This window comes from Neofelis nebulosa, chromosome 10, assembly GCF_028018385.1.
Source record: "Neofelis nebulosa isolate mNeoNeb1 chromosome 10, mNeoNeb1.pri, whole genome shotgun sequence".
Lineage (NCBI taxonomy): Eukaryota > Metazoa > Chordata > Mammalia > Carnivora > Felidae > Neofelis > Neofelis nebulosa.
Window position 1 is genome coordinate 40,183,241 of NC_080791.1, and position 72,089 is coordinate 40,255,329.

The following is a 72,089-nucleotide window of genomic DNA, read 5'->3' on the forward strand; positions in this document are numbered from 1 at the left end:
GAAAGAATGAAATATGGCCTTTTAGCAACGTGGATGGAACTGGAGAACGTTATGTTAAGTGAAATAAGTCATACAGAGAAAGACAGATACCATATGTTTTCATTCTTATGTGGATCCTGAGAAACTTAACAGAAGTCTATGGGGGAGGGGTAGAAAAAAAAAAAAGAGGTTAGAGAGGGAGAGAGCCAAAGCATAAGAGACTCTTAAAAAACTGAGAACAAACTGAGGGTTAATGGGGGGGTGGGAGGGAGGGGAGGGTGGGTGATGGGTATTGAGGAGGGCACCTTCTGGGATGAGCACTGGGTGCTGTATGGAAACCAATTTGACAATAAATTTCATACTGAAAAAAATGTGTAAAGATTCATCTCCACCACTGCTGTATGTTTTTTTTTTCCAGAATAGCCTCTCTCTCTCTCTCTCTCTCTCTATATATATATATATATATATATATATATTTTTTTTTTTTTTTTTTGAGAGAGAGAGTATGAGAGCAAGCTGGGGAAGGACACAGAGAGAGAGGCAGAGAGAGAGAATCCCAAGCAGACTCTGCTCTGTCAGCGCAGAGCCCGACACGGGACTCGAACCCACGAACCGTGAGATCATGACCTGAGCTGAAGTCGGATGCTCAACCAACTGAGCCGCCCAGGTGCTCCTGTATGTTTTTCAACAGGTGCATGATATAATAAAACCAGTGTTTCAAATGACTAAGTTGGCAGCAGAAGAGACTGAAAAGGTGAGGTGTTTTGAGGAACCTGGGCATGGGCAATGGTAGTGGGAATAGGGAGAAGAAACTGAAATCAAGAAATACTTTAAAGCAAAACCTCTTAATGTGGGGACCATGGATCCATTTGGGGATACAAGGGTAAACCTTAGCAGTTCTTAGTACTCAAAGTTAGACTTTATGTATAGTTTACCTATGTATTTTTCTAAGGATAGTAAATTTGGTTGGTTTCACTCACCTCTCTGTGGAGGCACTGTATATAGCATAGTGTTTTAACATCATTGGCATTGGAGTTAGGAAATCTAGGCTCAAACACCAGCTCTAGCACTCGGGCTTTGACACCTTAAAAACCTCAGACACGTTACTTAAACTTGTGTAGATAGCAAAGCAACAAAGCAACAAAATGTAAAGTTCCTGTTGTCCAATTATTTTTATTTTATAGGGGTCTATTACCCAAAAGATAAAAATCAGCACTTTATAGAAAGAATAGCCAAGGCTTGATGTCAGATTGATAACAGAGGAGGAGATAAATGGGATTGCAAGGTTTCTGGCATAGGAGATAAAATGGATTCGGATTTATTTCAGGAGTAAGAAGGACTCCTATACTATGCGCCTACAGGAGCACAGTCCCTCTGCATTGCATAGTTTTTAGAATGCAAGGAGGGGTTGCATCATAGATGTGCTGTAAAAAAATTAGAGTTTGGTTCACTCTGCTGATTATCAGAACAGTTGACTCATTTTCACTGAACATTAAAAGCAGATGTTGGCAGAGTGGGGAGGGAGGAGGGAGGAGAAGAAAGCCATTGGGGTTGGGCAAAAAGACTTCCAAGACTCCAAGACTTTGGAGCATCTATAAGTAGATGCTACTCATGTAGCAACTGGTGAAATTATTATGTTCCTGGCTGGGAGTCAGGATTGGACCTTAAGACACTGTTTACAAATAGTAACACACATATAGTTGTAGAGACACCCTGGCAAGAGTCAAGAAGTTGTCAAAGATCATATGACTTAAAAATTGCTAGACCACACCCTCTGTAGTAAACTGTGAGTTAATATAGTTATCACACTATATTTTTCCTTTTATAATTTTGAGAAAAATCTAAATTGTAGAAATACTGTTATCTGACCATTAAAATTATTTTTCTTATATTTCCTTCATTAATATTTGTATAAATCTGCTCTCATAAATAAAAGTTACATTGCATTGTTTTTGTATTTTATAATCTTCTTTTGACTTAAATTTTTTTTTTTAATGCAGAAGCCACAAAAAATGGAAGTGATCTGGGCTTGTTGTGTTTTCTAAGCAATCGTAGAGTTTGGCTACGCACTATGATACATGCGGTGGAGTTGGGGGCATAGAGTGAGGAGGGCACAGAATTTTCAAAAGACTCCAAGAGAATTTCTCCTCCAGTCAGACCTTGAAAGTCATAAACAAGTGCCCTCCTTAATACCCATCACCCATTTAACCCATCCCCCCCTACCCACGTCCCTCCATCAACCCTAAGTTTGTTCTCTATAGTTAAGAGTCTGTTATGGTTTGCGTCTCTCCTTTCCCCCCTCCCCATATGTTCATCTGTTTTGTTTCTTAAATCCCACATATGAGTAAATCATAGGGTATTTGTCTTTCTCTGACTGATTTCACTTAGCACAATACACTCTAGCTCCATGTCATTGCAAAGGGCAAGATTTTGTTCTTTTTTATGGCTGTATAATACTGCATTGTATATATATACACCACATCTTCTTTATCCATTCATCTGTCGATGGACTGATGGGCTCTTTCCATAATTTGGCTATTGGAGATTAAGCTGCTATAAACACTGGGGTTCATGTGTCCCTTCAAATCAGTATTTTTGTGACCTTTGGGTAAATACTTAGTAGTGCAATTGCTGGACCGTAAGGTAGTTCTATTTTTAAGTTTTAACCTCCTTACTGTTTTTCAGAGTGGATGCAGCAGTTTGCATTCCCAACATCAGAAATAACCACACCAAAAATGCAGGTGATTTCCACTTACCACTCAGTAAATGTTCAATTGTCTTCAGTCAGACAGGCCACAAGTGCTTTTTGAGAACCTATTAATTTGTTTGCCTAGGAATTTGGGGACATAAGCAGAAATAAAAATACATAGCTTTGTGTTAAGCTCCCAATCTGGCCGTGGCGTCAAGATTTATGTTTAGAAAATAATTAAGACGCAAATGAGATAAATCCTGGCCAGTCCCTCAGGATGCTGTTCTACTGGTTCTTTCCTTCTATGGTCAAGGAAAACAGTTTGTAACAACGTTTTTAATTATTTAAAGCCCAAGCAATATCATCCAGGCTTATGATGCTAAATGCATCCCATTTCATGCAAAAACGGGGTCCTCCTGAAGAATATGTAAAACACTAAGTGCAAGCCATGTTTATTGTCTCTTGAGAAGAAAAGATAGTTCCTTGCATCCAAAGTTGCCAGGAGTAGGGGCATGTGACTCTGTTTTCTGGACATAATTGATTGGCCCAGAAATCAAAGTCAAAAGTAATTGTCAAGAACTGACCATGATAATAATAGCTAAATATTTAATGAGCACTTACTGTGAGTCAAGCACTATGCTGAGGTGTTCATTTAATTTTCACAACAGTCTTATGAGGTTAAATGCATCTTGATAATAATACACCTATAGTTATAGAGATACCCTGACAGGATTGAAAAAGTTCTCAACAATCATCCAACTTTAAACACGTGTCTCATGACCAGCCCACACCCTCAGAGAGTCTTAGTAACTGGTCTAATGTCACAAGCTAGTAAGTGGAGTTACTGGGACTTGAACCCAGGATCTTTCTGTCTGCCTGACTCTGACTCTAGAGCCCTTACTCTTTTTTTTTTTTTCCAGGTAAACTCTATGCCCAAAGTGGGGCTCAAACTCACAACCCTGAGATCAAGAGTCGCTTGTAGAGTCCTTACTCTTAACACATATCCTGTGTGGTCACCTCATTTCTGCTCAATAAGGGTGCTCCATATGGTTATAACTCAGTCAAATCCTCTCTTCCTACATGTTAAATGGGATACTTACAGAGAAAAAGGGTAGAAGCAACAGAATATAAAAGAAGTAAAGAGAGGTGCCTGGGTGGCTCAGTCGGTTAAGTGTCCGACTCTTGGTTTGGGCTCAGGTATTGGAGCCCAGCATGGTTGGAATCTCATGGTTCTTGAGTTCGAGCCCTGAATCAGGCTTGCACTGTGGAGCCTGCTTGGGATTCTTTCTCTCTCCCTCTCTCTCTGCCCCTCTCCCAAGCTCTCTCTCTCACTCAGTCTCAAAATAAATAAATTAATATAAAAAAAAAAGAAGTAAAGAAAGAACAGGTTTAGGTGAATGGGCATTGGCAGAAACCAGGAAGGGTAAGAAGACAACTATGTCACTAGGGCTGAGGCAAGGTCACAGAAATGCTGGACACACCAAATGACCCTGAAAGACATTCAATCTTCCAGGTTTCATTAGGGCTGATAATACGACATGTCCTCAAAGAAGTCACCTGAGGACATCTCTGGCCCTTGCTCCCTGAGCAAGCCTAAGTAACACAGAAATGATTTTTTGCTTGGGTAAGAATCAGTTTCCTAAATAAATTGTCAGAGAAGAAAGTTAACTCTGCCAATAGTCTTGACTCCTAAAATGCACAAAGTGCTCTCTAATTAATGACGTGGATTACCAGCACTTCAGGAGAATTTAGGAGCTAATTTGACTTTTAACTGACACCTGCTAAAAGCTTACTGGAAGCAGGTTCCGAGACTGAGTCTGAGAGACTTGTTTTCCAGACTTTCCGCTTCTTGAAACTCTCTCCCAGGGGGCGCCTGGGTGGCGCAGTCGGTTAAGCGTCCGACTTCAGCCAGGTCACGATCTCGCGGTCCGTGAGTTCGAGCCCGGTGTCAGGCTCTGGGCTGATGGCTCGGAGCCTGGAGCCTGTTTCCGATTCTGTGTCTCCCTCTCTCTCTCTGCCCCTCCCCCGTTCATGCTCTGTCTCTCTCTGTCCCAAAAATAAATAAATAAATTAAAAAAAAAAAAAAAAAGAAACTCTCTCCCAGCATTAAATTAGGCCACCGTTGAGTAAAGATTTAGTATTCTAGTTTTTGCTCCAATGAAGAGAGTCATGTAAGGAGCATCATTTAAAATAATAAATTACTTTTGTTTCACTGAGAGGAAAAATTCATTTTTCCAGGTGAACAACATATGCTTGTTTTAATTATAAAGAGAATTTTAATAACAGAAACTCACAGCCACGGTATAGCGGGCAAAGGCAGTAATTAATGGATCTCAGATGCCTGGGACCATTTATACACCTGCTGTTTCAAGTACATTTGGTTCTCATTTTTTTCAAAAGTGACCTATTTTATGTATTTTACTATTATAAGTTATCTCCAGACATTTTTGAAAGTGGTAGGTTGAACCATCGGAAGCTGCTGATAGTCAATCATTTTTAATCTGCAAAAGGAGCAATTCCAGATGGTTCAGGCTATATATAAATCAGAGGTAAACATAAGATGTATGTGCATGGGGAAAAGTCCCAAAGGGCACATGGCGAAGGTGTGACTGTGAAATCCTACAGTGAGTCTGTAAACGCTTTTTTATTTTTCTACTTCCTGCTTTTTGTATTTTCTACTGATTCTACGTTACTCACCGACCCTGTTGCTTCTTCCTTTTTGCTTCTGTCACAGACTGTGCCTTATTACCCTGTAGCTATTGCCCTGCACTTGCTATCTTGACTTATTACTCACACTTATTATTGCCCTATACTTACTACCCACATTTGATACCTTATACTTACTGCCCTGAACTTATTACCCTCCACTGCACCTTAAGAAACAAACAAACAGCCACTCTGAAAAATAGTGTGGAGGTTCCTCAAAAAATCACAAATAGATCTACCCTATGACCCAGCAATAGCACTGCTAGGAATTTACCCAAAGGATACAGGAGTGCTGATGCATAGGGGCACTTGTACCCCAATGTTTATAGCAGCACTTTCAACAATAGCCAAACTGTAGAAAGAGCCTAAATGCCCATTGACTGACGAATGGATAAAGATGTGGTTTATATATACAAGGAAATACTACTTGGCAACGGGAAAGAATGAAATGTGGCCTTTTGTAGCAACGTGGATGGAACTGGAGAGTGTGATGCTAAGTGAAATAAGTCATACAGAGAAAGACAGATACATATGTTTTCACTCTTATGTGGATCCTGAGAAACTTAACAGAAGACCATGGGGGGAGGGGAAGGAAAAAAAAGTTAGAGAGGGAGGGAGGCAAACCATAAGAGACTGTTAAAAACTGAGACTAAACTGAGGGTTGATGGGGGATGGGAGGGAGGGGAGGGTGGGTCATGGGCATTGAGGAGGGCATCTGTTGGGATGACCACTGGGTGTTGTATGGAAACCAACCTGACAATAAATTTCATATTTAAAAAAACAAAGAAACAAAAAAAAAACAAAACCATATGTGTCTCTTCTGTGAATTTCTTTTTTTTTAAGTTTTAATTTATCTTGAGAGAGAGAGAGAGCACGTGTGTGTGGGGGAGGGGCAGAGAGAGGGAGAGACAGAACTGTCTCTGTCAGCACAGAGCCCAATCTGGGGCTCGATCCCATGAACCATGAGATAGTGACCTGAGCCAGGTTCAGGAGTCGGGCGCTTAACCGACTGAACCACCCAGGCATCCCCGTTCTGTGAATTTCTTGAGAGCAAATACTGTGTATTGTTTATCTTTATATCCACTGTGCCTGACTCCTAGGAGGGATTCAGCACATGTTTGCCTAATTGAATGAATAAATGTATCCATGTCAGGCTTAGCCAAATTAGAACAGAGATCATTTATAACTTTTCAAATAATTGATTTTTCTAGAAATAATTGAATAAAGCTTTATAATTACTTCTCATATTTTACATCTGCTCTTCTACTAACCTGCTAACCTTTGGATGACATACATTCTTATATTATATTCAGGTGACATTTACATTTCTTTTCAGTTTATTCTGACCTAGCAGTCGCTTTCAGCATTGCATGGTGACAGCTCTAAGATCATACTTGGAATTTTTCCAGATTTCTCAAATTGAAAAGAGGCTATGTTCGAAGAATGTCCTTGACTCTTGTCTTCTTTTGCTTGGAATTGTTTCTTTTAATGAACCCAGTGTCTACCCCAACTCTACAGCAGATAACCTTGAGGACGTTTTGACTCAGAGCTTTCCTCTGTGTTTTACATCAGTCAGCCTATGTGGAGTTCATAGCATCCCTTTAAGAATGAGCAGTTTCAGATAATAGCGATGCCCTGAGCCTGAAATGTGTAAACAGCTCTATTTTTCCATGGGCGTGGAGGCAATAAGCTGTGACAGAAGCCAATGCTGTTCAAAATTCAACATGCATACACGTCACTGGGGATCTTGTTAAAATGTGGATTCTGATTCAGCGGGTCTGGGGTGGTGTCTAAGCTTCTGTATGCTAACAAGGTGCTGCTGGTTTTACTGGCCTGGGCCCACAGTTTGAAGAGGAAGACGATAAGCCCTCTTGTGTAGCCCTGGGTATCCTTAAGTGCTCCAATTTGGAGTCTGCAGAGGGTTCGTCTCTAGTAAATGTAAAAGTTGCACAGGCTGGTAGCGTTGCATCTGAGCCCTGCCCCCAGGTTAGCTACAGTTTTGGATGGATCTCCATCCCCCTTTATCCTTCCAGATGCCCTCTGCAAGGCACCTCATGGAAGCTCAGGGTTCTGACTGTGGCCTTCCACTTGAGCATACCCTTTCCTATGCTCTGAATTATCCTCTCATGCACCCAACCCATTCAAGTTTCCACTTGAAGCTAATTTGGGGAACACAGCCTCAAAAACGTGTCCGTAGACAACACAGTTTAATGTGGTAGCTTCAATCTGAAAACAAGTCTTTAGTGTGCATCTTCGTTCTGCCATTCACTAGCTAGGGATCTCAGCCAGTTGTTTTGTGCCCTCAAAGATGTCTACATCCTAATCCCTGGAGCCGGGGCACATTACCTTGTCTGCAAAAGAAACTTTGCAGGTGTGATTACATTTGGATCTTGAGATGGGGAGACTATCCTGGATTATCTAGGTTTGCCCAGTGCAATCACAGGAATCCTTACAGGAGGCAGGCAGGAAGATAAAGTGGGAGAAGTCAATGTGGATACAGAAGGAGAGATTGGAGTGATGTAGCCATGAGCCAAGGCAGTCTCTAGAAGCTGGAGGAGGGGCGCTTGGGTGGCTCAGTCAGTTAAGTGTCCGACTTAGGCTCAAGTCATGATCTCAAGGTACGCGAGTTCAAGCCCCGCATCAGGCTCTGTGCTGACAGCTCGGAGCCTGGAGCCTGCTTTCGATTCTGCATCACCCTCTCTTTCTGCCCCTTCCCCCACTTGTGCTCTCTCTCTCTCTCTCTCTCTCTCTCTCTCAAAAATAAATAAACATAAAAAAATATTTAGAAGCCGGAAGAGGCAAGGAGTAGACTCTCCTGGAGCCTCCAGAAGGAACCAGCCCTGCTGACAGATTAATTTTAGTCCAGTGAAACTGATTTTAGATTTCTGGATTCCAGAACCATGAAAGAACAAGTTGTAATTTATTAAAGCAGCATTTGGAAATTAACACAAGTTTCTGTTTCTTAGTTTGTAATAGACTACTGGTAGCAAGGCTAATAGAAGCTTTGATGCTAGTTTTAAAAGACATAATATATATGAAAGTGTTTTTAAAACCCTAAAGCTATGGGTCTTGGACCTTAGTGGTATAAGGATCATTTTTGAAAGCTTAATAAAACTGAGATTCTGGGGGGCACCTGGCTGGCTCAGTTGGTAGAGCACACCACTCTTGATCCTGGGGTTGCAGGTTCGAGCTCCACATGGGTGTAAGGATTACTTAAAAAATATATTTTAAAATAAAATAAAATAAAATAAAATAAAATAAAATAAGAAATATTTCTACTCCAGACATTCTGATATGATATGTCTGGGTTTAGGCTCGTGAATCTGTATTTCCCACAATCACCTAAAACTTTTTGACTTAGGTAGTCCATGGACCACACCTACAGGCATTGTTCTAACGTGGGATTACTGATTAAAATTCTAGCCCCCTGGTGGACAAGTGGAGGAGATTTGGGGGCCAAAGGAAGCAAAAGTCTAAATCACCCTACAAAAAGTCTCCCACAAATCAGCATATCTTTGCAAGGTGCCCTCAAATGGGGTTGGTATGTATCATGTGAGCAGTGGCATCTATAAAATAATGATGACAGCACTGGGTGTTGTAGGTAAGTGATCAATCACTGAATTCTACTCCTGAAACCAATACTCCACTGTATGTTAACTGAAATTTAAATACATAAAATAATGATGATTTTCCGTCCCGTGGCAGGATGTGGCAGCAGTGGGCACAGGTTGTGGTCACCAGGTCATGATTCTCCCATGCCATACGGCATGTCTCTGGGGCAGCTTGTCTGCCCTGCATGCTCAGAACACTCTGGTACCTCCTCACTGAGGACAACTGACCCAAATGCATTTTATCTAGAAAAGCAATGCCCAGGGGCACCTGGGTGGCTCAGTCGGTTAAGTGTCCGACTTCGCCTCAGGTCACGATCTCACGGTTTGTGGGTTCGAGCCCCACGTCAGGCTCTGTGCTGGCAGCTCAGAGCCTGGGGCCTGCTTCGGATTCTGTGTCGCCGGCTCTCTCTGCCCCTCCCCCACTTGTGCTCTGTCTCTCTCTGTCTCTCAAAAATAACTAAATGTAAAAAAAAAAAAAAAAAAAAGGCAATGCCCAGAGGAGAGGACAGATTTTTGAAATCAACCACTGTTGACGTCTGATTTCTTTAATTTTTTTTGTTTTTTGAGAGAGAGAGTGTGAGCAGGGGAAGGGCAGAGAGAAAGGGAGACAGGATCTGAAGCGGGCTCCATGCTGACAGCAACGAGCCTGATGCTGGGCTCGAACTGATGAACCAGGAGATCATGATCTGAGCCTAAGTCAGACGCTCAACAGACTGAGCCACCCACGTGCCCTGGGGTCTTCTTTTGTACGAGGCACTACATTTCTGTTCTGAAGGAACTCACAATGAGTTGGGGGCACAGACATGTAGCCACCACAGGGGCATGGGCCAAGAGTCAAGAAGACTAGAAGACTCTGCCAGTAGAGGAGTAAGAATTGCCAACACTTAAAGTGCTGCTAATAACGTATCAGTGAGTGCTTAGTGCCTAGATCAATGGCTTGTACATTTCGTTAACTATTCCTGTCTTTCATAGTGTTGTTATGTTAGCCCATAGGGGACAACTAATTCTGCTTGGGGACAAAGTGATGGTTAATTTTATGTGTCAACTTGACTGAACCACGGGTGCCCACATATTCGGTCAAACATGATTTGGGGTGTTTCTGTGAGGGTGTGTTTTGGATAAATTTACCATTGAAATTGATAGACTGAGCCAAGTGGATTGCTTTCCTTAATGTGGATGGGCCCCCTCTAATCAATTGTAGGTCTAACTAGAACAAAAAGGTTGACCTTCCCCAGAATAAGAGGGGATTCTTCCTGCTTGACTGCCTTTGAACTCAGATATTGATTTTTTTTTTCTTGTCTTCTGGCTCACATGGTAGAGGAGGTCACTTTTCAGAGGTTTTGAAATCATTTCTAAATATTCTACTTTATAATTATAAATTATAACTTCCTCTGTCATTTATTCATTCATTTCAACCTATACTTAGGGTTCAGATGAATTTAGTGAATGATTATCGTGTGAATTTAGTGAATGATTATTGTGTGGCAGGCACTTTGCTAGGCATAGAAGTGGGATTTAAGAATAAGACATCAGGGGTGTCTGGGTGGCTCAGTCGGTTAAATGGCCGACTTCGGCTCAGGTCATGATCTCACGGTCCATGAGTTCGAGCCCCGTGTCGGGCTCTGGGCTGACAGCTCAGAGCCCGGAGCCTGTTTCAGATTCTGTGTCTCCCTCTCTCTGACCCTCCCCCGTTCATGCTCTGTCTCTCTCTGTCTCAAAAACAAGTAAACGTTAAAAAAAAATTTTAAGAAAGAAAAAAAAGAATAAGACATCAGCCTTGACCCTCCAGTGAGAAAGTCAGGCTTGCAGGCAAAACGCTGCAGAGCAATGTCGTATGTACGGATGATCTTTTAAAAGTGGCAGTCCCATTCCTATTAAATAAAAATGTGCTGTCTGGTTAGGATTGCCAGATAAAATATTGCCTGGAATATGCAACTAATTGCTGTTTATCTGAAATTCAAATTCGCTTGGGCATCCTGTGTCTTTAATCACTAGATCTGGCAACTCTATGTCCCTGTACATCAAGAACAGTATAGACATAGGAAGACATGGACCCCCTTAGGCTCAGAAGGGAGGATGCCCTTCTCTTCTCTTCTCTTCTCTTCTCTTCTCTTCTCTTCTCTTCTCTTCTCTTCTCTTCTCTTCTCTTCTTCTCTTCTCTTCTCTTCTCTTCTCTTCTCTTCTCTTCTCTTCTTTCTCTTCTTCTCCATTATTCCCCTCTCCACTGGCCAGCCCCTACCCTCAGGGACTTCCACTGCAGACACTGGCTAAAGAGCAAGTCCCCTGTAGAACATTCCAGAAATGGTGTAGGGAGTCCCTGCTGGGACAGAGGGGAGCCACTTTGACTCTGCCTCTGGGGAGTGGAGGGAACCTGCTTGGCCTGACTCTAATTCTGCTTTTCCCAAAGCCCCGCCTGCCTGGATTTGCGGCTTGAGGTACTTTTAGTTAGGTAAGGCCAGGGCCAGGGAAAGACGCAAGCACTCCTCAGTGCTCTTAGAGACAAGACTAAGTGGAGGTTGAAAGCGGAGAATTTGGAATTAGCCAGCCTGCATTTGAGTCGTTGCTGTGTCACTTACGTGCTCTATGAACCTGGACAGATGACTTAACCTTCCTAAGCCTCCGTTTCTTCATTGCTAACGAGGAAGATCGCTCTTCTGCGAGGATTAAATAAAAGGACACAAGGACAGCGCCTGGCATGTGAGGATATCTGCTCCATAAACGGTGGCTGTTACTAGTGCCTCAGAGTCTCTTTTACATCTAGTGTATTACTGGTTTTTTGTTCCAAATATGCTGCTGCAAACATTTTGTGCATTTGGCTTTTTTTGTTCAAGTTTTGAATGTGTTTCTTGGAATGAATGCCTAGGAGTAGTATGATTGGGCCAAAGACTACCAGGGGCACAGAGCATACTGAGCACAGGCTCTGGAGTCAGACCAGCCAGGATGAGATGCCAGCTGCTCCACTCCCCAGCTGTATGATTCTGAGCAGATTCCCGCACTTCTCTGTGCTGTGGTTTCTAGAATTTAAATCAGTGTCAGTCGTTATGGTGAATGTGTGATTGGTCTTCGTGTGTACTGGCAGGTTACCTTCTAAAACTATAATAATTTGATTATTATATTAACTATCCCATCAGACTGAGAACAGATCTTATTCTTCTTTGTGTCTATCATTTTTTTAAAAGTGTTTTTATATTTTCTGCTTTCTTTTATCTTATTTTTGTTTTTCATATATTTATTGGGTTTTTTTTTTATCATATCTGTCTTTTCCATTATAAAATTGTCTGTTGCTTCAAGACTCAAAAGTTACATTCCATTTGCCTCTAAATGACTCTAACTTGGCACTTGAGGAAGCACATGGGGAAGATATTTTGGGAACAGGAAGCCTTTTTAAGTACCCTTTATTTAGCACAAGTGATGAGAAATTTGAGGGGAATAGCAGGAACCAGGGACTCTGAGAATCACAGTCAGATTGGCTTCGCATCTGAGGTGGAATTATTCATGTAGTAGAGGGATAGGCGAAAAGTGGAAAGAACATCAGATCCAAAATCAGCACATCTTTTTGTTAACAGTATGATCTCTGGCAGGTGGACAGAATGTCTTCTGGTTTAGTGCAAGTGATTTTCAGACAAGCTTTTAAAATTTTGCCTGCCGACTCATAGGCTGTCATCAGATCAGGGACCTGTAGAGAAGACACCTAAAAAAGATAAGGGGTGTTATTGTAATTTGGGCAATATGGACAAACAGGAATAAGCAGAAATGGGACCAGCTGCCTAATGGCACACAGTTTCACTCCTGGCTCTAGAATACACCGTCCTTGTATTCTTATGGGCAGACATTCTTATTTTTGAGGTGAATGGAAACAGATGGCATGATCTTTCCAGGACTGGTGTCTTATACCATGAGGCACTGCAAAAGTAAGAAGGTCTGTGTCTCAGGGTATGCCCTAAGCAGGATGGATGTGACAAGAAGACTGCTGAGTTTTAATGGAGCCCTCCTCCTGTGCACCCCCCAGCTACAGTCCACCGGGTTGGGGGGCTGCCCATGGGTCCCTGCCTTGCACCTCTGCAACATCCTGATTACAGGCACAAGTACCCTCATTCTCTCTCCTTGGTTTATTTTCTCCTCATACCCAACCGAAGAGCAAAGGTCTGATTTTTACTGGCTCACAGTTTCTGTCGGGAAGACAAGGTGAATGAAACACATCACTTTCCTGGGCCGACTATCTGCTTCTTAATAGAGTCTTAAGCCCAAACGTACTTGCTGTCTGAATTCTAAACACGACAGCACGCATACACCCCTCTTTCTAGGGGTAATGGACAAAATAATGGTAGGAACAGGAAAATTCCCAAACGTACACTGACCTCTGTTTTACCTTTCCTCATTCTCCAGGGTTAGATGATCACAAATAAAATGTAAAGAAATCGTCTATAGAGCAAGTTTGTTAGCTTCTTGCAATCTCAATTTCCCCGTCTGTAAAACGGGAATAATATCAATGCTTATCTCTATCCACCAGGGCTGTTGTAAGTGTTAAATTAAGTAAGATAATGCAGAGAACATTGTTTTGTAAGCCACTAAAGGGCTTACAATTATTGGTTACTGTTTTTCTTAGCTTCAAAATGTAACCATAATTCCCTCAGTACTAATGGAAACAATAAAAAGACAGACATTCGGGAACGTATTAAGGATGATAACAGCCAGAGCAATTTACTAATGTTCATCAAATACAAATAAAGTGTGTATTTAATGTAAATTCTATTAATTTTTTGTGTTCTAATTCATTGATTTCTTTTAAAATTTTTATTAATTCCATCCTTATGTTTCCTTTAAGCTTGTCCTGCTGTTCTCTTCCTCTAATTTCTTGGGTTGAGTGCTTAATTTACCTGTTTCCATTTATCATTACTTAACAATGAAATAATTGAAAAGCACAAATCTGCCTGTGGTGTAACTTTGGCCGTATCTCAAGTGTTTGATATACAGCATTATATCTGCTATTTTCTAAGTGGTAAGTACGGTTTGAGTTCTCCTTTGATCAAAGTTTTTGGAGAAAGTTTTAAAATTTTCAGGATGTTAGATTTTTTTGGTCCACACTTGTGTCAATAATTTCTACCTCTACGGTATGCTGATCAAAGAATATGGATGACAAATTTTCTGTTTATTTTTATTCTGGGAATTTATTAAGATTTTCTTTGTGGTTTACTAGATGATCGATTTCTGTCAATACTCTAAACACATGAAAAGGAAAAGTGTGAAATTCTAATAAATTCTACATATATTTATTAAATACTTCATTAGTTCAATTATTTAGATTTTTCAAATGGGTGATCCCTGGACTAGCTTCAGGAGATCTGTGTGTGCTTTTTCTTTTCTCATTTTCTTTCTTTCTTTCTTTCTTTCTTTCTTTCTTTCTTTCTTTCTTTCCTTCTTTCTTTCTCTTTTTATAGAGGGAAGGCTCACCATTGTTTCAGGTTCTCAAAGACTTCCCAAATACTAAGAAACTCTGCTGTATACTCTAATTGACCTGTGAAGGACTAAGAAAAGGAAGTTAAACTACTGAATATAACTTAAAATCAACATTAAAAACTATACTGAAACAAAAATTATAATTATTTTATTACTATAAAGGATTCCTGACAAACAGTCATATTGATACTTACTATTTATTTACCCTGTGAATAGTGCTAAGTGGCCTCCGCTTATTTTATTCCAGGCCTTTCTGCCATCCTATGATGGCAGAAAACGGCCAAGTCACTTAGTCAAAATTTATCAAATCTGGAACTAGTTGGTCACATATATTCTGTTTTCCCTATGAATTTTGTCCTGGGTCTCTTGCAATTTCCTCTGATGAATTCTCTGTCTCTTCTCTGAATACTTCTTCTCCTCAGTTGATACTCCAAAGAGACAGTCCCATTTTGGAAAGCTAATCATGTCTTTAAGGTGACTCAGTTCAAAGTCACATACTTCCTCAAGTGAGGCAGGAAAATAAATGCATGAGATGAGAAGGACAACCACTTAAAAACTGACAGCCAAATTACAGACGCATTTGGAACAGGAAGTACCGTGCATTTTCAAATGACGTATGTGAAGAATTTAAAGTCTACCTTAAAAGGAAAACTGAAGAGGTACTAAAAGGAATAGGGAGGATCGAAATTATAACCTCTGTTCTACAAAAGTCCCTGTACCTAATCCTCAAAATTATTTGGAATTCACAGGGCTGACTTATCCATTAGGTACATAGCACGTTGTTACTAGGCACAAATGGCCCATGATGCTTTCAGGGCTCATAAAGATGTCTTAATTTTAATGTCTTTTAAAACCAGGGGAAAATGATGATGATGATGATAATAATAGGTATATAATAATGAATCCAGCCCAGATTATATTTGCCTTTATACCAAGGCAGTCATAATACATATATATGCATATAAAATTATATATATATAGTGTATATACATATATATATACACAATATATATATATACACTATATATATATACACAATATATATATATATACATAATATATATGTATATATATTATGTATATATATATAATATTTTATGGAAGGAGGGACCCATGAAGGCAAAAGTACCTACAGCCCATGAAAATCATAATGGGGTTGTGTTAATTATTATCTATTTAATGTGGTGACTGGTCAGTATCCAAGCAGAAGCCTTGTGCAGGTTGCCTGATGATGTGTGTTTATGCATAGTTTTGAGGCATTGTTTAGAATAGATGATATTCTCTTAGTAGAATGCAGACTGATGCTATGTTTCCTCTTCATGTCTGGGCTGCTTCTGTTTGCTTCACTCTGGCTCTTTCTACCTGTGAATTTCTTGCACATGGCCCAATAGTCTCTAGCCCCAAATATGCATCAGATTTACCACCGATGTTGGGTTTTCGTGCATCTGAATTCAAACTCTGTTGGAGCTTCCTCTAGTTAAGTGTTCAACATAGATGAAATTAGCTGTAACTAATCTTTCCCCTCTTGTTCTTCCCCCCACATTTCTGCATGCCCCTCAATACCCATTGTAGGTATGGCTGGCCCTTCTGCAAACTCAGTTGTAGCAGCTAATGAAATGTCTTCTACGATATAGTTTTACTATGGCTCAATTACACTGAGCAGAAAACAATCACAGGAAGATGAACCCCGAAGTAAGTAGTGGTCTTACTCCAATTACATTATTATAATTTCTCATGCCCTTGATTGTCATTTTGCCACGTATTCAACACATGGGGAACTGAAGGGTCCTCCCCAGGAAATGTCATTTGCCGAGACGGTCCAATCTAGGAAGGTCTCAGAGAAGAGTCACATTGCATAATGAGGCAGGACTCCTGCCTTGAGATTAAGCCATTCTTTGAAGATGAACAGATACCCTGCTGAGTCTCTTTTGTTGCTGGAGAAGTGACCTAAGTATCCACATCACATACACTTCCTGTCACTTGGAGATTGTAATAAGCCTTCTTCATTAATGATTATGTATTAAGAACATCTGAGTAGATGTGACTTTAATAGCAAGTTGAATTTTATGTAATTATCATGGTGTCACACACCTTTATCCATTTGTAGAATTTCAATACTCAAGAAGCACCATATTGTTTCACTATAAAGAAGCATGATCGGTGCATAGCAATCTGGTATTACTAAGACGTATATTGTCTAGCTCCGATGAGATGAACTCTGAGATACAAAAAACCTTTATCTGTCACATTTCCCATTTATATGTATGACTCCTATTTAAAGTGAAGAACAGGAAAGGTTAGGTCTTTTTTCGTAAGAAGAAAGCTTTGAGTAAAAAAACACTAATCAGTGACAGTTGTTTCTCTTTTTTTTTTTTTAATTTTTTTTTTTAACGTTTATTTATTTTTGAGACAGAGAGAGACAGAGCATGAACAGGGGAGGGGCAGAGAGAGAGGGAGACACAGAATCGGAAGCAGGCTCCAGGCTCTGAGCCATCAGCCCAGAGCCCGACGCGGGGCTCGAACTCACGGGCCGTGAGGTCATGACCTGAGCCGAAGTTGGACGCTTAACCGACCGAGCCACCCAGGCGCCCCAGTTGTTTCTCTTTTAATATTATCTTACTAATAGGGAAATAGGAAAATTTCTGTTATGGATATTGTATCAACCAGGATTAAGTTTTCTACTCAGGAACTTTAAGAGACTGGGATTTATTAAAGGATGTTTTATGGTTTATTGCACCATAGGGAGGTGAAGGATTGCCCCCTGGGCTGAACTTCCAGGAACAATTTCCCAAAAAAACCGTGAATCTGGGTCCGGGGAGCATTGCCTCTGCCATGGTCAAGAGGCTTCAGATTTAGGAAGCTGACATAGCAGCTGCCTGCGTCTCTGCTAATGACAGTCTCCACACGGACCCCCAACAGTGTGACGTCTTGTCTCTCTTCCCATGTGGCTTAGTTCTAAATCAAAGCCTCATTTGCCTATACTTGATTTGTGAAGCTCTAGTGCAAGGAAGTCCAAGGACTATAGATTTTAGCTTTCTGGCCTCCGCATGCTGAAAAGGGTCCAGAATGGGGTGTGATGGACCAATTTAGAGCACGTACTCTGGGAATACAGTGGAGAATATAACATACTGAAAATTGGAGTAACATTGCAGGAAGAAATCAGATACGGTCATCATCTTTTGGGTTTATCGTTTTCCCCTTTCGGGATTGCAATTGTATTAATCATAATCTTTGGTTCATGATACACTCACATCAGTGATTTACTATGGATCCCAAACTACTTAATAATATAACAACCATCAGAGACCCACTCACCACCAGCATAATCTAGGTCCATGACAACAGCCTACATCTAACCAAACGTCTCCTGACACTTCCCTATCCCAGGAACTCACCACCTGCATTTCGTGTTTCATTGTATCTATCTGTATTCCCACAAAATACCTTTTCAAACAATGTTTTAGTAGTTTCTATACTCTTACACAATCCTATAGTTCTTCCTTTTTTCATCGAATGTTCTGTTGCCAAATTCATCCGTATATTTGCATGTCACTATAGTTCATTTCAACTGTTGTGTTCTATTGCTGGAGTGACGATATTCCATCACATAAATATTCATCCATTTTTCTCTTAAAGGGTATTTGGGCTGCTTCAGAGTTTTGATACAGTGAAGAACGCTGCTGTAAACATTCTTTCAAATGTATAAGAGTTTTTGGGGGGTGTCTACCAAAAACAGAATTACTGGATCATGAGAATTTTTAAGTTTGGTTTGGAGTTGTATATGGTGAAGGTCATCAAAAATGTACAATTTTGGCCAAGTCTGGTTTAAAAGTAATAAGCTAGCATGATCATCACAAGCATATAAATTATAGGATACAGGGGTTTTTCTCAAAAAGGCTTTGTTCCATTTGAAGAAATAATTAAAATTTATCTTTGGCATTTTTTAAACCTGCTTCTCTTCTGGCATACCTCTTACCCTAGGAACCCACCTCACCTTTCCGGTTGGGATCGTCAGCTAATAGAAGTTCCTTGGTATTCAAGAATCATCCTTCTTAGATCACAGCTTCAGGACTATGATCCCTCTAACATTTGTCCAAAACCCCTTCCTATTCACATTACAGTCTCTTAGCGTTTGAAGCACACAGCTCTTCTGCCACACTGAAGAGAAATCTCAGGGTTCCAACCACATTAGCAGGAAGTTGATAAGGACATAGAGTGTCCATTAAACCCAGCTTGATTTAGTGTAACATAATTATCAGACTGTGATCAGACATTTGATTTACATCAAGCTGCCTAAGCTGTAGAGAGAACCCTTACATTTCACATCTGTCATAGGATTGGTTCCCCTGGAAAGAGACTCTAAGATTTATGTGCATGTGGTTTACAGGGAGAACTCTCAGTTACAGCAGCTGTCAGCGAATGAGGAAAGCCGGATCAAACAAAAGGAGAGGTTAAACTGTAATGCAGTTGCAACAGAGGCTTAGCTGATTATCTGGGAAGTTCTAGCACTGAGATGGCCTCTTAGAGATATCCTGTTTGAGCAAGGGGCCTAACACCTTGATTCCCCATATAGACTAGGACAAAAGCTGTCCCCAGGAAGAGGGCATAACCTTGAGTGAGACAGCTCCCTTTGACCAGAGATGATTCCTGGGGAAGGCCTTCTGGCAGTGGGCGGTGGGGGTGGTGGTGGGGGGTGGGGAATGGCTGCTCAGTACTGAAGAGGGGATGTGGGTAGCATATCACAGCATCCACACAAGTCCATCTCTTGTGCTGTATGAATCCATTTGCTTCTTATAAATTCACTCCATCTTGGAACAACAACTCGAGGATTCTAGTTGGTTTCTTCTCTTGGGGAAACTGACAAGAGGAAAGCTAGGGGGCCAAACGATAAGCCCCTGAAGCTGCAAATGGTCATAAGGCTGCTAGTAATCCTCCTCTAATGCTCATTCTAAATTCCCCACACCCTAGCTAGCACCTCTGCTGGTCTAGGTGGATGGCCTTGTGGGGTGATTCAGATTCTCATTCCTTTGGGGTTTGAATCCCCTGATCAACATGCAATTCTTCAGCCATGGCTACTGTTACAATTAAACAAGAAAATAACAAAACACTATAGTGGTTCACCTGGGTGCTAAACATATTCTTTCTTGTTCCTATTGTATAATAACAGTCCTCTCTCCTCCTAATAATAAGGGTCAATTGCCCCTGGCAGGTTGGTGACTCCTTTCCTTGCCTACTGGCCTGGGAAAAACCCCAAAGAGATTAGATAACAGTCATAGCTTAAAGTTTAATGGGACCCTTACTTGTCCCTTGATAGAAACAGTCTACACTTGGGAATCAGAACTTCTAGCCTTGCTAAGCCTTATGGAGATAGAAGCACAAATTTCCCAAGTGGGCTAATGAGGGTGATGATATGCGAGACTACCTCTACTCCCACTCCTTAGTTCCTGGACCCACATAGCTTACATATTGGGAACATGGCACCTTATAATGATCATCGCTTTAGGATATATATTGGGCTGTAAAGGATGTGCCCCATATTCATCACACATCATCTCCATTCTGGTGCCCTAATTACGCCTCCCAAGAGCAGTTACACTGCTCTATCAGGCTAACATCTTCTGGGTGGTGCAATATAAAATAGGATTAATGGCTTCTGGTATGAACCCCTTGCTGTAAGTGGGTCCCTTGGTCAACTGCAATGTTATGTGGGATCCCATGTCAACAGATCAGTTATTCCATGAGCCCGCAGATAGTGTTGGATGAAGTCATGCAGGCAGGAAGCAAAAACCCATAGCCAGAGTATATGTCAATTCTAGTCAAAATGAAGTGCCAGGGTCAAAGAGGTCCCATGTAGTTATTTGGCCATCAAATGGAAGGCTAGTTTCTTCTGAGAACAGTATAATATTGAGAGCTCAGTCCTCATCTCTATTGCTGGCAGATTATACACTTCACAACAACAGTAGCTCTATTGGCATTGGAGAGTGGGAACCCATGTTATAGGGCCCATGCGTAGCCTTATTCCTTGAAAGCATAGCTTCTCTGGTCATGCACCCATTGAGTTAGTATTGGGCTGGCCAAGTCATTCTGCCTACTTGGTGGTTTAGTGCCTCTTCCATGGTGAATGCTTGCTCTCCAGTGTGAATTAACACATCACACAAACATCTTCACACTTTGTGCCCACTCCCTAAGACATATATATGCCTCTTTCCCACTTCTTCTGGGCTGTGATCTTCTAATTTCTCTCCTTCCTATGTCTCTTACCAACCAACCAAGACATTTACCTTAGCCCATGAGTATGTGCACGTGCACGCACGCACACACACACACACACACACACACACACACATTTAATTAAGGACAATTCTCTTTCTATACTAAGTGTATGACAATGTACATTTTCTGAAACTTTGCTCTTTGGGAGGATTTCCCTTCACTGGTGTCTTTTATGGCCATTCTTGATGGGAGCTGCAGGGCAATAAGAGTCTAATTTCAGCTTCACCCATATATTGGGTTTGCTTATCAATGCACCAAGCTAATCCTATTTGTCCTTTCATCCACAGGTTGTAATAGACCCACCTTGGTGTAAACTAAAGGAGAGGCACCAGTGCAATAGTGGTGGATGGCATGGGAGTCTGAATGACCTGATTATTCAGTTTACTTGCGCCCACTGGCTCTGCTCATGCTCGTCCCAGATATACCACTTCCATCTCTCGGAGTATTGCTTCTGGAGCTGCCACACTTCATGACTTGATGACACTGGCAGAATTCTGCTCATGATAGACAGTTTTGGTCACATCAACACTTTCATCTTATGGCCAGGCTCTATCGTGGCTCATTTTCAAATAATGTATAGTTCTCTGGCATGCCTTGCTCCAGAACCCTGGTGCTCTTTGTTGTGATTTTCCTACGGAGGCTTGTCATAAACTTCACACGGCCTCTCTGTGACCAGATACATCAAAATCCCTAAGATCTGCCATGTTGTATGGCCCAAGTTGTAGGGCTTCTTGTCTCACAAACTGAACAGCTGCAAAGCCATTTCCCACTCTAGTCTCCATTCAGAGCTGGCAGCCTTCCATGTTAATTGACGAATAGGTTAGAGCAATATTGTCAAGTATGGAAGCTGTTGCCTTCAGAATCTGAGGAAGTCTTCCGGGTATTGCACTTCTTTCTCAACAGTGGGAGGCACAAGAAATAATTCGTGCTTCACTTTGGAGGGGTTGTGCCAGCATGGCCCACACCACTGGACTCCTAAAAACTTGACTGATATGAGTCCTTGAATCTTTGCAGAGTTTATTTTACTCCCTGGTGAAAATATGTCTTTCCAAGTCTTCCAAAGTTTCTGATGTACCATTACTGGCTTATCTGGTTCAATAAACATGATTATCATAGATGTGGTAAAGTAATATGACGTACCATGAAACATCTAGATCATTTTAGTCCGTTCAGACTATATTATGACCGAAGGTGGTAGAGTTAACATAGCTCTGTGGCAAGACTGTAAATGTTTAGTTATCTATCCCACCAGAATTTCAGCTGATCTTATTTCATGTTGGAGGTGGAAAAGAAAGCGTTCACTAGATCAACATCCATTTACCATGTACCTGATACCGTGTTAATCTTTTCTAGCACAGATACTATAACTAACACAGCAGCTGAAACTGGGACTACTGTTTGGTTGTGTTTGTGATAGTCCATTTTCATCCTTCAGCATCTGGTTGTTTTTCATAGGGACCAGACTAGTGAATTAAATGAATAAGGAGGGGTGTCTGGATGGCTCAGTAGGTTAAATGTCTGACTCTTGATTTCAGCTCAGGTCATGATCTTGTGGTTGTAAGATTGAGCCTTGCATCAGGCTCTGCACTGGGCATGGAGCCAGCTTGGGATTCTCTCTTTCTTCCTCTCTCTCCTCCCCCTCCCCCACTCTTTCTCTCTCAAAATAAATAAACTTAAAAAAATTTTTTTTTTAAATAAATGAATAAGGATACGATAGGGACTACCAGCTCTATATTCTGAAAGTCTTTAAGGGTAGTGTTAATCTCTGCCATTCCCTCCATGAAGTGATATTGTTTTGATTTTATAGTTTTGTCTGGGAAGAATGGAAGTTCCGGAGGATACCATTTGACTTTCTCCACTACAAAAGATATTACCCTAAAGGCAAAAGAACAAATATGAAGATTTAGCCGTTTACCAAGATGTCCATGAAAACTGTAACAAGGGTACTGGAGAAATGATTACGGGATTACTGGGTGGGTCCACGGAGCCACTGAACACACAATGAACTAGGACATAGATCATTACTCCATTTATTACTTGACCTCCACATAACCCCACTTCTATAAAGGGGCCATTATGACATAGTTGCAAAAAGACTTCAATTGATCATACAGAGATCAATGTCAACTTGGAATCAGTGTCCACCAGTCCTTCAACTGTCTGGATATTCTCCTTTCAGTATATGGTAGCTTGAATAAATGGCTGTAGATCCCTTTGCGGGAAGAATCAGGGGAATCACTGCCCCCATACACTTGCCATAATGTTGCAAGTTCCTTACTTATGGGGACTTGGCCTCTCCTTTCACTGATGGCTTTCTAGACTGAAAGTTGACTCAGATAAGACAAAAGGAGAAACCTAATGGAAATTCATCATACCAGAGACCTCAGTCAACCCCAGTGGGAGCTCTGAACTGCAATGACTCATCAGAGATAATCCGAATCAAAGCAAGGAGCTGAGCCTTTGTACCTTCATATCAACTATCATCGGATGCAGGCTACCCCTCGGGAAGGGCTGTGTATTTGGGTAAGACAACTACTACCCTCATCTGAGGGCCATTTCTGGACAGGGCCTCACTTGTAAGCTCTTCACTGGCAACACTCCTCAAAGCTGAAAAAGTGAGTTCCTTGACTTCGAACGGGACATCTGGGTGTTGTCTCATGGCACCACTACAATACTGAAAGTACCTTCTCTGAAGTTACTTAAGCGCTATCTGAAAATTCTCTCCTCTGAATCCAGGCTAGCACTTCATTAGTAAGCCCTAATTAGTATTAGTTGTCTTCTCTTGCCTCCAAATGTGTTCCACAGAACACTAATATTATGAGATGCCTACCAAAAAGAATTCCATAGTCAAAGGAATTTGGTGAATGTGACCTAATTTATCGCACTCTGGCAGGTTCACAAAGCACATTAACATGTTAAAATTTCTGAGATGACTTAAGTGCAACAAATTGATTCCTAAAGTTAGTATTTTCAAAACTTTCTTTTTTTTTTTTAACAGTTTGTGGAACTAGAATTCTAGAAAAAAACCTTTTGCTGAAGATCTTTCAGTGCTTGAAGAAATTCCTCTTGGCTTCATTTCTCAAGGATTTTTCTTTCCTTATTTTTTATTTTAATTGCAGTGTAGTTAACATACAGTGTTATACTAGTTTTAGGTGTACAATATAGTGTTTCAGCAATCCATACATCACCCGGTGCTCATCACAGGTGCACTCTTTAATCCCCATCACTTATTTCACCCATCCCCCTGCCCACCTCCCCTCTGGTAACCATCTCTGTGTGTTCTCTATAGTTAAGAGTCTGTTTCTTGGTTTGCCTCTCTATTTCTCCCCCTCTCTTTGCTCGTTTAGTTTGTTTCTTTAATTCCACATGTGTGAAGTCCTGTGGTATTTGTATTTTTCTGACTGACTTATTTTGCTTTGTGTAATACTCTCAAGGATTTTTCTAATTGATTGTCCTTTAAGCAGGTAATGAATGTATGCCTTTCTTTCCATTCCCAGTGCCTTAACCTTGGCCCAAATCACTATGATCCTGCAAACCTAGACTACTGCAATCGTCTCCTACCAGTGACCTTCCCTCAAGTTTCTCTCACTTTTGATCTTTTACACAGACCTGAGCAAAATCAATGGTCTAGAACTGTACTAAGTAACCACTAGCCACGTGAGGGAGATAAAACACGCACAGATGAAGCAACTTGAATTAACTAGAAAATAATACATCAACCAAATCATGTACTTAAAATAGTCTATCAGTAGTGTGGTTCAAATTGAATATAAAATGCAGATGAAGAAGAGCTCTTTGTTCTTCAGCATTGTGTACACAATTTCAAAGCTAAAGGTCAGGAGACTGTTTTATGATGATTGGGCTGCTTCGCCCAATAATTCATCCAGATGGAGGCTTAAGAAATAGCTTCTCAACTCTAAAATAGTAACATTTACAAAGCTGAATCCCATTCTCCTGATTCATCAACGGCCAAGGAATAATCAGGGGGCCAAAGTCAGATTTCTTTTAACAGAATTACCTGGAATGATGATGATCTAGATAAAGATCACATGAAGTAAACATTAAAGCTAAAAAAATTACTCTCTCAGTTTCCTTTATTTTGGGAATGTACTTACCAGACTCACATAGCTCTCTTGGCCTATGCAAAGAATAATATAAATCCCTGAAATTCATGAGAAGATGATGGTGCTATTTCTAGAAGATGCAGGTCTCAGTATAAAGCATAGTGTTTGGGCTTCCCAAGAGCCAAAATTGTCATGTCACTGAAATCTGGGTAAAAGAACTCGGAAATTTAGCTTTAAGAGCAGATATTGAAGGGGAAGAGAAGGCAGAAGGCCTAGATGCAGCCTGAAGAATGAGGGGCTGAGGATTGCAAATGGCTGGCTACAGTTCATTTTACTAATTTATTAATTAAACGTTTAGCCCAGGAGATGCAATGTAAGATGAATATAGAGCTGCTGAGTGAGGCAGTAGAGAGTGCTGGGGCTCAGGCTAACTGTAGGTGTGTGCCCCCTCTAAGGAAGGAACCAGTCAGTTGTTGCCAGATGGGATGATTCAGGCTCTGTGTTGGGAGAGCTTCTGATTTATAAGAAAAATATTTGAAATCTGGATTTTTTTTTTATTGGAAACATATCATTTAAAAAATGTTGCAGACACCTGGGTGGCTCAGTTTGTTAAGTGTCCGAATCTTGATCTCAGTCCAGGTCTTGATCTCAGGGTTATGAGTTCAAATCCCACATCAGGTTATACTCGGCATGAAGCTTACTTAAAAAATAATGTCCTGGGGAGCAGGACAGGTGGTGGAGGTGAGGGAGAAATACAGTATATTTAACTCTAGAACTATTTTCAGAGCTCAAGCTTTGGACCTTTTTGACTTGCCAACAAAATGCTCGACTGGCTTCCTTTATCAGAGCTACTTGAAGAAACTGATGTTGTGATCAATGAAGACTATTTAAATGAGTCACACAGAAAACAAGCCTCACTATATTATCAGGCTAGATTTAAATATATAATTTGTAGGTGTAAAATCTGCACCTTTGTTATTCAGAGATGGCATCTTGAGAATAGTTTCCTCCATCAGGAGTTGCCCAGTAGTTTTCTTCATAGACTCAAGGAAAATGAGGCTCGAAACTATCTTTTCCTCTTTTCCAATGCTAGCTCCCTCAAAAATACTCCTTAAGGACACTGACTTCCATCAGTGGACTGAAAAATAATGTTGAAATAGTGGATGCCAAAAGATTCCTGGGTATACATCAAGGGAAGAAATCTTTACAGGTATAGGTTTTGTCCACCTCATGTTAAAACAACTGTTTTTAGTTAATTCAGTACAGTTCTCTGACATCACATAGGCAACATCTGCTGTTCTAAAGATTATACTACGTATGCGTAGGTGTGTATTATATTTTGGTGTGTGTATACGTCGTTGTATACGGTCATCCTATAAACACCGTAACTGCCAGCCCAACCCCCACAACACATATACATAAAGACACACATCTTCAGACAGATAAATCAAAACATCATCATTGTTATTTCTGTTCAGTGTTCTTAAATTTTTCTTCTTTTCCTATATCCAAATTTTCTTTAATGATCATGTATATCTATTAAACACTTTTTAAAAATTGTACTCAGGGACTTCTCTTTCAGGCACCAAAGGGTATATCAGTTAGCTTTTTCTCTATACCAAGTCATCCTAAAGCTAATATTTGCTGCCAGTTCTGTGGGTCAACAGTTTGGGCTCAGATGAGATAACTTTCTCATTTCCACGTGGCAGAGGCTGGGCTCATTCATGCAGCTGGGATCACCTATACATCTGATGAGGGCTATTTGCTAGTAGGGGTGATGAAAGGAATTCAATATCCAGCAAATCAGCTTAGGCCCATTCATTTGATGGTGATCATAGATTTCCCAAGAGTGCCAAGAGAGGGCAAGTCCTTAGGCACAAGTCTTTTTCAAATCTCTATTTGCATTCCTTTTTTTTTTTTTTTTTTTTTTTTTTTTTTATGTTTCATTGGCCAAAGCAAGACACACAGCCATGCCTAGATTCAATGAGAGGAGAAAGAGAGTCTATCTCCTGATGGGAAAATTGACAAAGACGCATTGCAAAGGGGCTTACATATGAATGAGAGAAATTTGTGGTGATTGTAGAAATCTCTTCTACTGGATAGGTTATTCACACCAACCTACATACTGAAAACAATAGAAATGCTGGATATGGTTTTTAAATCTTGTTTAAAATAATTAAAGATCTAACAAGGCTGTATGAAATGATTAGACCAAAATCTGTGAGAAAACAAGAACCCAGACAAGTTTACAAAACACAAAAGCCACTTTTATCTTTTATTTTTATTTTTTGGAGAGGGGGGATAGGAGGGGCAGAGGAAGAGGGGAAGAGAGAATCCCAAGCAGGCTCCAGCTGTCAGCACAGAGCCCAGTGCAGGGCGCCATCTCACAAACGGTGAGATCATGACCTGAGCTGAAATCAAGAGTTGAAGTCGGACATTTTACCGACTGAGCTGCACAGGTGTCCCATGCCACTTTTATCTTAAGGACATTTGGCAATCCATGAAAACTTGAACTTCGCTTTTAATGTATCACAAAGGGGAGGGGGGTGGCAACAAAAGCCCAGAGCCTGTCCCAAGTATGGTATCTAAAGAGACTGCTCCAATATTAAGTTAGAATTCCAAAGGGTTATACCTTCAGAATAAGGGTAAACCAGAGTAAATCCATTCTCATCACTTTTCCTACAGCACTGACGGGCAGGTTGCCTTGGTGCTGATCAGAATGTGCATGTGGGACAGGAACAGGAGAAAACGGTCTCAGATTAATGGACCTTAACATGGTTTTGCAGCCCAAATTAATTATCTCTAGGTGGCACAAAATACCCCAAGACACGAATTTGGTTTAATTTAACTCCAGGCTTGGTGCACTTGGGTGCCTCAGTTGGTTAAGCATCTGACTCTTGGCTTCTGCTCAGGTCATGATCTCACAGTCATGAGACTGAGTCCTGGCTAGGGCTATGCACCTGCTTAAGATTCTCTCTCTCTCTCTCTCTCTCTCTCTCTCTCTCTCTCTCCCCCTCCCCTGTTCACACACTTTCTTTCTCTCTCTCTAAAAAATTAATGATAAAATAAAATAAATTAAAATAAAATAATTGCAGACTGGTGCATTCCTAGGCATTATGGAAGCAAGCTCATATCTTCTCTGGTGGAAGACACTATCATTCTAGGTCTCAAAAAACCCCTACAGATAATTTTTCAAGGACAATGACCAGCATAGTGTCACAAATAATCAAACATCTAAGGAAAGAAGGCTTCTTGAGTTAGATCCAGAAAAGGGAAACAGACCACAAGGACTTCAGATATTGAAATTACAGAGATAATAGAGATAATAAAACAACTATGCTATTTTAAAAGAAATAAAAGACGTGTTTACAGGTGCCTGGGTGGCTCAGTTGGCTAAGCATCTGACTTCGGCTCAGGTCATGATCTCACGGTTCATGAGTTTGAGCCCCACATCAAGCTCTGTCTTGACAGCTCAGAGCCTAGAGCTTGCTTCAGATTCTGTCTCCCTCTCTCTCGGTTCCTCCCCTGCTTGCACTCTGTTTCTCTCTCAAATGTAAATAAACATAAAAAAAAAAAAGAAATAAAAGACATACTTGAAAATATCTCCAGGGAAATGTGATCTAACATTCTTATTTGAAAAAGAACTAAATGAAACTTCTAGAAATTAATATATTCTATGTAATATATAACATAATATATATAACATATAGCATAATATATATACATATATATTTATACATATTATATACATACTTATATTTACATATATATATATTTAAAGCTGGAAATCTAGGAATACACCCAGTTAGAATTTTCTTTCAAAAGTGAGGGGGAAATAAACATTTTAGTCCACGAAAACCTTATAAGGTTTAATACTAACAGAACATCACTAAAGGCAATTCTAAACAATGTACTTCAGGCAGAAGAAAAGTAATCCCAGATGGAGAAGCTAGAAGAAATGAAGAGCAAAGAAAGTGATAAATAAGTGAGTTTATCTAAACAATAATACATTCCTAGGTTAATAACAACAAAAAGAGAACTAAAACTCATGCTAATAATAACGCCTAAGTTAGGTGGGTAAGAAAATTGGGTTAAAATATCCTACAGTTCTAATAATGCCTAAGGGGGGGGGGCAAAGTGTTGATTAATTTTAGTTTTATAATTTAACTATAAATTTTATAATGTTTAGGGAACCACTGAAAGAACAGAATAGCAGGTATATATTCTAAACTAGTTGTAGAAAAAATTAGAAATGATAGAAAGTAATCAAAAATACATAAAGGAGAAAATAAAGAGATCGGTGAGATCAGCAGAAGAACAAAATTAAATGGTAAGTCTAAACCTGCACATATCAGCAATTCCACGAATCACAAATTAACTAAATGCTTCTGTTAAAACTGTGATAGTGGAAACTAGAAACCACTTAGATGTCAATCTACAGGATAATGGATAAACTGCAATACACACAAACTATGGAATATGAATTGTACTGCAAAAAATAAAAAAAAGAATAGTAAAGAACAAACTACAGGCGTACAAAACAGTGTGGATGAATCATACAAACTTAATACTGAGCCACAAAGCAAGAGGCAAAAGAATGCATACAATATGTTCTATTTAGGGAGTTCAGAAGTAGGCAAAATTAAGCTACTTAATTTAGGGATGCCTATATAGATTTAAAAATAATGATATCCTTATTATTAAAGCTAGGATAATGGCTGACTTTTAGGGGTAAGAAAGGGTTTGTGATCAGGATATGCCTGATCACATAGGGATCATAGGGACCATATAGGGGAAGGAGCTGGAATTTTGGCAATATTCTATTTCTTATCTCACAAGTAACTAAAGGGTGTTTGTTCACTTTATAAGTGTAAAGATGTACATATACGCCCTTGTATAGGTGTGGCCTCTATTTAACAATAAAATGACATTTTAAAGTATAAATTTTAAGTGATGAGAGAAGTATTCTCATGTAGTATGATTTACTATCCACCTTGTATTTTATTCATTATATAATTTTGAGTACATACTCCACTATAGTAGAGGCACTGGGGGACAGACTTCTAACTTCAAGAAACTTATCATCTGTGTTCATATATAATGACACGTTTTTAACTTAAAATAAGAATTAGGTATTAGGTATTTTAGTAGCTGGTACTTGACGATATATTAATGGGGGGAAAGAGCTTTTATTAGATCAATAAAGCCTTTTAGCGAAATCTTTTTTATTATTTTATTAATCACAACATCATCTAAAGCATTAGAATATATCTGTATGAGCCAAATTTTTCATTTGCAATTTCACTAGTAATGCTTTATGTACATATTTGTTCATTCAATCATTCATTCATTCATTCATTCATTCAGAAACAAAGCTTTATAGAGACCTACTTCTAGCCAGACACTATACTTGTCAGTTCGTGCATCCCAGGCAATATTTTTCAGTACCCTCAGCACAGGTCTGTGGTATTCAGGTTGAGAATCATTGATTTATAGCATCTGGTCATAGCAATGTCTCTACGCTGGTCTCCACACTGAGAACTTCACACCAATAAATTAAAGGGACATAAATCTCACCACACCAGATAAAAAGGCTCGAATGCAAAGTGATCCCTATGCACACGGATACCTAGGAGGGACCAAATTCATTCGCTTTCTTTCAGGATGTTAGCCCTTTCGTTTCTCTAGCAGCCACTATTTGTCTACGATTTATCACATGCACTGGGCACTGCTCCGGTTCTCAAATATAGTCCATGTCTTCATTAATTTTGAACTTATATATTTCATCAAATCCATCCCTAAGTCTGCCCCTTCCTGCAGTGCAGCATAGGAGGTAAGAGCATGGGCTCTCCAACACGTGCGGTATCTCACTGTCAGTGAAGATCCTTTTGGATGCAAGCAGTAGAAACCCTAGCTGGAGCTGTATTACTCATGACACTGGGAAGTCAGGATGCATCTGGTTGAGGCACAGCTCTACCTGCGATGTCATACAATACCTCTGTGTGCTGCTCTTCCCATTTCTTACCTCTGCTTTCTTTTCCCTGCCCCCAAGGGAACTTGCATTCTGGTGGGAGAAACATGGTGTGTGCCCTAGCTGGGGTGCCCAGCGTCCTGCCCGTGCTGGTTCCTGCCCGGAGTTTTGCCCATGGTTTGCTCTCGTTCTGCTGTTAGGTTTGTGCTTTTATGTTCCACTCTAAGCACTGCTCTGTCCCAGCCTGTGTTAGTCTGTTTTGTTTTGCTGTTTTAGTTTTTATTTTAATTCCAGTTAACATACCGTGTTATTTTAGTTTCAAGTGTACAATATAGTGACTCAACAATTCCATACAACACCCTGTGGTCATCACAGCAAGTGCACTCCTTAATTCCCATCACCTGTTTAACCCATCCCCACCTACCCCTCCCCTCTGTTAACCATCAGTTTGTTCTCTATAGTTAAGAATCTGTTTCTCGATTTGTCTCTCTCTCATTTTTTCCCTTTGCTTGTATTCTTTCTTAAATTCCACATTTGAGTGAAATCATATTACTTGTCTTTCTCTATTTTGCTTGGCATTATACTCTTCTGTTCCATGCATGTCATTGCAAATGTCAAGATTTCATTCTTTTTAATGGCTGCGTGATATTCCATTGTATGTATGTGTATGTGTATATAAAGAAGATGTGATATATACATATACATATACATATACATATACATATACATATACATATATATGTCACATCTTCTTTATCCATTCATCAATCAATGGACACTTAGGCTGCTTCTATAACTTGGCTATTGTGTATAACGCTGCTATAAACATAGGGGTGCATATATCCCTTTGAATTAGTGTCCTTGTATTCTTGGACTAGGTACCCAGTAGTGCGATTGCTTGATCAGGTAGTTTTATTTCTAATTTTTTGAGGAAGCTCCATACTGTTTTCCACAGTGGCTGTACCAGTTTGCATTCCCACCAACTGCGCATGAGGGTTCTTTCTCTCTACATCCTCACCAACGCCTGGAGTTTCTTGTGTTGTGATTTGAGCTATTCTGATAGCTGTGAAATGATATCTTTTTTGATTTGCATTTCCCTGATTAGTGATGATGATCCTCTTTTCATGTGTCTGTTGGCCATTTGTATGTATTCTTTGGAGAAATATATAATCATGTCTTCTGCCCATTTTTAATTGGATTATTTGGGGTTTTTTGAATGTTGAATTTTGTAAGTTCTTTATATATTTTTGATACCAACCCTGTATCAGATATGTCATATGCAAATATCTCCTCCCATTCCGTAGGTTGCCTTTTAATTTTGTTGTTTGTTTCCTCCAATGTGTAGAAGCTTTGTACTTTGATATAATCCCAATAGTTTATTTTTGATTTTGTTTCTCTTGCCTGAGGAGACATATCTACAAAGAAACTGCTATGGCTGATGTCCAAGAAATTACTGCCTGTGTTCTCTTCTAGGATTTTTATGGTTTCAAGTCTTCACATTTAGATCTTTAATCCATTTGAAATTTGTGTATGGTGTAAAAAAGTGGTCCAATTTATTTTTGCATGTTTGTGACCAGTTTTCCTATTTGTTGAACAGACTGTCTCCCACAGGATAATATTCCCTGCTTTGTTGGAGATTAACTATCTATTTGTGGGATTACTTCTGGATTTTCTATTCTGTTCTATTGAACTATGTGTCTGTTTTTGTGCAAGTATCATACTGTCTTGATCACTACAGCTTTGTAATATAACTCAAAGTCCAGAATTGTGATGCCTCCAGCTTTGCTTTCCTTTTTCAAGATTGCTTTGGCTTTTGGGATCTTTTGTGATTCCATACAAATTTTAGGATTGCTTGTTTTGGTTCTGTAAAAAGTGTTGTTGGTATTTTGATAGGGATCACATTACATGTGTAGGTTACTCTGGGGAGTATAGACACTTTAACAATGTTATTCCAATCCTTGAGCATAGAATGTCTTTGTGTCATCTTCAAATTCTTGCATCAGTGGTTTATAGTTTTCAGAGTGCAGATCTTTCACTTCGTTGGTTAGGTGTATTCCTAGATATCTTATTATTTGGCATGTAATAGTAAATGGGATGGTTTTCTTAATTTCTCTTTCTGTTGCTTCATTATTGGTGTACAGAAATGCATTGATCTTGTATCCTGCAACTTTACTGAATTCATGTAATAGGTTCTAGCAGTATTTTGGTGTAGTTGTTTTGGGTTTTCTATATATAATATCATGTCATCAGCAAATAGTGAAAGTTTTACTTCTTCCCTACTGATTTGGATGCCTTTTATTTTTTTTTGTTGTTGTTGTCTGATTGTTGTGGTTAGGACTTCCAGTACTATGTTGAGTAAAAATGGTGAGAGTGGATGTCTATGTCCTGTTCCTGACCTTAGGAGAAAAGCTCTCAGTTTTTTCTCCATTGAATATGATGTGAGCGTGGATTTTTCATATATAGCCTTTATTATGCTGAGGTATGTTCCCTCTAAACCTACTCTGTTGGGGTTTTTTTTTTTTTTTTGTCATGAATGGATGTTGTACTTTGTCAAATGCTTTCAGTGTCTATTGAAATGATCATATGGTTCTTATCTTTTCTGTTATTGATGTGATATGTCACACTGATTGATTTACAAATATCGAACTATCCTTGCAACCCAGGAATAAATCCCACATGTTTGTGGTGAATGATATTTTTTAATGTTAAATTCAGGGGTTCCTGGGTGGCTCAATCGTTAAGCATCTGACTTTGGCTCAGGTCATGATCTCACGGTTCATGAGTTTAGTCCATCGGGTAAGCCAGCACCAGCCTCGCTTTGGGTGAGCTTGTGCCCCATATCAGGTGAACATGAGCCCCACTTTGGGTAAACATGAGTCCTGCTTCAGGTGAGCCCCGCTGCTCTCTTTCTCCCTGCCCCTCCTTGGATTCTCTCTCTCTCTCTCTGACGCTTGCTCACTTGAACACTCTATCTCTCAAAAAAAATAGTGTTGTTGAATTCAGTTTGCTAGTATTTTGTTGGGAATTTTTGTATCTGTGTTCATCAGAGATTTTGGACTGTAGTTCTTTTTTTTGGTGATGTCTTTATATGGTTTTTGGTATCAGGGTAATACTGGCCTCATAGAATGAATTTGGAAGTTTTCCTTCCTTTTCTAGTTTTTGGAATATTTTAAGAATAGGTATTAACTCTTCTTTAAATATTTGGTAGAATTTGCCTGTAAAGCCATATGTCTTGGACTTTTGTTTGTTGGGAGGTTTTTGATTCAATTTCTTTGCTGGTTATTAGTCTGTTAGAATTTTCCATTTCTTCCTGTTTCAGTTTTGGTAGGTTATATGTTTCTAGGAATGTATCCATTTCTTCTCGGTTGTCCAATTTATTGGCATATAGTTTTTCATAATATTCTCTTATAATCCTTTGTATTTCTGTGTTGTTGATTGTTATTTATCCTCTCTCATTTGTGATTTTATTTATTTGAGTCCTTTCTCTTTTTTTCTTTGTAAGTCTTGCTAGAGGTTTATCAATTTTATTGATTTTTTTTCAAAGAACTAGCTCCTGTTGTCATTGATATGTTTTATTGGGTTTTTTTTAGATTCTTTATTATTTATTTCTGCTCTTTTCTTTGTTATTTCCCTCTTTATGCTGGTTTTAGGTTTTGTTTCTTGTTTCTTTTCCGGCTCCTTTAGGTGCAAGGTTAGGCTGTTTATTTGAGATTTTTCTTGCTTCTTGAGATAGGCCTGCATTGCTATAAACTTCATTCTCAGAGTCACTTTTACTGCATTCCAGAGGTTTTGGACCATTGTATTTTCATTTTCATTTGTTTTCATATATTTTTTATTTCTTCTTTTATTTCCTGGTTGACCCATTCATTGTTTAGTTGCATGTTATTTAACCTCCATATATTTGTGGTCTTTCCAGATTTTTTCTTGTGGTTGACTTCTAGTTTTATAGCATTATAACAGAAAAGATGCATGATTTCAATCTTCTTGAATTTGTTGAGGTTTGTTTTGTGAGCTAATACATGATCTATTTTGGAGAATGTTGCATGTGCACTTGAAAGAAGGTGTATTCTGTTGCTTTAGGATGGAATGTTCTAAATACATCTGTTAAAGTCCATCTGGCCCAGTGTGTCATTCAAAGCCATTATTTCCTGGTTGATTTTCTGTTAGATGATCTGTCTATTGGTATAATGGGTCCTCTACTATTATTGTATTATTAACAATTAGTTGTTTTATGTTTGTTATTAACTGTTTTATCTATTTGGGTGCTTTCATGTTGGGTTCATAAGTATTTACAATTGTTATATCTTCTTCTTTTGTCTCTTGTTACAGTTTGTCTCTTTTTAAAGTCTACTTTGTCCAATGCAAGTATTGCTACTCGGGCTTTCTTTTGGCATCCATTTGTGTGATAAATGTTTCTTCATCCTCTCATTTTCAACCAGCAGGTGTCTTTAGGTCTAAAATGGGTTTCTTGTAATCATAATATAGAAGTGCCTTGTTTTTTTATCCATTCCATCATCCCAGGGCTTTTGACTGGAGGATTTAGTCCATTTACATTCAAAGTAATTATTGATAGATAGCATCTATTGCCATTTTATTACTTGTTTTATGGCTGTTTCTGAAGATTTTCTCTGATCCTTTATTGTCTTTCTTTCATGTTTTGCTGATTTTCTTAAGTGATATATTTGGATTTCTTTCTCTTTATACCTTGCATGTTTATTAGTGGATTTTGCTTTGTGGTTACCATTAGGTTTGTGTATACCCTCTCCTGCATATAGCAATCTATATTAAGTTGAGTGTTGTTTAAGTTTGAACCCATTCTTTTCTCTTCTCCTCCCACATTTTAGGTATATGTTGTTATATTTATATCCTTTTTTGTGAGTCCCTTGACTGATTTTTTTACAGAAATACTTATTTTTACTGTTTTAGTGTTTTCTACCTCTATACTTTCACTTTTGGTCTCTCCTTCCCACTAAAAGAGTCCCTTTTAATATTTCCTGCAGAGCTGGTTTAGTGGTCATGAACTCCTTTAGTTTTTGTTTGCCTGGGAAACTCTACCTCTCCTTCTGTTCTGAATGATAGATACAGTATTCTGGGCTGCAGATTTTTCCCACTCGGCACTTTGAATATTTCATGCCATTTCCTTCTGACTTGATAAGTTTCTACTGAAAAATCTCTTGCTAGTCTTATGGGTTTTTCCTTGTAAGTTACTGACTTCTGTATTGTTGCTTTAAATTTTTTCTTTATTATTATATTTTGCCAATTTAATTACTATATGTCTTGGTGTGTATCTGCTTTTGTTGACTTTGTTGGGGGTTCTCTATAGCCTCCTGGATCTGGATATTTGTTTCCTTCCCCAGATCAGGGAAGTTTTCAGTTATTATTTCTTCAAATAAACTTTCTTCCCCCTTTCTCTCCCTTCTTCTTCTGGGACTCCCATAGTATGAATGTTATTATGTTTGATGGAGTCCTTGAATTCCCTAAGTCTATTCTCATTTTGCACAATTCTTTTCAGTCTCTTTGGTTCAGGTTGATTACTTTGTATTTCTTGGTCTTCTAGTTTGCCAATTCATGCCTCTGCTTCTTCCATCCTGCTGTTCATTCTAGAAAGTGTATTTCTCATTTTGTTTACTGTGCCCTTTATCTCTGTTATATTATTCCTTATCTCTGTGTTAAGGGTTTATTTCCCTCATGTCTTTCAGTCTTTTCTCAAGCCTTGTGATTATCCTTATGATCACTGCTTTACATTCTCTATCAGGCATATTACTTATATCTTTTTTTTTTTTCTTTTTTGCTTGGATCTCTGGCTGTGGCCTTGTCCTGTTCTTTCCTTTGAGATAAATTTCTCTATCTCCTCATTTTGTCTGCCTCTCTGTGTCTGTTTCCGTGTGTTAAGGAAGTCAGCTGTGCCTTCTGCTCTTGAGAGTAGTGACTTCATGAAGAAGAGGTCCTGGAGTATCTTGCAGTGCAGTGTCTCCTGTTCACTAGAACCTGGAACTTCAGAAGAGTATCCTATTTGTGTTGCTTTCACCCCGCTGTTGTGTCTGAGAGTCATTTTTCCCTTCCGTGCCGTTGTCTTCACTGACTCTCTGCCTGTTTTGAGCTGTGCTTGCTCTCTGTGGTGTTAGTGAGACCCACACAGGCCAGCTCTGAGGGGGTATGCCCACTGGGGAACTTGGGAGCGGGGTGTTGGTATCAGCAAAATGTGTGCTGGGCCACGAGTCCTACGCCGGATCCCCTGAAGCACTGTGTCAGCCGGGGGCCGTGTGCTGGGGCTGCCAGAGGCATAAGGCAGGCGTGGCACAAGACAATGGCTGGGTGTGGTTGGGCCTGGTTTTCAACAGCGGCTGGGGCCACAGCTGGGTACAGTGCAGCAGTGTAAAGGAGGCCGGGGGAATGTGGGTAGGTATGGTGCATGATGGCGGCTGGAGGCGCACCTCTGGGCACAGTGCAGTACATGTGCCCATGGCACATGGAGGCAGCTGTGCACCCGGCAGCTGGTCAGGGCACATGCTCGGCGGGATTTGTCCTGAGGCCAGGGCTGAGGAGCAGGTTCGGAGTGGGCTAGTTCTCTGGACAACTCGGAGGCATGGTGCACTGCTAGCAGGTTAGGAAGCAAGTGTCTGTGCAGCCCTGCCTCTCACAGGAATCTGTGTTTATGCTAAGGGATGAGGGAGGAAAATGGCGCCTGCCAGCTCCCTCGTTTTTGGAGAAGCCCCCCCAACATGCTCCGAAATCAGTACGAGCAGATCTGTCTCCATTTGTCCCCAGCGTTGTATAAAACCCCTGTTTCTATGTTGCCTTTCTGCACTGGCTGCTGTTTACGGGCAGGGATGGCTATTGCTGGCCTTCCTGGCTCTCCCAGTACTGAGTCAGTTGACTCTTAAAACTCCCAGTTCCAGGTCCCACTGGTTTTACAAAGTCACAGATTTCACCCCCTCTGGTTTTTAAAGCCAAACGTTCTGGAGATGAGTCTTCCCCATGTGGGCTTGCTGGTGCGAGGGCCCATTTCTTTGCCCCCTCTGCACGTGCAGCTCCCTCCTTCCTGCAGGCAGCCTCCCTCTACCACTCTGGCCTCCCTTGCCTTTCAGATACAGCTTCCTCTCTATATTTGTTGTGAAGTTTGTTCTGCCAGTCTTTGTGTCACTTTGTGGTTTGTTGACTTGGATGTGGATGATATCTAGTTGAAAACATGGGGCGGGTGAGCTCAGGGTCCTCCTATGCCACCATCTTTCCAAGCTTCCACCCATGCAAGTCTCTTTGGATGAATTGCTTCCCTGCAGTCCAGCTGGTTTTCAGGCTTTGTGGCAGAAATGTCAAGCTTCTGAACTATAATTGTACACATCCCAACCCATGTGGCTCCATTTCTCTAGTTCTAGTCCTTTTTACTATGACAGAAACCACATAATGGCAGGCTAGGATCCCTCGAGTATAAATGTACTCTGAAAAAAATTCTCTCTGCCTATGAACATCTTCTACACAAGCTCTTGTTCTCCAGGAATCATGGTTTTATAAGCTTCCTGAATCTAAATGGAAAAAAAAAAAAGAATATTTCTTAGTGGCTATGGCCTGAAAATGTCCTTATGAGTCCGAAATTGTTTTTCCTATGATCTCATTGTCAAATATGTCCCATTCACTGTCCCCTGCCTCCTGGATTAAAAATTCTGCTTTTACATGAGGTGTCTGGGTAACTCAGTTGGTTAAGCAAACAACTCTTGATTTCAGCTCAGGTCACGATCTCACAGTTTGTGAGTTTGAGCCCCGTATTGGGCTCTGCGCTGACAGTGCAGAGCCTGCTTGGGATTTTCTCCCTCTCTCTCTCTCTCTCTCTCTCTGCCTCCCCCACCCCAACTTATGTGCTTGCTCTCTCTCTCTCTCTCGCTCTCTCTCTCAAAACAAACAAACAAACAAACATTGGGACATCCCGGTGACTCAGTTGACTAAGCATCTGACTCTTGATCTCAGCTCAGGTCATGATCTCACGGTTCGTAAGACTGAGCCCCACATAGGGCTCTGTGCTGACAGCATGGTGCCTGCTTGGGATTCCCTCTCTTCCTCTCTCTCTGCTTCTCTCTCTCTCTCTCAAAATAAATAAATTTTAAAAAGCATTTATAAAAGAGTTCTCCTTTTACACTCCCAGGCATAAACCCAGTGCAAATTATGCACTTGTTCACCAAAGATGTGTGCTTAAATGTATATAATAGCAGTATTCATAATATCTTCAAACTAGAAACACCCCAATGTCCATCAACAACAGAATTTACAAATAATTGTGGTATATTCCTACAATTAAATGCTATAGATCCAGGAAAGTAGACAAACCATAGGTATACGAAACAACATAAATGAATCTTACAAGCTACTAATGAGCAAAAGAAGCCAGATATAAAAGAATGTGTAAAATATGATTCCATTTCTATAAAAGTCAAAACTAGTCAAAGCTAATGTAGAGTTTGAAGTGCTTCACTTTGGGGTAGGAGGGAGGGATGGTATTTGGAAGAAGGCATGAGGGGGACTCCTGGGGTCTTGGTAACATTCTATTTCTTGACCTGGTTTCATAGCTATGTTCATTGGGTGATAATTCATTAAGCTACCCGTTTATGGCTTGTGTTCGTTTTTTTTTTTAACTAAAAAAGGTCCTTCCTAATAAAGTTTCCCACTTGCTATAATACCAAGGTATTTATTAGGTCTTACTTCCTCGGAGAGCTGTTCCATACCAGGAAAGTCTTAGGGGCCACGCTGAGCTGGGAGAGTTGTTTCCTTGAGAAGCTGGCAATCGTGTGCATGTGGGTGAGGGGGGATGAAGTTGTTCTCCAAATGGGAAACAAAACAAGGCTGGAAGAAGGCAGATAGTTCCCAAACAAGTGGGGCCATAATTAGGTGGTGACAAAGGAGGCAGAAACAGATGGGTTCAACACCCGGAAAGCATGAGAGGTTTTATAGCACAGTGGTTACACATGAACTCTACAGCCGGAATCCTTGGATTGACAGCCCAGATCTACTAACTTCTGTTTCACATCGGGCAGGTTACCGAACCTCTCTGTGGCTCAGGGCTCTCATCCATAAATGCACATGAGAGGTCAAAGTGTGATACTTGCTAAGCATGCCTAGCGGCGCCTGTTCCGTGGTGGGGACTCAGCACATGTTGTTATGGTTACTACTACCTCTGCACTAATGTTTGTTTTCACAATCCATATGCTGGAGTGTGGCTGCCCACTGCTCCCGAGCTTTACAGGAAGGCAGAGAGGCCATCGTGTCTTCCCCAGGGCTAGTTCCAAAGTTCACACATCAGATACGTCCCCCGGATATAAAAGCTATGAGAACAGGGTTCACTGTAAAAATGACCACTCAAACCAAGCTATAAAAATTGGGGGTTTATATGTTCAAGAAAAGGGGGAGCTAGTCAGTTTCCAGAGAAACAGAAGCAGGGAATGGCTTGGGAGATCATGTAAGAGGAGGACAGCACGAACAACACATTGGTGGCCCATCTTTATTCAAAATTCAACCCTCTCTACACACACGGTGTCAAAGTGAACATTAACCCTGAATATTTGCCCCAGATTTGACTCTGTGCTTAGCCAGGTCAAGACGGATATTTCTTCAGTTAGAGAAAAAGAAAAAAACAGGTCATACCCCAAGAAATCAACACTCTTATTTTATTTTATATCTCATTGGGGTTTTATTCTGTTGCTTTTATCTCTAAGCTGTTTCTCACTGTTTTATCTCAGAGTTTTTGACTGCTCTCCTCTAACAACCAATACAAACACAATAAACAGTGTAACAGTCAAGAACCTTGATATACAAGTGGAGGCACATTAGCAGCAAGGCATCCAAGGACACCGAGATAAAACGGAGAAAAGCGTGAAGTAGCTAGTGAGCGGGGCTCTGAATGAAAACGTATAGTGGACTGTGGAGTGGGGGGAGGACCAGAAGCTAAATCCAGTATGCTAAATTTCAGGTGTCATCAGACTAGTAAACAGGTATGTTTGCAGCCAATTGTAAATATAAGAAATGCTTAGGATGATTTCTTAAACAAAGCGCTAACTACATACTATTCCAGTGAATGAATGAATGAATGAATGAGAAATCAAGTATTGGTATCATTAACATATAGAAATCATGGAATCTTAGAAGTAAAAGGGACCCGTAAAGTCCCTTTGTCTATTTCTCTCCCAAGTGGTTTCAGCCTGAGCACCTCAGAGTTGCAGGTTTGAAGTAGGACCCAGTGAGAAAGAACAAAACAGAAGTCAACACTGATACGTGAACCTTTTTTCTAGGGAGTACAGTATGTTCGAAAGTAATGGATAGTGGAAAGACAGTTTTTAGCAAAATAATTCTCTCCCTCCTATCAAGGGAGAATTGGAAAGGACCCCAAAGAGGTCATTTATCATGTCATCTCTCTTCTGGCTGTAAAATACATAAGTCACTTGTTAATACCAACACTATTCTGTACTTGTATAGTACTCTTACCTCCCAAAGTGTATTCAAAGACATTATCTCCATTAATCCTCGCAAGAAAATAGGTATTCTTTTCTGGGGTCCAAAGAAGTTACTAGCCCAGACATAATGGGTGCCTGTTGACTTACAGAAATTCAGTGACCTCAAGACAGAGGTATGGAATGTCCTAATGAAAGACTGCTCCACAAAAATACATGTTCGTTCACGGAACGAACATATACACAGGGAGAGTTGTTGAGAATCAATCGGTACCTTGCCTTTTTGAAGCTGTAATTCATGAGTATTAATTTGGAAAGTAGGTTTCTCTCCTCCTCCAACGTGAGAGCAGGGACGGACACAAAGGTGCTTCAGATGGTTATCCACGTAGGGAGGAGAGGGAAAGTGGAGGGTGGTTCCTCCCTGGAGCTGACTCCTCAGGGGCTGGGAAGGGGGGGTGCCTATGTGTTCTGGGCCTCGCCTTGCACCCGTACACCACGTGTAGGTAATGTTCCAGAAGGGCAGGCCTTAGATGGGGTTGCAGCTATGAGGGGCCAGAGTGACGGCTGTGACAGGTAGAGCCCCCCGCAGAGCAGCAAGCCTAACTGACAGCGAAAGACGAGAGCTCAAGAGCCACAGTGGACAGCATAAAGGCAGGGGTGAGGGCCAGAGGGCTTTTCACCTCTGTTTCCCTCAGCTACATAACCCTCGTAATTCTGGGATGTGGGTATGAGCCATAGGAGATGAAAGGATATTTTTAAAAAATAATTTTAAAATATTAGACGTGTGGCTTATTTTGATAAGTTGAGATTTGATTTGATTTAGAAATATAAAGACGTGATGTTTCTTGCACTTGAGGTGTCATGGAACAACTGTACCTGGGTTAGTCTTTATTCGATGAGCATTTGTTGTGTACCTTCTATGATAGGGATTGGGGATGTAGTAAGAAAAAAGACAGAAATTGTCCCCCTGAATAGCTTGTTACATCTATCAAGAAAGACAGGCAATTAAACAAGGAGTAACCACACGAGTGTGCTGAGTGTTACAACAGAGAAGTACAGGGATCTGATGCACCGGGGAACAGGGGTACGTACCTGGTCTACGGGCCCGGGAAGGCATCCCCACAGAAGCCACATGTAAGCTGCGATCCGAAGGCTTCTGTCCTGTATCACACAGCACTTCATTTCACCGCTACTTAGTTATGCACTTAGCGCGGCTGCGCGGTTTTCACTATTGTACATTCTCTCACTCAACACTGAGCTCCTGGAGGTCTTGGACCATTGTAAGTAATTATTATTATTTTTTAAAAAATCTCTGTATCCCCAACACCCTTCACAGAACTGCTTCTACAAATAGTAGGCTTTGAACGCACAGTTGCTAGGTGAAAAAAAAAAAAAAAAGAAAAGAAATGGAATGAATGAATGAGTAAATGAATAACCGGAGGCACGTGTGGCAGAAATGCCAGGGCTCAGCGACAAAGGGCCCAGGCTAGCGTCTAGCTAAGCGGTGCCACTGCAATGCCCTTTTCTATGCAGCCGGGTGATAAGCACCTGCTTATTGAGGCTACACCGCCCCCGTGAGGGCAGTCCTGGTAGTGCCAGGGTTGGGCGGACACGAACCCCCTGCTTCGGTGCTCGGCTTCAGGCTAGTGAACTCCCACCCTCATGGTCCCTTTACTCAGACCACCGCCAGCCCTTCTGCAAAGCAAGGGCCTGAAGTTTTCTAAAAGTGGCAGGCCAGGTAAGAAAACTGAACTGCATTTTCATGGCCCAGCTCTGGGGACACAGAGAAGTTGTGTCACGTTCCCTTCCTCGTGGATAGGCTGGAGAGGAGGGCTCCATCCCTCCCATTGCCCTGGAAGAGTGTCGTGTTGACTGCTCACTCAGTCAGTAAGGGCTACTGTAACTAAATGGCACGGAGGAGGTGGCTTAAACAGCAGAAATCTACGTCTCACAGTTCTGGAGGATGAAAGTCTGGGATCAGGGTGCCAGCACAGTTCAGGTTCTGGTGAGGGCCTTCTTCTTGGGTTGCAGATGGCCATCTTCTTGCTCTGCCCTCACATGGAGAGAGAGGGAGAGAGACGCTCTCTGTTATGTGTCTTATAAGAGCACTAGGCCCACTCATGAGGGCTCCACCTTCATGACCCGATCAACCTTCCCAAGGCCCCACCCCTAATATTATCACACCGGGGATTAGGGCTCCAACATATGAATTTCAGGGCATGGGCTGGGGGACACAGACATTCAGTCTCTAGCAACCATCTTGCATGAACAGATGCACCTGTCACAGGACGTGGAATGCCTTAACAGACATTGTCCTCATCAGTGTCGCTTCATCTCTCCCCTCTAGGGGGCTTTAAACTGGTCAGCTCTGAGAAGCACCCCTGGACGGGAATAACGTGCCAGCACTCAGGGCACCTTCCTCACTGAACGTCCTGGCCAAACTCCTCCAAACTTCTGTTGCGATTATTGCAGTGTGGCTTGGTACACTGAGAGGAGGAAGAACTGGGTTCTAGCCCCAGTTCCCCTGAATCAATGTATCCTATGCATTAGACCTCAGGTGATTTGGTTAATCTCTTGGAACCTCAGCCTGCCTACAGAATAAATATGAAAATACCTTAACCATCTTACAGGACTGTTGAAAGAATCAAATGGTATATTGAATGTCCTTTGTAAACTTAAATTTTTTTTTAATGTTTTATTATTTATTTTTGAGAGAGACAGAATGTGAGTGGGGAAGGGGCAGGGAGAGAGGGAGACATAGAATCCAAAGTAGGCTCCGGGCTCTGAGCCATTAGCACAGACGCGGGGCTCGAATTCATGGACCATGAGATCGTGACCTGAGCCGACGTCGGACGCTTAACTGACTGAGCCACCCAGGTGCCCCATTCTTTGTAAACTTTAAAGTACTATACAGCCACAAAATATTATTTTTATTAAGTGCTACATGCCGAAACATGTGTGAAATAGTGATTCCATAGAGGTGTCCTTTTATGTTGTGGAATCCTCATTGTCTCTGCCTCCTAAACCACACAGCCGGGGGGATTGCTGGCTGGTGTCTTTTTCACCTCATTCCTTCATTTCCTTCCGATTAGATCATCCAAACCTCAGTTACAAGCAAAATTTAGTCAAAACATATTTATCTAGGGCTTACCATGTGCCAGGAGTGCTCTAGGCGCTGGAGATACCAGAGATGATGGGGGCAGACAAGTCCCTGCTCTCATGCACTGGGGCTAGAGCAAGGGGGTAAAACAGGCATTCCCTGCCCACGGGGGCTTACAGTCTCGTCAGGGAGGTAGGAATTAAACAACCACACAGAATTTAATTTATGTTAACAGAAAAGAAGTAAAATGTTTCATATTGTCTATAGTTGCTATCCTCCTGCCCTTACAAATCCCCAACTACTAGCCAGAGGGAACATTAACTGAATGTCTTGTTTGTTTGTATATCTTTCTATCTATCTATCTATCATCTATCTATCTATTTATTGATTGATTTTGATAGAGAGCAAGCAGCATCAGGGAAGGGGCAGAGGGACACAGAGAGAATATCCCAGTAGGCTCTGTGCTCTCAGCACCGAGCCCAACTCAGGGCTCGAATCCATGAACCGTGAGATTAAGCCCTGATCCAATAGCAAGAGTTGGATGCTTAACCAACTGAGCCACCCAGGCGCCCCAAAATGTCCAATACCTTTAAACTCCTTCCAATCCAATACTTGAAACAGTTCTCCATCAGGCAATGCTCAAAGGTGGTAGAAAAATGCTCAGCTTGTCCTCTCCTCCCTCCAAAACAGATGAGGAAGTGCAGGATGTGAGGCGGAGGGGAAGAGCTGAGGTCCTCACACTGCGTGCCCTCTCCCTCTTTCAGTCTCCAGACCAACGTCTCTTGACTTCCTGTGTGCTGCTGAAGACTGGGGCTGGTGTCACCCGGACGCAGGTCTTTCTCTTGGTTCGGTCAGACCCTGGGATTAATCCCTGGCTGGCTCGGCCTCCCCGATACCTCCGCGAGCTGCACACCTTGGGTCTTTGCCACATTCCCTCTCCAGCCTGTTGGCCTGAAAATCTGCTCCTGATCTCTGCTGTGAGGGTCACCTCACCCTGCCATGGCTGACCCACCAGAAGACCCACTCGCTTTATACTTAGTGTCCATTCAACATGGGAACTGAAAGTTCTCAGGAAAGTTAAATGTCAGGGCCTCTGCTTGACCACACCACACCATGAGATTGAAACCTGCCCCAGAGAGCTAAGTGAGAAAGGGCAGTAATACTCTAACTGACCTAGTGAGTCAGCCCAGTCCAGCCCCAAATGAGGGGTATTAGGAAGCCCACATACCATTTTCCTCTCACCCTCTACCTTTGCCTCCCCCCACCAATGCTTGCGGCTGGAAAATGGGTGGTTTGCGTTTACTTTCCATACATGATATACGCCCAATCAAGCCACTGGTGAGTCTCGTGGCTTCGCTAAATACCCTTCGGGAGAACTTGAATACTAAGTCCTTGCCTCCCATGAATTCTCTACCCCTGCTCACGCCCTGGACTCTGCAGCCGCTGGCTTCTCCGCACTGCTTTCCGCATGCCTGGACCCCACCCCTCTGCCTTCCAGCCTAAAGCACCACTAACAGTGGCTACGATATGTAGCAGAGTCTTCCTGAACGATATGGGGTGGTGGCAAGGGGGTGCAGCAAAACACAAGATGGGGGTCAACGTGAAATCAAATGGTGAAAGGCACCAACTTTAAAGACGCTCTGCTGTCCCTGCCACAACGATTATTTCACTTGTGGACATTCTCAGCTTTTTCACGGAGCCCCAGTTGCCATCATTTCCTGGACTTGTTTCACCTCCTCCTGGCCAAGCGTTTCCTCTCAACTCTCTCGGTACCAGACGCGCTCATTAACTGTCCTCCAGGCAGCCAGTCGATTAGTTATGGAGAAATTTAGTTCTTTTATCTGACACTGAGCTGAGAAGTAGCACAGAGGAATGACTGAGATCATGGGTTTCAAAGGCAGTCTGCCCAGGTTTCAAATCTGGTCTTCACGGCCAACTACCTGTGTGAACTCATTCTCTCTATACCACGGCTGCCCCACCTATAAACCTGGACTGATCACAGCCCCACTGGCTAGGACTATGTGAGGGCTGCATGAGAAATAGACGCATGTAAGATGTTCACACCCGTTCTTGGCAAAAAGTTAGCAGCCAGTGAAAGGTACATGCTGTTCTCTCAACTTTCTCCTTTTCTCTAGACTAGCCTAGAACGGTGGTTCTCAAACTTTAGCACACATAAGAATTATCTGGAGGGCTTATGAAATGACAGAGTGTTGGGACCCAATTCTAGCACTACAACCTAAGTTTTTTATTTATAAAAGTATTATTAAATTGCTTTTCTTCACACAAGAACCAACAATCGTGGCTTCCCACCCTTAGGAACAAGGAGAGGTTTCAACTCGTACTCTGTACAAAGCCTTCCTTGATCAAATTCCACAGGCGGAGAAGAACATATTTAGTATGCTGCCTGCTCTGTAAGGAAGAATAAATGTGAATACATACACATATCTCCATTTCTTGCAAAAAAGAAACTTAGGAAGGATAAACCAGAAATTAATAGAATTGTTTAGCTCAAGTGATCATTGAGAGGACAGTAGACAGAATGACATTTTCTCTGAGTGTGCTATTTTTGTGTGTAGTTTTGACTTTTGGAAGCATGCTAGTGAGGGATTTCTACTAGCCAAACCACTCACAATTTGAGCAAAATAATAATAAAGAATAACGACAGAAATGAATTATGACACTGGAGGAAAACAAACCCACAAGAATCTATGAGTCTTTAATGAACTAAAAGCGGGGGGGGGGGGTGAGGCAGAAAGAAACAAATAATAAGGATGACAGGATAGCTTTTCTTTATAATAGAATATCAACTAACAAATGTTGAAAGAATAATCACCATTCTTAATTTTTGAAAATTAATTAATTAATTTATTTTGAGAGAGAGATAGAGAGTATGAGTGGGGGAGGGGCAGAGAGAGAGGGAGAGAGAGAACCCCAAGTAGGCTCCATGCCCAACACAGAGCCTGAAGTGGGGCTCGACCTCATGACCGTGAGATCATGACCTGAGCCAAAATCAAGAGCCTGAAACTCAATCGACTGAGCCAGCCAGGGGCTCCAGAAAGTCACCATTTTTAACGATTATAGCAATATTTGGTTAAGGTAAGAATTATCAAGGAATGCTAAAACTATTAGGTGAAAGTCTGTTGGGGATAAGCATGTTTACACATCTGAAAATTTCTCCTCCTAGATTCTTAACTACAAGAGGAAAGAAAGTACTTTTACAGCAGACAACACCGTAGCTAAGTGATCACTGACAAACTGATACCATGTTTCCTGAGAAGAAACACTGAGAAGGATATAACATCACCTATGTAACATTCTTGCCCAAAATGTGTAACCTGAATTTATATAGTTTACAGACTGGTCTGTGCTTTTCAAAAATATCAACGTCAGAAGAGATGAAGAAAGCCTGGGGGACAATTCCAGATTAAAGGACATTAAAGAGCTAATGCAACATATGATTCTCTATTGGATGCTGAATTAGGAAAGAAAATCTCAACATGGCTATAAAAGATATTATTGTGACAGTGGGGGAAAAAATTGTAAATGAACTGAATATTACCTAATACTATTGCATCACCATTATAAACATTATAATAAAGTTTATTTATTTTGAAAGAGAGATGGGGGAGGGGCAAAGACAGGGGGCGGAGAGAGAAACCCAAGCAGGATTCACACTGTCAGTGCAAATTCCAACATGAGGCTTGAACCCATGAGCTGTGAGATCATGACCTGAGCTGAAACCGAGAGTCTGACATTCAACTGACTGAGCAACTCACGCGCCCCTGAAACAATTTTTTTTAAGTCTTTAGGTGAATTCCTCTCCCTAACTAGCCAGTATATATATATATATATATATATATATATATATATATATATATATATTTTCCCTTTAAACCCAGTATTTTTTTTTACTATTACTGTTTTCTGTTAATAATAACCTTTAGTTCCCTGGCTTGGGCAGCTGGTTGAGGGATGGAGATAGGCACAATTTGAAATCAGTGCATCTGAGTTGTCCCAGGGAGGTCCCATGAGACAGGAGTTTAGAGGAGAAGTCTAAGCTAAAGAAATGGATTTGTCAGGTGGTATTACTCCTTGAGAGTTCTGGGAGGAGCTTGGAAAAAAAGAGTGACACTTATGAGGGACCCTAATAGTGAATGGTGGGAGAACCCAGGGGAGCCACGTCCCAGGGGAAGCTGGGGAGGGAGGGGCGGGACGTGGAAGGACAGAATCTCAGTATGCAAGTCAAGAATATGAAATGCCCCTAGGAGTAAAACAGACATGTGCAAAGTCCACTGGATTTGGCAACTAGGCAGTCCTTGGTGACCTGTGCAATTAGCAATTTCCACTGGGGTCAGAGATGAAACCTTGCTGCACTGCACGAAAGGGTAATTAATGGGGGGTGAAATGTGCTGACTACACTCTTCTGATAAGCCTATTTTGGAGAGTAGGAGAAAATATGACAGCATCCATAGCAACAGTTGAGTGAAGGCAGAGCTTCGGTTTTTGTTTTTAAAGCTGGAAGTGATTTGGGTCTCTCAGTTAAATATCTGACTTTGGCTCAGGTTATGGTCTCATGGTTCATGAGTTTGAGTCCCGCGTCAGGCTCTCTACTGTCAGCATGGAGTCCACTTCAGATCCTCTGTCTGTCTGTCTCTCTCTCTGCCTCTCCCCTGCTCTCTCTCTCTATCTCAAAAATAAACACTAAATTGTTTTTTTAAAAAAAGGTGAAAGTGAGTGGCCTGAGGAGAGGGGGAGGTTGGAAAAGCAGAAAAGGGAGATGCTTGAATTAACAAGAGCCCAGAGGAACTAATGAGCAGGGGATCTGGACACCTTGGTGGGCCCAGCTCTGCCCCAGCAGGGGGCAGAATCTCTCCTCCTGCCCAGTGGTCTGCAGGCCCCAGAACCTTGCTTGGTGGCCCTTCCTTCCCTACACAGCTCTCCTCTCCTCTCTCAAAAACAGACCAGAGTGTTCCCGTCTTTCCTAGTATCTCCTTTGATTAGCCACCACAGGACCCTGCAAAGCATTGTACTGATGTGGGTAGAGCTCAGAATTTGGAGTCTGATGACAGCTTTGATTGTGTGTGTGTGTGTGTGTGTGTGTGTTTCATTTTTTGCTTGACTTCCTGACAGCAATTTCCTCATGTTTAAAATGGGAAGATGTGACCTATTTCACAGGCTTTTCTGAGAATAAATTAAGATAATACATGAAAACACTTTTAACAACACTAAAGGGAAGTGTGATGAGGTAGCTTTTGTTTTTTGGTGTGTGTGTGTGTGTGTGTGTGTGTGTGTTTTGCCTTTTGTTTTTTTACTGTGAGTGGTTTTGTTTGTTTGTTTGGGTCTGTTTGTAATTATTGCGGCAAAGATTCTTTCAGCAATTATTCATCAAGGGCTTAGCATGTGCCAGACCCTCTGCTCTCCTCATCTGGCGTTGTTCCAGTGACCAGGAGGCCTGGTGGTTGCCAAGAATGTTCTCTACAGCTGCCGGTTTCTGACTAGGCAGCTACACAGGATCACGTGTTCTTTGCTGTCTGGGGTGGGAAGGTGGGGAGGCGGGGGTGGAGGAGGGTAACCAACACAGACACTCCGGACTCTGGCTGTGGTTCGGAACTGATTGTGATGAATTGTGCAACGCGAGTCAGTGGAAGTCAGCTGGCAATTATCACGATGAGGTGGTCACGGAGAACAGTTTTATCATAATCTAATTTTCCACTAGGTGACAGCAGAGCCCATAGCATTATCTTAATCGTTGTTCCCCTTGAACAAATCGTGTTTGAGCACCTTCTAAAAGAAGATCCTGCCACTCTGGAGAGAGGAATTATTGCTAAGACTATGATACATGGCCTTGAGATGTCATTGTTGCTCTCCCGAGATAACTAAATTCCAGATTTTTAAAATGGATTTTAGTTTTTGACATACTAAGTCAGGTGAATTTATAGAAACAGCTGTAATAATAAAAAGAACTAACATTTATTAAGCATTTACTGTGTTCAGGCACTGTTATAAATGTGCTGGGCCCCGAGATAGCACTTCTTAGAAGTGTCCTTCAGTGAAGAGCTAAGCCTCCCCCGGCCCAGCTCCTGTAACCATAACACTAACTACATAAATATGTGCTCACGGCTTAACTGCCCTGCACAGGAGAAGAGGAAGTTGGTAAAACATGTTCATAATTCAGTCAAGGGCCTTTTACAGGGTTTCAAAAACAATTGTCGGTTCTAATTGGCGTTTTTCAGAGCGTTTACCTTCTTTTTTTTACAACCTTTTTTTCTTTAGACTCATGTCAATCTTTGTTTGGGTCCCCTGTCGGTGGTCCGCTTCTCTTGGGAATGTCTGGTGAGTTTCTGAGTGACCCAGCGGAGTCTTTTCTCAGGGCTTGAGGCTGAGAAGCCAGGCAGAATGAGTTTGATCACCACAGCACAAAGGGGACATCAGGGGACAGTGGGAATTAGAGCAAGTGGCTGGCATACAACTCTGTCCCCAGACCCCTGAAGGCTTGCCTTGGACCTGAGCAAACCCGAGAAGTAAAATGACTGGGCTGCCTGGAACATGCTGGCGCATAAGCAGGCTTGCCGTGTTTTTTTCTATCACACTGTTACATAGAAACCAGAGAGCCATTCTAGCAGGCTCCTACACAGCTGCCATACAGCTTTTTTTTATTTTTTATTTAAAAAAAATTTTTTTCTTAACGTTTATTTATTTTTGAGACAGAGAGAGACAGAGCGTGAACAGGGGAGGGGCAGAGAGAGAGGGAGACACAGAATCTGAAACGGGCTCCAGGCTCTGCGCTGTCAGCACAGAGCCCAACATGGGGCTTGAACTCACAGACTGTGAGATCATGACCTGAGCTGAAGTCGGACGCTTAACCGACTGAGCCACCCAGGCACCCCTGCCTATACAGCTTTTTACATTTTAAAATTATTTCTCTCCCTGAAAGAAGGTTACAAGAACATAGACAAAACTCAAAAAGGCATACGGTTAAAAAGTAAGGTTTCCCTCCCACGCCTGTTCCCTATAGGAATCCACTTATCCACAGTTATAGTTTCTAGTGCTGCCCAGCTTTGATACCCTGATTGTACTCTGCTGTGCTTGCTTGAGGCTCAGTAAAGGTAGTGGCTCCTGACACAGTGGCTAGGGTAACTCAGATAGCAGAGCTTGTTAAGCACATGACATCTCCTGATGCTTCTCAGGGGCTAGGAAATCATACCACGTGGGAAAATGAGCCACAGAAAATTGCAAATCAATGGCAAGGTGGCTTATTTGTACCCATAGGCCAGTGTGGCTCAGGGAAATTCAGGGTGCTATTATTAGAGACATGGCCTATGTTCTCAGATGAAAGTTTAAAAACACAGGTAAGTATATCTCCATCAGTAAGTGCATATAAATCCACACACAAGTGCATGTACTTATCTATGCCCTTCCATATACAGTAAAACCTTGGATTGCAAGTAACTTGTTCTGTGAGTGTTCCACAAGACGAGCAAATATTTCCAATAAATTTTAACTTGATAAACGAGCGATGCCTTGCAACATGAGTGGTATGTGATGCCCGACATCACATGATCCCAGCTGAGCCAGTGGTTCTTCACTGTCTCTCTCTCTCCCTCCCTCTCTCTCTCTCCCTTGCTGCAGAGGAGGAGGATGAATAGGGAGAGGAACCTCTCACTTCCAATGAGATTAGGGAGACGTGTAAAATGTGGGGAACAGCGCAAAATTTTGGAGAAAAGCACCACCCGAATAAGGCTGTAGCAGTGCAAGCAATGCAGCTGTTTAGCGACAGTGCAATGTCACATTTCGGTGAAATCCTCAAAAGGAGGCAAAAGTGTCATACCCAAAGGTTAAAGTTGCACAAAAAGAAAAAGATTCCATTGAGCCAATAGGTAGCAATGATTCTGTTAGTGATAGTGAAAGTCATTCTACGCAATAACCCTCCTCTCTCTTGGCTCCCTCACACCAGCCACGAAGGTGTTCAATGGTAAGTGTAGGTTAATTTGCTTCTTTTTCTTCATATTTTGTATTTTCTTTATGATTTATATTATATTACAGTACTGTAATCCTTTTATATGAATTTTTTGGATTGTGGAATGAATCAGCTGAGTTTCCATTACTTCTTATGGGAAATTTGCTTTGATATGCAAGTGCTTTGGATGACAAGCATGTTTCTGAAACAAACTATGCTTGCAAACCAGGGTTTTACTGCATACGAATATATATGTGCTACAGTTCTTCCTTGCAGTATGGAGCCCAAGCTCTAGTCTCCAAGTCTTACAGCAACCCAAGCATTGGCAAACAATATCTCCATGAGAAAGGAGCTGAGACTCCTATGGTCACTCAGAATCTTACCCCACAATGTCAGCTGGAACCACCAGAAGGAGCCACCAGAGCAGCCTTGGCAAGCACACCCCAGCCCCTAGCACCGGCCCAAGGTACATTCACAAGAGTAAGCACGTGGGTTGGTTGACCCAGGAAGTCTGAGTTGACACCTGGCATAATTATTAAGAGTCCTGTTCCAGTCTCAAGAAATGTGCCAAGTTTGTCGATAAATGGTATGATCACGGTCAATGCAGCCCCTCTGTGCTTCATGTTTTTCAGGGTGCTGCAACAATTACAGAGCTCTGAGCTAGGGTGGGCTTTCTCCTCCCGGGTCTCCTTCTGGATCTAGCAGCCCCCTGTTTCTGGGCCACTAATTCCACCTTCAGACCAGACAACAGAACTCCCTGGCCTCCCTTCTAGGACTGGCTGCTGCCCTCGATCCCTATATTCCTTTCCTTCAAACAAGATCTGCACTCGGTCAGTGGTACAAGGGTGAGTTACCGCTGAACAAGGTAACTTCTCAGGATGATTCTTTTGGCCCCTGTCTCATCCCTATATGTCATGTGCAACACAAGAAAAATAAGAAAATAAAACTCCCTCATGATCCCCAGTTAGAAATTCCCAGTGGTTAATGTCGTGATCGTGTATCTTCTGGATGTACATGTAAAGTCTCTTATTAGAGCCGGCAGTTTTCCATCTGGTATTCATAGCTTTTCCAGGTAGACCACCAGGGTTTGCAAATAGTAATTATGTTGACACTCTGCTAATATTTATTTATTTAATCTTTTAAATATTCATATTTTTGGCTCTAACACTTCTAAGCTGAAATTAAATAACGACAGTGATAATAAACTTGTCTTCTTCCTGATTCATTGGAATGCCCTGAGTAGTTTACCATCAAAAATGATGTGCTCTGTTGATTTACGACAGGAATCTGTGTGAGGGGAGTATCCTTCTCTTCTAAGTTTACCAAAGTAATTATTTGGTTGTATTTACAGAATAAATTGTCAGTTTCTTGAAAAATCAAGATAAATGTCCAGATGAATGGCACTGGGACTAGACTTTACTCAAATATTCAGCCTTTTCATCTCTTTCTCCTTTTACCTAACATAAATTATTAACTTCATAAATAGTAAAAAGAATGGGCGTTGGAAGCAAACGTACGAGAGTGAAAGCCTGGCTGTGGGACTTCTGGATTTCTTTATCTGAAAATGGGAATAATGACATCGATTGCGCAGCATTGTTGCATTAGTTTATCACATTGCCCAGAATGTAGTAATCACTCAATAAATGTGCTATTATTATAGCTGTTGTTCATAATTGTTGTTGTTGTATCCTTCAGTGGATCACAAAGTAGAAACTTTCTTTAGAAAAGACTTTTGAGGGGCGCTTGGGTGGCTCAGTCAGTTAAGCGTCTGACTTCGGCTCAGGTCATGATCTCACAGTTTGTGGGTTCCAGCCCCCCATCGGGCTTTCCCCTGTCAGTGTGGAGCCTGCTTCGGATCTCCTGTCCCCTGCTCTCTCAGCCCCTCCCCCACTTGAGCTCTCTGCCTGTCTCTTTCAAAATAAATAAACTTAAAAAAAAAAAAGACTTTTGAGTGATTAAGGTGTTAATTCTAAGACTATCTGATGATATTTCTAAGCTCACTGCTTTTTTCTTTATAGGTGATGGGCGGCCTGCTGTCCCCAGTTGACCAGGATTGAGGGGTCTCAAGATAAGGAATTTCCCGTACTAAAAGTGGGAAGGTTCTTGGCAAATCAAAACAAGTCAGTCACCCTAGATCATGGTGTTATTTGGTTCCTTTCCTGTTTTTCTCTGATCACGCAGGCCTCTCCAGAGGACAAAAACAGCATTCAAAGAAAATCATTAGAGCCCTGCTGACTGAACAGGTATCGTCGTCATTCTACCCTCATCTCAATCAGAGTAACAATAATAATAATAAACCATATTTAGAAGGGAACTACATTTCTCTAAAGCACTTTCTAGCAAATAAAAAAAAACACCACTGGGATGATTTTAAAACAGAAAAATTAGAGCATTGAGGACTAGCATCAGGAAGCTGGCTATTCCAATGAAGAAGAAGGTAGGAGAGAGAAGCTGGGCTGCTTCATACATGTCAGGTAGTAAAAACCTGGTCTTCCTGATCCCCAGAGGAGAGCACAGAGGTGGTCAGCCCCACGTGAGGTGTGAGAGGAACAGAGAGAGGTGTGCCAGTGAGGTGTTTGATTCCCTTGTGGAAGGGTTGGGGTGAGCCTCGAGGGGGTGCTGGCTTCTGGGGCTGCAGCCAGGACAGTTGCTGTCCACCTGTGCCCAGCCCGGACCCAGACAACTCATCCCCAGATGAGTCTGACAGGTGGGAGTAACCACAGCTGAAGTGATTCAGAAGGATCAGGGTCAGACCTGGATCCCTGGGCTGGGAATGGAGGGTGAGGAGTCAAGATCAGGGGCACCGTAGGAAATAGAGGTCACAGCTGGGTAACTCAAAGGGCTCAAGACATAGACTCTGCACATGGCCAAGGTACCAGGAGCTTATTCTTCCTGGGTGCTAGGCAGATTGCAGCAGGAGTCAAGCAGGTAATGCAAATAAATGCATAGCATTGTTCATTGTACACAGCTAAACATGGGAGCTATCTTTAGCTTTTTCGCACCTTGAAAATTAAATAATTGATTCCCCTGGTATAGAAGCAGGAGAATAGAAGTCAAAGATTTCTCTTTAAAAAAAATTTTTTTTGATCTTTATTTTTGAGAGAGACAGAGTGCGAGTGGGGAAGGAACAGAGAGAGAGAGGGAGACACAGAATCCCAAGCAGGCTCCAGGCTTCCAGCAGTCAGCACAGAGCCTGCGCTCCGACTCAGGGCTGGAACTCACAGATCGTGAGATCATGACCTGAGCTGAAGTTGGCCGCTTAACCGACTGAGCCACCCAGGCGCCCCAAAGTCAAGGATTTCTTTACTTGTGCTTGTTCCAGAATTTTCATCCATCCAAACAGGCAGTATGGAAAGGTAAGCATTCACGTCCACATTGGTTATCACAGAGAACAAGCAATGATGTCAAGAGCATGTCTGCCAGGAAGAGGCCACTAATGACCCTTTACAGGCCTCCCAAGGTGGGATTATGACCTCAATTTACCCACACAGATCAAGAACCCTAATTCTGTCCATTCATGGGGAGAAAGCTTATCTCTCAGGATTAGTTTCATACATGAATCAAATTTACTAGGGAGATACATAAATCAGTGTATATCTTATTTGTAGTTTTTAATTTTTATTAATTTTATTTTTATTTGTCAATGGTGTAATAACATTAGTAAATAAAAGAGATCCAAGCATGGACCAATGGTGACAATGTGTCACTAAACGAGGACATGGCATAAGCAATTAGCAGTATCTGCCCCAACAGGGTGTTAATTAATTTCCATAAGAAATTACTATCAGTATGCTGGAGTCCTTATGATCAGTACCAAACTCCATGAAGTGTCTAATCAAAATCAGAAACCAACTAATTCCTTCACAAGATGAAGTTACTGCAGAGGAACAGAATGCAAAGTTCCATTTGACAAAACACAGTCTTCCTTACGAGAGAAGCTTTACGGGGCTCCTGGGTGGCTCAGTCGGTTAAGCGTCTGACTTCAGCTCAGGTCACGATCTCACAGCTCGTGAGTTCGAGCCCTGTGTGGGGCTCTGTGCTGACAGCTCGGAGCCTGGAGCCTGCTTCGGATTCTGGGTCTCCCTGTCTCTCTGTGCTCCTCCCTTGCTTGCGCTCTGTCTCTATGTCTCTCAAAAATAAATAAAATGTTTAAAAATTTTAAAAAATAAAAGAGAGAAGCTTAACCATAATCAAAAGGTTGTTCCAAATGCAGAGCATAAGAACTAAGAGTAAAGTTGACATCAGGTCGACCACATCAGGTGAAGAGTGCCTCATTCACAGAACCAGAAATACTGGCCAGGTCACTGCCTCTCTTGTACATGCTGAGATGGGTGTTTTTAATGTTGGCCTTAGTGACTTCTGTTTTTTTCTTCTACACCTTGCTAGCTCGCAAAATCTCTTTCTTAACACACACTCTCTGTTTAGCCAAGTTAATGTATTCATTCCTGTTACAGACAAGTTTTGCAAGCCCACAGGTCTATTTGCTCTTGGAACAGCTGTGTTGCATGGGGTTGCTTCCCTATCCTGTATTGCACCCTCTCATTTTTTGCTTAATGTAACATCTATGTCTCATATTTGCTTAGCACACCTCTCCAGCTGTTTCTGAGCACTGTAAAGAGGAAACAGTTTGCTGGGTGACAACACCAGGTATTCAACTTTTCCTCTGAATATTTAGGACCAAGCTGTTGTGCAGGGCAGAATCCATGACCATGTGTTAGCAGTACTCTTTAAAAATATAATGTACTGTTAAAACTAAAAATATCTGGATAATTTGCCATTATTATCAGTCAAGTAGCTGTCTAAATGCTCATAGAAAGAGGAGGAGTTGCAAAGAGCAGTGGCCTGGGGCCCCTGTGTGGCTCAGCTGGTTAAGTGTCCAACCCTTGATTTCGGCTCAGATCACGATCTCACAGTTCGTGAGATCAAGCCCCATATTGGGCTCTATGCTCGCAGCATGGAGCCTCGTTGGGATTCTCTATCTCCCTCTCTCTCTGTCCCTCCATCTCCCCTGCACTCACACACACAATCTCTCTCAAAATAAATAAATAAAAAGAGAGTGGCCTTACCAAATCCAAACTACTCCAGAAAGTGAGGTTTCTGGCTCATGGCATTATGTCTCCATGAATAGTACCCGAGATGTGATCTGCCTTGCTGGCATAAGGGACAAGAGTGGCTTTCTGGGCACAAGCTCCCATGTTGGAAGGAAACCAGTGCTTTGAGTAGGGTAGCCACATAACCTGGGACACTTGAAACAACAGAGTCAATTGGGACTATCTCTGGCAAACTAGGGTCTCAGCTATTAGAGCATGGGTTACCCCCACTGGGAATGGAGTCAGTCACAGCCACTTCTTTCAACTCCAGATAAGTGACAAAAGAGAAGGGGTGAGTCCTGAGAGCAAGTACAGAGATATTCTGATGTGCTGAATCAATTCTGAAGTGGTTGCTTGGGATGAATCCAATAGATCCCTGCATTATGACTTCACGTAAGAGCTGGCCTCTCGGTTGAAAGAGCAAGTCGTGTTTGCATTGACTGAGGAGAGTCAGGCCTCTCCTGTAAATACGGCCCTGTGACGGTGGTTAGGCATAGTTCTGCCTGAATTGAGGCTGATTCTAAACTTGGAAGTCACACTGCTGCACAAGACATCTCCTTGACTTTCCAGTCAAGTCACTGTCCCAGGGCTTCTCAAAGTCCTGCTTTATCATCAAGGCTCCTTAAGAGGTGAACTCCTCTGTGAAGCATTCACACTGTCTTCCAAATCCCATTGTTTTATCCTTCTTCAGAACTACTGCTCAGCCTTCTCTACTATAGATTTTGAGATTTGAGCTGAAATTCCTCACCAGCCAAAGAAGGTATCTCTACTTATTTTTAACCCCTGTAGCATTGAGAAATCGTTCAATGCAGTTGGCCCTTGGCATATATGACCTTATGTTGTTCTCTTACAGGGATTGTTCTGTCCACCCAAATTGATTGGGCATGCAAGTCATATACTGTCTTTCCTTCCATCCACATGATTCAATTATCAGTGAATACTTAGTGATTTTTGAAAGACTTATTTTATATGTAGAACTGTTCTGGTTTTGTTCCAAAGGGAAGAGCTATTTACTTTAGCAAAACTTACCTGGTCTTTCCCTTCATTTCTGAATATATTACCCTCCCCAGGTCTATGCTAATCTGGAATTCAGATCATACTTCTTAAAAAGATAGGGGCATGCAGTCAATAGTTTAGCCCACAGGGTGATACTAGAAGCCTTAAGTATGCAGTGGAAATGGTAGAATGAGTAGAAGGTTTGAAATCTATCAAATCAAAGTTGGAGACCTGGGTCTGGTTCTTACTGACTATGGAACTTCGAGATTCATTTCCTCTCTGAGCTACAGTTTATTTGTAAAATATTGATAACAACATCTATTTCACTGGGCTGGTATGAAGATAAAATGAGATAACGTATAAGAAAGCACATAGCACAGGGGCGCCTGGGTGGCTCGGTCGGTTAAGTGTCTGACTTCGGCTCAGGTCATGATCTCGCGGTCTATGAGTTCGAGCCCCGCGTCGGGCTCTGTGCTGACAGCTCAGAGCCTGGAGCCCGTTTCGGATTCTCTGTCTCCCTCTCTCTCTGCCCCTCCCCTGTTCACGCGCTGTCTCTCTCTGTCTCAAAAATAAATAAACGTTAAAAAAAAATTAAAAAAAAAAAAAGAAAGCACATAGCACAATTCTGTTCTAACAGAATAAGTGCTGAGTAAATGTTAGATAATTCTCAAACTGAATGGGCCATTGATGTGGTTTAGGGGATGCCAAACCCTATAATTCTAGGACAGAAGGATGGTAGTAGCTGTGAGAAAAAGAGGAAAACAGGATCTTAGTGACTCTACTTGCCAGATGCCTGGAAAGGAGTGCTGTACAGAAATGATGATTCAGAAGTTTGAATTGGCTTCTCTGGAAACCTTCATGTTAAATGTAAACTTAATAAACTGTATCCTTAGTCTGAAATTATTTCAGTGATTTTTAGAAATTATAGAAGAATGTTCCCCAAAGTTTGGTCCATGGAACACCTGTCCTAAGAGTTAACTCATGAAAAATGGTTCTGATGCCAAGTGAGTTTATTAAATGCTGAATTCTAAGCGGAAAAAGAAATCAAGGAACTGATCCTATATACAACTGCACCAAAAACCATAAGATACCTAGGAATAAACCTAACCAAAGAGGTAAAAGATCTGTACTCTGAAAACAATAGAACACTTAGGAAAGAAATTGAAGAGGACACAAAGAAATGGAAAATATTCCATGCTGCTGGATTGGAAGAACAAACATTGTTAAAATGTCAATATTACCCAAAGCAATCTACATATTCAATGCAATCCCTATCAAAATACAACCAGTATTTTTCACAGAGCTAGAACAAACAATCCTAAAATTTGCATGGAACCACAAGAGACCCCAAATAGCCAAAGTAATCCTGAAAAAGAAAAGCAAAGCTGGAGGCATCACCATTCTGGACTTCAAGCTGTATTGCAAAGTTGTTATCATCAAGACAGTATGGTACCGGCACAAAAACAAACACACAAATCAATGGAACAGAATAGAAAACCCAGAAATGGACCCATAACTATCTGGTCAATTAATCTTTGACAAAGCAGGAAAGAATATCTAATGAAAAAAAGACACTCTCTTCAACAAATGGTGTTGGGAAAACTAGACAGCAACATGCAGAAGAATGAAACTGGACCACTTTCTTACACCAAACACAAAAATAAATTTAAAATGAATGAGAGACTTAAATACAAGACAGGAAACCATCAAAATCTTAGAGGAGAACACAGGCAGCAATCTCTTTGACCTCAGCCATAGCAACTTCTTTTTTTTTTTTTTTTAGCCATAGCAACTTCTTACTAGACATGTCACTGGAGGCAAGGGAAAACAAAAGCAAACATGAACTACTCGGACTTCATCAAGATAAAAAGCTTATGCACAGTAAAGGAAACAATCAACAAAATTAAAAGGCAGCCTACAGAATGGGAGAAGATATTTGCAAATTACGTATCTGATAAAGGGTTAGTATCCAAAATCTATAAAGAACTTATGAAACTCAACACCCCCCTACCAAATAATCCAGTTAAGAAATGGCCAGAAGACACGAATAGACATTTTCCCAAAGAAGACATCCAGATGGCTAACAGACACATAAAAAGATGCTCAACATCACTCATCATCAGGGAAATACAAATCACAACCACAATGAGATACTACCTCACACCTGTCAGAATGGCTAAAATTAACAACACAAGAAAAAACAGGTGTTGGTGAGGATTCAGAGAAAGGGGAACCCTCTTGCACTGCTGGTGGGAATACAAACTGGTGCAGCCACTCTGGAAAACAGTATGGAGATTCCCCAAAAAGTTAAAAATAAAACTACCCTACAATCCAGCAATTGCACTGCTAGGTATTTACCCAAAGGATGCAAAGATACAGATTTGAAGGGGTAAATGCCCCCCCAATGTTTATAGCAGTAGCATCAACAAGAGTCAAACTATAGAAAGAACCCAAATGTCCACCAACTGATGAATGGATAAAGAAGATGTGGTATTATTAATATATACACAGGTGGGTGGGGGGTGGGCTAGATGGATATTGGGCATTAAGGAGGACACTTGTTATGATGAGCACTGGGTATTGTATGTAAGTGATGAATCACTGAATTCTACTCCTGAAACCAATACACACACACACACACACACACACACACACACACACACACACACTGAAATATTATGCAGCCATCAAAATGAGTGAAATCTTGTCCTTTGCAATGGTGTGGATTGAGCTAGAGTGTATCATGCTAAGCATAATAAGCATAATAAGTCAGAGAGAGACAGATACTATATGATTTTACACACATGTGGAATTTAAGAAACAAAACAGATGATCATATGCAAGAGGGAAAAAAAGAAAAGAAAAAAAGAGAGAGGGAAACAAACCATAAGAGATCCTTAAAGATAGAGAACAAACCAAAAGTAGATGGAGAAGGTGGGTGAGGGATGAGCTAGAGGGATGATGGGCATTAAGGCGGGCACTTGTTATAACAAGCACTGGGTGTTGTATATAAGTGATGAATCACTGAATTCTACTCCTGAAACCAATATTGCATTGTATGTTAACTATTTGAATAAATATCTGAAAAGAAAAAAAAATAAATGCTGCATTCTATATCTCCCTTATTAAAAAATTTTTTAAATGTTTATTTTCAAGAGAGAGAGACAGAGTGTGAACAAGGGACGGGAAGAGAGAGAGGGAGACACAGAATTCGAAGCAGGCCCCAGGCTCCAAGCTATCAGCACAGAGCCTGATGTGGTGCGAGAATTCACGAACCATGAGATCATGACCTGAGCTAAAGTCAGATGCTTAACCAACTGAGCCACCCAGGTGCCCCAATATATCACCCTCTTAGAGATAGCCATACACATTAACATGTTATAGACTGTGAGGAATTCTGGACTTTAAACTATCTAGTTTTGTTTAACTCAGTGTTTCTCAAACTTATTTGACCATGGAACTCTTTCACATAACATCTGTCTTCAGAGAACTTACTATTCCAAAAAATAAATTTCAGGCAATATTGCCTTAAAACATCTGTGTGCATCAGAATCACCCAGGAGGGCTTGTTCATATACAAATTGCTGGGACATGCCCTCAGTGTTTCTGAGTCAGTAGGTCTGCAATGGGCCCCAATCTTTCTTTTTTTTTAAATTATTATATTTTAGATTGAAGTATAGTTGGCATATATATTAGCTTCAGCTGTAAAAAACAGTGATTTGACAATTATATACATTATGAAATGCTCACCATGATAAGTGTAGTTATCTTCTGCCATCATACAAAGTTATTACAATGTTATTGACTATATTCCCAGTATATATATTGTATGTTGTACTTTTAATCCTTTTGACTTATTTATTTTATAATTGGAAGTTTGTCCTCTTACTCTTCTTTACTTATTTCACCCATGCCCTCAACCTGCTCCCGTGTGGCAACCACTAATTTATTCTCTATATTTATGAATCTGTTTCAATTTTGTTGTTTGCTGTTTGTTCATTTGTTTTGTTTTTTAGAATACACACATAAGTGAAATCATATGGTTTTTATCTTCCTGTCTCTGACGTCTTTCATTCGGTAAAATACCCTCTTGGTCTATTCATGTGGTCACACATGGCAAGATTTTATTTTATTTTTTATCTGAGTAATATTCCATTGTGTATATAAATACCACATCTTCTTCATCCATTCATCTATCAATGGACACTTAGGTTGCTTCCATATCTTGATGATTGTAAATAATTCTGTGATAAACACAGAGGTGCATATATCTTTTCAAATGTGTTTTCATTTTCTTTGGATAAACACCAGAAGTAGAACTACTGGATTACATGATACTTTTATGTTTATTTTTACTTCTTTTTTTAATGTTTATTTATTTTTGAGAGACAGAGAGACAGAATGTGAGTGGGTTAGGGACAGAGAGAGACGGAGGTACAGAATCTGAAGCAGGCTCCAGGCTCTGAGCTGTCAGCACAGAGCCTGACATGGGGCTCAAACTCATAAGCCGTGAGATCATGACCTGAGCTGAAGTCAGATGCTCAACCGACTGAGTCAGCCACGTGCCCCAATACTTTGATTTTTATTTTTGTGAGCAACTTCCGTAATGCTTTCCAGAATGGTTCCACCAATTTACATCCCCACCAACAGTGCACGAGGGATCCCCTTTTTCTACATCCTTGCCAACACTTATTTTTTCTCATCTTTTTGATAGTAGCCATTCTGCCTGGTGTAAGGTGATATGTTATTGTGGTTTTGATTTGGATTTCCCTGCTGATGAGTAATGCTGAGCATCTTTTAATATGTCTGTTGGCCATTTGTATGTCTTCTTTGGGAAAATATCTATTCAGGTCATCTGCCCTCTTTTTAATCAGACCATTTGGGGTTTGTGTGTGTGTGTGTGTGTGTGTGTGTGTGTGTTGAGTTAAATGAGTTCTTTATATATTTTGGATATTAACCCCTTGCAAATATCTTCTCCCATTCAGCAGGTTGCCCTTTTGTTTTGTTGATGGTTTCCTTTGCTATGCAAAACCTTTTTGGTTTTTGTAGTCCCAACTAATTTTTTTTTATTTCATTTCCCTTGCCTGGGAGACATATACATAAAAATATTGCTAAGGCCAATGTGTATGAGTTAACTGTATATGTTTTCTTTTAGGGGTTTTATAATTCCAGATCTTACATTTAGGTCTTTAATCCATTTTTAGTTTATTTTGTGTATAAGACAGTTGTCCACTTTTATTCTTTGGCATGTAGCTGTCCAGTTTCCCAACACCATTTATTGAAAAGACTTTTTTTTCCCATTGCATATTCTTGCCTCCTTTGTCATAGATTAATTGACCATATAAGCAAGGGTTTATTTCTAGGCTCTCAAAACTGTTTCATTAATCTATGTGTATATTTTTATGCCAATAGCATACTATTTCAATCACTATTGCTTTGTAGTATACTTTTTAAGCTGCCATGTGATACCTCCAGCTTTGTTTTTCTTCCTCAAAATTGCTTTGGTTATTTGAGGCCTTTTATAGTTCCATACAAATTATAGGGTTTGTTTGGTTCTAGTTATGTGAAAAATACCATTGGAATGTTGATAGTGTTTGCATTGACTCTGTAGCTTGCCTTGGGTAATATAGACATTTTAACAATATTAATTCTTCTGATCCATGAGCATCGTATGTCTTTTGATTTGTGTCATCTTCTATTTCTTTCATCCATGTCTTATAGTTTTCAGAGTATAGGTCTCTCACTAAATTCTACTTGGCTAAGTTTACTCCTATGTATTTTATTCTTTTTGATACAATTGTAAATAAAATTGTATTCTTAATTTTTCTTTCTGATATATCATTATTGGTACATGGAAACACAACAGATTTCTGTAAATTGATTTTGTATCCTGCAACTTTAGTGAATTCACTTATTAGTTCTATAGTTTTTTGGTGGGGTCTTTAGGGTTGTCTATATATAGTATCATGTCTTCTGAAAATAGTGACAGTTTTACTTCTTCCATACCAATTTGGAGTCTGTTATTCCTTTTTCTTGTCTGATTGTTGTGGTAGGACTTCCAGTACTCCATTGGATAAAAGTGGAAAGAACAGACATCCTTGTCTTGTTCCTGATATTAGAGAAAAAACCTTTAGCTTTTCATCATTGAATATGATGTTAGCTAGTGAAGAATTTGTACCACTAACAAGTTTCCAGCTGATGCTGATGCTGCTGGTCTGGGGACCACACGGTGAGAACTACTTTTATAGAATAGAAATTCCATCATGCTCTTTCATGTTATCTCCTATTACAAAGATTTTCAAATATTAATGTGCACACTAATTACCTGGTGTTCTTTTTAAAATAGGAATTCAGATTCAGTAGGTATGGGGTGGAATCTGAGATTCTACAGTTTGAAAAAATGAGAATGATATTTGTCCATGGACCTGATTTTGAGAAGTAAGTCAATAGAATGTAAAACTGCCCAAACTCTTTTGCTGTCCAAGTAATGAGGCATATATCTAGGAAGAATTCTGGTAGATATCACTGTGAATTCAGAGTTTACTAGCAGAGTAAATTTATTTCCTTTGTAGATCTGGATAAGAACATATAAAATTTCACAAAGGGTTTGTATGGAGGAAGGTTTCTGCTGACATTGCCTATTAAGGTAACACAGACTTGAGGAAGAGTCTGTAATCTTTTCTTCATATTATTTAGCCTAAACCTGTTGTAATCCAAACGAAAGTTTGTATTCATTATCTGTGTGTGACAGATCCAAAATACAATGACTTAAATAACGCTTCTTTCTCACATAAAAATATACAATGATATGAGCAGCTTTACTCTAGGAAATCATCAAGGGTCCAAGTTCCTTCTGTTCTGTTGACTCACAATCCCTAGAGTGCTGCATTTATTTAATGGTACAAGGACAAGACTCATATGTTGCACATATTCTTTGATCATGTCTCATTGACCAGAGTCTAGTCATATAGCAGAAATGACTAGGCTGTCGTGTACAGCTAAAAGTTGTATTTTTTTTTTTTTATTTTAGAGAGAAAGAGAGAGAGAGAGAGTATGTGTGTGTGTGTGAGCAGGGGGAGGGGCAGAGGGAGAGGGAAGGAGAGTGGGAGAGAAAGAGAGAGAGAGACAGAGAGAGAGAGATAATCCTCAGCAGGCTCCATGCTCAGTGTGGAACGCAATGTGGGGCTTGATCCTACCACCCTAGGATCATAACCTGAGCTGAAATCAAGAGTCCGAAGCTTGACTGACTTGGCCACCCAGGCGCCCCTAAAAGTTATACGTCAATAAAAGAAGGGAAGAGACAATGAATAATCTCTGCTATAGCAGATATGATAGTAACACAAATTCCTGAAAAGAGAGGGAAAATAGGGGAACGGGGATAGCAATTTGCTTGAAGAACAATCACTTAAGGCATAAAGATACGGTTGTGTGTTACTCTTGACATGGTGGAAAGTTCTGTTGTAAAGCACCTCATTTAAATGTTTCCGATTTATATTTCTTTTTCAACAGTAACAGAAAATAGCTACAAAGACGGTAGATGTTTAAACACAGTTAAAGGTGTTTCCAGAGTCTTCTAAGGAAAAAATAAATTCCTATCTATAGCAGCAGTTAACAATGTGCTCTTCTACTGGTTTGGATCCCAGTATATAGGAGAGCAGCATTTTTTTTTTTAAATTCTTTGATCACTTAGTTATAACAATCTGGAATTCAGCCTAATTTTGGCTAGAAGTTTCATTTATTCCAGGACAAATCCAAAGAAATCAAGCTGTGGAACATGAGCAGCAGTTGAGTGACACTATTTAGTTCATGAGGCTGTAATTTATGGTCAACTCCAGGAAGCACCCTCTCATGTGTGGAAAACACATCCCCTATGAATGGAACATCCACTCTGTCCCATTAAGTCCAGTAGATATAAGGTCAAGTAAATTTTTCCCATGGAGCTGCATATTTTAGGATCAAGTTTTGGTAATTAAGATGAAAATAAAGAGATAAATTAGAGCGTTATTTAAAAACCCTAACTGTCGTGATACAAATAACTTTGTTTTGCATTTCCTTGAAGAGCCACATTTGAATGATTTCCAGTGAAGATAAGGTCAAGCTTGTTAGATGGTAGAATGTCTCTTGATACAACTAATGGAGAGCAGAACAGACTCTCCGGAGCCAAGCAAAGAGGAGAGGCCCATGGAAGAAGGTAGGACTGGTGGGAGGGAGCGACGGGGGAGGGGGAGGCAGCCCGCCCGGCAAGGCAGAGCCCCCCAAGTCTGGCTTGCAAAAGCAGAGGGGTCAGACTCCGTGAGTTCTGACAGCCAGTGGGACTTAACATCTGGAATGTTAAAAGTCAACAGCTCTTCCCTTGCAGAGCAGGGAGGGCGACAGGATGCCAGGAGGGAGAGTTGTTGAGCCCCGGAAGACAGAGCTCAGCTCGGTGGGGGAACAAAGGCGCTGGCAAGCGCCTTCTCCCTCTCCCATCTGCCAGCTGAAATTCCAAAGGGAACCAGTTCCCGTCAATGACCTCGCTTGCACCATGCAAACTCCCAATGCTGTGCTTCTGTGGATCCATCCCTCTGACGATCTGCCTGCCTCCCTCCCGGTGCTGCAGGACCCCTCCCGCAGGGGACCACCCATGGCAAAGCGAGCTAATCCCCTCCTGCCCCTGGGCAAATTGCGGATCCACCCTGGCTAATAAGCCCTTGGCCAGATCCCATCGAAGAAGCACCACAAGCCTGGCAGTGTGCAAGCAGCCCAGACAGGGGCCACACCACTCCACAGTGAGTCCTGCCCCTGGGAGAGGAGAAGATAAGGTACACACCAGTCTGATTGTGGCCCCAGAGTTGGGCTGGGGGCAGACATTGGGTCTGACTGCAGCCTTGCCCATGAAGACAGGTTTCTCTGGATAGCACAGTGGAAGTGCCCTGCAGTTTGGAGCTACCGTAGGGACTACCCAAAATGACAAAACAGAAGAATTCTCCTCAAAAGAAACTCCAGGAAGTAGTGATAGCTAATGAATTGATCAAAACAGATTTAAGCAATATAATGGGACAAGAATTTAGAATAATAGTCATAAAATTAATCGCTGGGTTTGAAAAAAGTATAGAGGACAGCAGAGAATCTCTTGCTACAGAGATCAAGGGACTAAGAAACAATCATGAGGAGCTAAAAAATGCTATAAATGAGGTGCAAAATAAAATGGAGCTGGCCATAGCACGGATTGAAGAGGCAGAGGAGAGAATAGGTGAATTAGAAGATAAAATTATGGAAAAAGAGGAAGCTAAGAAAAAGAGATAAAAAAAATCCAGGAGTATGAGGGGAGAATTAGAGAACTAAGTGATGCAATCAAATGGAACAATATCCATATCATAGGAATTCCAGAAGAAGAAGAGAGAAAGGGGCTGAAGGTGTACTTGAACAAATCATAGCTGAGAACTTCCCTGATCTGGGGAAGGAAAAAGGCATTGAAATCCAAGAGGCACAGAGAACTCCCTTCAGACGTAACTTGAATCGATCTTCTGTATGACATATCATAGTGAAACTGGCAAAATACAAGGATAAAGAGAAAATTCTGAAAGCAGCTAGGGATAAACAGGCTGTAACTTACAAAGGTAGACACATAAGAGTAGCAGCAGACCTATCTACTGAAACTTGGCAGGCCAGAAAGGAATGGCAGGAAATCTTCAAAGTGATGAACAAAAAAATATGCAGCCGAGAATCCTTTATCCAGCAAGTCTGTTACTCAGAATAGATGAAGAGATAAAGGTCTTCCCAAACACACAAAAACAGAAGGAATTCATCACCACTAAACCAGCCCTACAAGTGATCCTGGGGGGATTCTGTGAGTGAAATGTTGCAAGGACCACAAAGTACCAGAGACATCACTACAAGCATGAAAACTACAGATGTCACAATGACTCTAAACTCATATCTTTCAATAACACTGAATGTAAATGGACTAAATGCGCTAACCAAAAGACATAGGGTATCAGAATGGATAAAAAACCAAGACCCATCTATTTGCTGTCTATAAGAGACTCATTTTAGACATGAGGACACCTTCAGATGGAAAGTGAGGGGATGGAGAACTACCTATCATGCTACTGGAAGTCAAAAGAAAGCTGAAGTAGCCATACTTATATCAGACAAACTAGACTTTAACTTAAAGGCTGTAACAGGAGATGAAGAAGGGCATTATATAATAATTACAGGGTCTATCCATCAGGAAGAGCTAACAATTATAAATGTCTATGTGCCGAACATGGAAGCCCCCAAATATGTAAAACAATTAATCACAAACATAAGCAACCTTATTGATAAGAATGTGGTAATTGCAGGGACTTTAATACTCCACTTACAATAATGGATAGATCATCTAGACACAGGATCAATAAAGAAACAAGGGCCCTGAATGATAACTTTGGATCAGATGGACTTCACAGATATATTTAGAACTCTGCATCCCAAAGCAACAGAATATACTTTCTTCTCAAGTGCACATGGAACATTCTCCAAGATAGATCACATGCTGGGTCACAAAATAGCCCTTAATAAGTATAAAAGAATTGAGATCATACCATGCACACTTTCAGACCACAATGCTATGAAACTTGAAATCAAGCACAGGAAAAAGTCTGGAAAACCTCCAAAACGATGGAGGCTAAAGAACACCCTACTAAAGAATGAATGGGTCAACCAGGCAATTAGAGAAGAAATTAAAAAAATATATGGAAACAAATGAAAATGAAGATACAACAATCCAAATGCTTTGGGATGTGGCAAAGGCAGTTCTGAGAGGAAAATAGATTACAATCCAGGCCTATCTCAAGAAACAAGAAAAATCCCAAATACAAAATCTAACAGCACACCTAAGGGAACTAGAAGCAGAACAGCAAACACCTCAAACCCAGCAGAAGAAGAGAAATAATAAAGATCAGAGCAGAAATAAACAATATAGAATGTAAAAAAACTGTATAGCAGATCAACGAAACCAAGAGTTGTTTTTTTGAAAAAATAAACAAAATTGATAAAGCCCTAGCCAGGTTTCTCAAAAAAAAAAAAAAAAAAAAAAAAAAAAAAAAAGGGAGAGGACCCAAATAGATAAAATCATGAATGAAAATGGGATTATTAAAACCAATCCCTCAGAACCACAAGCAATTATCAGGGAATACTATGAAAAATTATATGCCAACAAACTGGACAACCTGGAAGAAATAGACAAATTCCTAAACACCCACTCACTTCCAAAACTCAAACAGGAAGAAATAGAAAATTTGAACAGACCTATAACCAGCGAAGAAATTGAATCAGTTATCAAAAATCTCCTAGCAAATAAGAGTCCAGGACCAGATGGCTTCCCTGGGGAATTCTACCAGACATTTAAAGCAGAGATAATACCTATCCTTCTCAAGCTGTTCCAAAACATAGAAAGGGAAGGAAAACTTCCCGACTCATTCTATGAAGCCAGCATTACTTTGATTCCTAAACCAGACAGAGACCCAGCAAAAAAAGAGAACTACCGGCCAACATTCCTGATGAATATGGATGCAAAAATTCTCAACAGGATACTAGCAAATTGAATTCAACAGTGTATAAAAAGAATTATTCACCATGATCAAGTGGGATTCATTCCTGGGTTGCAGGGCTGGTTCAACATTCACAAATCAATCAATGTGATACATCACATTAATAAAAGAAAAGATAAGAACCATAGGATCCTGTCAATTGATGCAGAAAAAGCATTTGACAAAATTCAGCATCCTTTCTCAACAAAAACCCTCAAGCAAGTTGGGATAGAAGGAACATACTTAAACATCATAAAAGCCACTTATTAAAAGCCCACAGCTAATATCATCCTCAAGGGGGAAAAACTGAGAGCTTTCCCCCTGAGGTCAGGAACACGACAGGGATGTCCACTCTCACTGCTGTTGTTTAACATAGCGTTGGAAGTTCTAGCATCAGCAATCAGACAACAAAAGGAAATCAAAGGCATCAAAATTGACAGAGATTAAGTCAAGCTTTCACTTTTTGCAGATGACATGATATTATACATGGAAAACCCGATAGACTCCACCAAAATCTGCTAGAACTGATACATGAATTCAGCAAAGTCGCAGGATACAAAATTAATGTACAGAAATCAGTTCCATTCTTATACACTAATAATGAAGCAACAGAAAGACAAATAAAGAAACTGACCCCATTCACAATTGCACCAAGAAGCATAAAATATCTAGGAATAAACCTAACCAAAGATGTAAAAGATCTGTATACCGGAAAGTATAGAAATCTTATGAAGGAAACTGAAGAAGATACAAAGAAATGGAAAAACATTGTGTGCTCATGGATTGGAAGAATAAACATAGTTAAAATGTCAATACTACCCAAAGCAATCACACATTCAATGCAATCCCAATCAAAATTGCACCAGCATTCTTCTCAAAACGAGAACAAGCAATCCTAAAATTTGTATGGAACCACAAAAGACCCCGAATAGCCAAAGTAATATTGAAGAAGAAGACAAAATGGGAGGCATCACAATTCCAGACTTTAGCCTCTACTACAAAGCTGCAATCATCAAGACAGCATGGTATTGGCACAAAAACAGACACATAGACCAATGGAATAGAATAGAGACTCCAGAATTGGACCCACAAAAGTATGGCCAACTAATCTTTGACAAAGCAGGAAAGAACATCCAGTGGAAAAAAGACAGTCTCTTTAACAAATGGTGCTGGGAGAACTGGACAGCAACATTCAGAAGAATGACACTAGACCACTTTCTTACACCATTCACAAAAATAAACTCAAAATGGATAAAGGACCTGAATGTGAGACAGGAAACCATCAAAACCCTAGAGGAGAAAGCAGGAAAAAACCTCTCTGACCTCAGCTACAGCAATTTCTTACTTGACACATCTCCAAAGGCAAGGGAATGAATTAAAAGCAAAAATGAACTATTGGGACCTCGTGAAGATAAAAAGCTTCTGCACTGCAAAGGAAACAATCAACAAAACTAAAAGGCAAACTGATGGAATGGGAAAAGATATTTGCAAATGACATATAGGACAAAGGGCTAGTATCCAAACTCTATAAAGAACTCACCAAACTCCACACCCGAAAAACAAATAATCCAGTGAAGAAATGGGCAGAAGACATGAATAGACACTTCTCTAAAGAAGACATCCAGATGGCCAACAGGCACATAAAAAGATGCTCAACATCACTCCTCATCAGAGAAATACAAATCCAAACCACACTGAAATACCACCTCACGCCAGAGTGGTTAAAGTGAACAAATCAGGAGACTGTAGATGCTGGCGAGTATGTGGAGAAACGGGAACCCTCTTGCCCTGTTGGTGGGAATGCAAACTGGTGCAGCCACTCTGGAAAACAGTGTGGAGGTTCCTCAAAAAATTAAAAATAGATCTACCCTATGACCCAGCAATAGCACTGCTAGGAATTCACCCAAGGGATACAGGAGTGCTGATGCATAGGGGCACTTGTACCCTAATGTTTATAGCAGCACTTTCAACAATAGCCAAATTATGGAAAGAGCCTAAATGTCCATCAACCGCTGAATGGAGAAAGAAATTGTGGTTTATATATACAAAGGAATACTACTTGGCAATGAGAAAGAATGAAATGTGGCCTTTTGTAGCAACGTGGGTGGAACTGGAGAGTGTGATGCTAAGTGAAATAAGTCATACAGAGAAAGACAGATACCATATGTTTTCACTCTTATGTGGATCCTGAGAAACTTAACAGAAGACCAT